Below are 72,089 nucleotides of genomic sequence, written 5' to 3' on the forward strand. Positions count from 1 at the left end.
TAACAATCAACTGCAATGAATAGTTGAATGATAAAACAAAACAATTAACAAATTAAAAGGTCAATTAATTAAGAGATAATTAACAACTTTTTTCACTTTGATTTATGGTTAATCTTGTTGTTTGGTCTTCTTTTTACACATTGAACTTTAAAATCTCTTATAAAAATAGGCATTACTTAAAGTTTATGACTTGATATATTTTTTATTATTTTTTTCTATTATATAGAAAAAATATCTGTTTTTGATGATATTTTTAATGTCCTGCTAATACTAAGGTGAATGTTTTTTTATTATACTAAGATGAAGGGTTTTTAACTTGTACAGTTATTTAAGTTAACTGAATTAAGAAAATAATAAAAAACGCATACTTTACTTTGATACTAAGATGAAGGGGGTTTTGTCCTTGTGAAAACGCGAAGTGGGTTTTGTCCACCTTGTAAAATTCAGCAAAGGGAATTTTGTCCTCCTTGTAAAAAAGATGAAGGTGGTTTTGTCCGCCTATGCAAAAATGAACGAAGAGGGTTTCATCCGCAGAGGGTTTTATCCTACAATTGACACAGTTCATAGTCCCGTAAAACTAATTTCACTGAGCGGTTTTACAATTTAGCAAACTAATTTTGCCTAGACCTCAAAGAATCTTTGTCGATCGTTTTATTTATTCTTATCAGAATACAGATACACAAGACTACTAATACTTATGTCTAAATGTTCTCCGGTTGCAATACTGTTCTTGCACTTTTCACTGGCGACATGATTGTTAGTACGCGACTCATGTTGGTGTAAAATCAAGTCCCTATCGAAGACTGGGTGCTGTTTATGAGTGGATTGGCTTCTTTGTGTCCATAGCTCCTTAACAGACAATCCCTAACGCCGAATGCGACAATTAAGTTTAGCGCTGTGTTTTCGAAATTGGTCCGCCACCTGGCGCTAAATGAATGATTTCATCTTCAAGCTCTAAGATTCCCTTTTCGGCCACTGGATTCTTGCTAACATTTTTATACAACCTATATCTAGTATCATATTAAGTCGATGAAGCAGATTGTCTTCTCGTAATGCTATAAAGCAAGGAACCGGAGCAACTCTTATTGTAGCAGTAGGTCCATGTATGGGTGTAACTCGGTACACAGACATATTAATTTGTCTTTATAACAGTGTCTGAGTTTTCATTGTAAATGAAGGATGCGACTGTTTTTATAAGAAGTTGAAGTTTCACTCAAAACAAGCACTAATAGTTTACTACGTTTCATGACATCTGCAGCAAATGGTAAGCCAACTAATGGGAGGCCAACAACTTCAGAAGCGTCTTCTGTAGATTGTTTTAGAAGGCCAGGAGGAAATCTGCGCAAGGACGCACAAGTATGATACGTACCGGTTGCACTTTTCACAACCTGGATCATATCTAGGGCATAAAAATTGCGTCTAAAAACCTGTTGTAGCTTGTGTTTAGATGGGTGATCTAGTTTAATGTGTAAAGCAGTGGCCAAGCCATCAAAAGTTAATCTTGGAACAATTATTTCCATAGGTGCAGACAGAGGTTCTGTACTTGTAACAACTAGGGGACCGTCCTTTGCAATTGAAGCAACGCATAACATCTCGTATGGTCATGAGTTTCTTCGAGGGTCGTATGCCTTGTGATAAATGAGCAAGAACAAGCCCCGTGTCCTCAGTGGGTCTGATGAAAGTACATATTTGGCGACCTGGATTGTCACAACTGGGAGCATTTCGGCTAGTAAAATCAGACGGAATATTGGCGTGGCGGAGCCAGAAGATATTTAATATTGACCTGGTAGCGACTAACAAGGGAGAGAAAGGACGTTATTCGTGGGCTGGCGGAAAACTCTCCATGCCATAATGGTTTCTATGGCTTACTGTCACTGAGAACACAAGCTTGTAAAGCTGACTGTATAATGTAAGGGCTAAAATATTTTACTGCTGCTGCTATACTAAGGGCTTCAACTTCACAAGGCAGCCATGTGACCTGATGTTTCCGAAGCTTGGCACTGAAAACTGAAAAAGCCTGCAAGGAATACTTGTCATTACGTCTTGCGAATAATGTAGCACCAATGCCATGCTTTTTCACTGATCCATCTGCAACTATCCTAGCTGAGCTGTGGATCGAGGGAGAAGGATACAACTATCAGACATGAGAGCACTACATGCATTGTGGAAGTGCTTAACAGAATCATCATCCCAGGAAATTTTTTCTGAAGAGTTCCAACCAGCAACAATACTATCTAAAGGTGCAATCATCTGGGAACAGTTTGGTAGGACCAATAAACGAGCGTAAACCATGAACGGTAGCAGGAGCTTGGCTTGTAGACAGAGTGGCTAGGCGGTGAAAATGTCAAAAAATGTTTACCCTGTGTCCAAGTCCAGCCCAGGATCATTGTAGACTTTGGAAAGATGACTGTTTTGGTGGGCTTAAGTTTAAAGTTATTCTCTTGAAGAACTGATTACACACGACTCCAATTTGTTCTTCTTCCGAATTTCTACCAGAATAAAGGTCATTTGCTAATTTGCTGAGAACACCCTTTTGTAATAAGTCTCCTAGAACGCGGCATATCAGTTCCTCTATGGCGGTTTTTGATCCAGGCATTTCCATTGCACGCCTAGTATAAACACGAACACCTCGAAATGGTGTTACTATCCCGCAATATTTCATTGACTCCTGCAACAAGTATATCTGGTAAAAAGCATTGGTTAAATCTGTGAAAAGTGTGTATGTCCATTGACCTATTGTACGTAATATTGTGTCAACATCAGAAATAAGGGACGGTTGTAGTTTGGCATAGCGACCACCATCAGCGAATGCGGTAACAATGCGATAACCACCTTGAGACTTTTTTTCACTAATAATGAATGATTGAGGTATTCTACTATAAAGTTAACATCTTCTGGACGTGAAAATACACCGTGTCAAGCGTTCTGGTGCCAACAGAGAAATTTGAATTTATCTTACGTACGACTTAGTATGTCCTACGTACGACTTAGTATCTCCAACGTACAACTTAGTATCTCCTACGTAGGACTTAGTCTCTCCAGCGTAGGACATAGTATCTCCTACGTATGAGATACTATGTCCTACGTAGGAGGTATTAACTCCTAGTCATACTGCAAAAAGATGAATACAAAAATTCATCTTTCCCTCACATTTAGTTTGTTGTATGCATTAAATACGGTGGCATAGAGGGGACATAGGAAATATTTTATTTATCACGTGCGCACGTGATAACTATCACGTTCGCACGTGTTAGCTACCACGTGCGCACGTGATAAATAAAATAAATATTTCCTATGTCCCCTCTATGCCACCGTATGATAGCGATCACGTTCACAGAGGAAATATTTATTTATCACGTGCGCACGTGTTAGCTACCACGTGCGAACGTGATAGTTATCACGTGCGCACGTGTTAATTAACACGTTCGCACGTGTTAGCTAACACGTGCGCACGTGATAAATAAAATATTTCCTATGTCCCCTCTATGCCACCGTAATTAAATGATTAAGGCATATACTTTTATATCTGTATATATTAATTTATATTCTCATATGTCAGTATTTTCAAGGTGTGGACTCTTAAATTGCATACCGATAACTGGAAGAATTTGATGTAACCATATTAAAAAGAATAGTGCTGTCTCACATCGATTTGAAATAAAATGTACAAATTTAGTTTTACTTTTTTTATCAAGATACATTGTTTTAAGTAATGAGGTCTTGAAGCAAGTGTTATTGTGTGTGTTTGAGTATAAGATATTTCCTTGGTACATGGTTTACGTTCCGTTCCATTATAATTATTGAAAGGAGAGGAATATTTTGCACTAGATGCAGTAGAATGTTCTGAAATGTCATCAATTTCATCACAAAATGCCTAGATGTTGTATTCTTTCTCAGATTTCCAGTAGTAAATCACATAACTAACGACACGTCTGCGGAGAAGTGCCCTCGACTCCTAAAGAAAACAGCGACAAACGTCCAACAGGAAAAGCCACATTAAAAACACAGCTACTCATACAGAAATCTACATGGAAATACGGGTATGCGTAAATGTATGCACGTACACAGTAGTAGTACACTGGCACAGTGGCTGAGAATATGTACACACTAAAACAAATGAATGCAGTAATAATAACATAGAAGTAACGAATAGGCTCAGGAAGAAGGAACATACCAGGGCACAACCTTCGGTCAGTGGCAAGAACACCGTTGAGGTGTTTAAACTAATTTAAAGGCTCTAAATATTATTCTTTGAACTCTGCCTTGATCCTGTATTACAAGACAATGTTAATAGATCAAAAGGATTTAAAATTACCAAGACAACACATTCTTTACTAGTTTCGACCTTTATGTCTTCGTCAGAAATAACAACGTACAATACAAACGACGTCACGTCCGTTTGGACGCGAACGTCAACGTGACAAAAAGCGCAAATATAGAATATATTTGTATTAATGTACATATAGATACGGATCATAATAATACGGCGGGTATTTATCGAAAACATATTTCTTCAATATGCAGTAGAGAAAAAATAAAACCCAACATATCTACATGACAAATTTTGAAGTATACATGTGAAGCATAAGCGAGAATTAACAATAGATCTACTTATAATTATATAAATAGTAAAATAACATTAATTTAAAAGCTAAAAACACATGTATAATTACAGAAACAATCAAAAAATTTAAAACTTTAAAAAAAAATACGATTTAAAAACAAGATGCAATCCTACGGCGGAAAAGGGGACCTTGAAGCAGTAATAAGGGGAGGTAATAAAACGGCAATAAAATATCAAAATGCTGGAAATTAGAGCAGATATATTCTTAACTTTTACATAAGTTATTAATATTATTTTAAAGTTAGAAAATATATTAAAAATAATACTATACAGTTATAATATTTAAGCTATAGGGATATTATGAAAGTGTTAGTATATAAATGTTAACAAATTAAAATTTATCTCTCTTTCCCAGAGCGCAAATAAGTCATCCAGTCGTGTCAAAATCACTAAATAGCATCCAGTATTAGTATTAAATATTGTCAAACCAAACAACATCTCGGTCAAGTTTGCCAAGATGATTACATTTGTACACAGGCTTGTCACGACTGTTATAGATTTATCAATGCATTGTGGTCAAATGGTACCATTAATTAGTCTGTAACTTTTAGTAACATCATTTACAAAGTAACATTTTCACAGATTTATAACATATGCAGAATCCAGATGGATTGGTTGGTGCCCGAGCCCGGTAGCGAGGGTACCAAAGTATCCCGAAGGAGTTTGAAGATGTTTTGACACGAAATTAAACATGCGCTAACACTTTTCTAAAAAAACTAATAGATGAATATATAGTTCCTCCAACGTCATTAATTTCCATGAAATGTGCCGGAATGTCTTTTTTACACGTTGACGTCATTTCCTTTTGAATTATCCGTTTTGGGGACGTAATACGTTAACGCATTGCCACGTAATGCGCATATAGAAAAACATGTTTCAACAGCACGTGAGTGCGAAAATCTCTCTATTAACACACTTATACTCTCCTGTTAAAATACACCCGAAATGTGAGAAGAACTGCAGTTTTATGCTAGAAAAGACCTACACATGAGTAATGCAATTCTGTTTATTACAATTTTTTCTTGAATGATTGTACAAGCATTATTATGAATTTGCATGACCTTTTATAAACTTAGCTGGTTCCATTGTCAAAATCTGGAGACAATATACCAAAATATAACTTTCAAGATTTCGTCATATGAACAATAATCAATTTAGAAGTTGCCGTCGCCACTAAACTACTTATAACATACAGCCAACCGTGTCATACATTGACCGAAAAACTGACAGTGCAATCTATAAGCAGATCGTTTAGACATATAGGGTGCAAACAAGTTAACTAATATCAGAATTGCCTGAGTTAAGCCTGTTAATGAGAGATAATGAAGCCTACAACACTCCTTACGCCCTTATTGCTAGAATAAAACCTCACTCTGTCAATAAATTTTGAATAGACTTCATGATCCAAGAAATAATAGTAATAACACAGGGTATAAGTACGGTGTGACTTTTAGCAGTCGCAAAGTGACAGTTTTATGCAGTTGCTATAAATGCCAATCAAATCCATTAGAATATTTTTACGTTAAAACAATCACAAGGCTACAGTATGTATAGCTGTGTTCCGAGCACAAAGTCTCCAAAAACAAAATCTCATAACATTATGTATGTATGTATGTATGTATGTATGTATGTATTTTAGGCGGCTGACATGTACATAAAATGTAAAGTAGAGTAAAACAAATGACATCAGGGACTAAAAATGACATTTAGGAACACACTAGGGTACAATAAGTAATAAATCACTTTAGAAAATATTGTAATTAAAAATTGACAATACTTGACACAACTTGCTCGTTCACTCCTTAAATAGATTTAAGAGATAAAACATTATTCTAAGTAGCCCTTAAATAGCTTTCTGTTATTCCTTCCCAAGTCATTTCATTCGAACGTAATAATAAAAACACTTTCATACACATTCATATATAAATAATGATCAATTTGATGTATTGACAAATATGGTGCTTCCGTTTGGTGCTGTTATTGCTTTGTCCGCTGCTGTGTCATGATCTAAACGCCATTTTCAATGGTATTCTAACTGAACAGCCAGTACCAATCGAGAAATGAAAGAGCTAAAATGGATAAATGTAACTGAAAAAATAAATATATAAGGCAATGATGTATGACATAAGATTTATATTTTGCGTGTATTTTATGATAACGGCAAGACAGTCGAAGAGATTTTACAAATCGATGTTTAAAAAGTACAAAAAGGTTGAGGATAATTGTTCTTTATTGAGAGCTATATTGGCGATTGCGTTCGTCGAGTGTGCCTTTTTCTATTAGTGCCTCTATATTGGCGATAACGTTCGTCGGATGTGTCTTTTTCTATTAGTGTTAGACTTCTGTCCTTGGATTTTTCAACAAAATCAGGATCACATTACTAAAGGAAAGGAGAAATAAAATCAAATCAGAAACTTTATGTGAAATGCTAAGTGCCTTGTGCCGGCTGTGAAATATCGCATCGTACTCGTACTTTCTGATCATAGAGCCAATTCAATTTTGCTGATGAAAAGATTCCATTTATGTCGGTGATGCAGGGCGTTATGAGTGTAGCATCCTACATTTCAAGTGTTGGGTTTTACTTGTCTTGCTTTATCATTTTTAAGCGTAACATTTAGTTTATACTATGAAATAGAAAAAAGTGGAAACTCCACAGGTCGCTCAACACGACAAAATTGAAAATGCTGCAGGCTCGGTTGGATTGAGCCTGTTCATGTACGGTAGTGGAAATGCATGCTACCGTCCATGCCCTCTAGCCCTGGGTTGAGCAGAACTCAGTATTTACACATGCTACAAGTGCAAAAACAATTTAGAGACATCCACAGACGTGTTCATACGGCGGTACCCATGGAACCTTCATGGTGTGGCACCACCTCGGATCGGACAGTAGAAAAAGAACACAATTAAGGTCCAAACGATGATTTCCTGTTTGGTTTAATGTCACACTGACATTACTTCTAGCTGATTTTATGCAAAGTTAAGTAGTAACAGTCAGTACTAAGTCGCTAACGTTTAGCCTACAACTATCTTTATGTTGTCCTCGCACATCCACATGAGATAATTTGTGTGTTTCTGTTTTACTTACTGTATTACCACGTTCCCTATCCTCACATTGTAACACTTATCATCAAGCTAGTAATGAGTATACAGTGCCAACATATTGCCGATACTAGGCATAATCTATCGATAGCCCTTGATATCATTCTCCAGGATACATGTTTGTCTTCCTTGGGCATTCTTTGGGCATAAGTGACCTTATCATTTATGACGTCACTCAAAGATGCGTCACCATATCCGTTTATTATTTCCGGTCCATTATTGTTACCAGCTTCAGTAAGTGAATTGATGCAACAAATTCTTGTAATTAATTGAAGAACCTTTGGAATTTCGCTACTTTTTTCTTTATAAAATATATGAAGAGAAATGATGGTCATCAGAATGGTGAAAGCACTCCCGAAAAGTTGTAAACCAACAAATATACTAAATGTTGCAACTTCGTCTGATGACTCTGGCATATAACTGTTGACAACGGTCAGAAATACTGCCAATGTTAAAAATACGGATATTGACAAGGTTACCCTTTCACCGCCTTCTGACGGAAGTACAAAACACGCAATATTCAAAATAGAAATGCTTACTACTGGTAACATAGCATTCATAACATGGAAAAGAGATTTCCTCTTTAGCTCGAAAGAAAACAGCAAATGGTCCCATGAATCATTTCCATACGGACGTCTTTCGAGATTGATTCTACTTTGAATTAATTCCCATTCTCCGCTTTCTGAAAAATACGTCATATCCGGTCTATCTTGTGAACTCTTCAAAACAAGAACAGACGAGGGATTGGTCCAAGAGAGAAAGTCAAAAACACAGTTTTGAGTATCAAATGGAAACTTTTCAATCCGAATTTTACAAGCTACCGTATACATTTTATATGGCCATATTGTCACTCTACCGTTACTTCTGATATCAGCTTTTCCACCCTCTTGACCTAAATCTGTCTGTTTGTCAAATGTGTCGTCTAGTGCAAGATCGGGGACCCATACATTTGTATTCTTCACGTTGATTCTATTTACGCCTGGGTAATCTTCAATATCCCATGTAAGAAAATCATCTTTCCATGAACTTTCCAGAAACGCTTTTATAGTGATCGTTTGCCTTTTTTCATTTATGTTATCTATAGACATAAGATACATATCTAATAAAACTTCTAACTGTCCCAATTTGTTCATGTAAGGCATTACATTATGATTATACTTTTTAAATAGTTTCTCATGCAGATCCGTTTCGGTCATGTTTATACTTTTTACAACTGACCAAAGATTGAAATCCAAAACTGAAATTATAAAGACACTTTTCACAATCCATGCCATAGTTAATTAGTGATCAATGTTTGATTGAACAATAGCTTTTCTTTTAATTCAATAACTTTCCAATATAATAAATTCCATTATCAAACTTATAATGCAGAAACACTATTTCGGCTATGGTTTAAATCTAGCCATACAGTTTTCGCTAAAAGCATCCTGAGTAATTATTGTCAAAGCAAATGAATCACCGGTTTCCGGCTTTGTCAAGCAAATTAGAATTGTACATAAAAACTCGCCAGTCTTATAGATTCGTTACAGCTTCACAGCATTTTTATAATCAATGAATACCATCAATTGATAGATCCTGATATTTAATTTACAGAAATCTATTTTCGCTGACTTTGTTTAACTGGCAATCTGAATTCACCCGTTAATCCGTTAATTAATAATTCAGAATGACTGATAATTAAAAAACCTTTGCTGTGGGATATTCTTCGTAATGACTTCAATGATGGATACAAGTTGAGTGAATCTTGTGTCATGTATCATAGAAATGGAGCTTTTCCGCTGAATGTTTGATTGTCCGTCATTTGGTTTTAACTGCGATAATACGTGACAGCATCTATAACATTAGTCATATACAATGTATAACGATCTATAAATGTTCTTAAAATAGGATATATTGTTTGTGTAATAAATTTCTTGTAGACTTGAAAAAGTGAAAACTCCACAGGTCGCTCAACACGACAAAAACGAAAATGTTGCAGGTTCGGTTCCGCGGCGATATATGACCATTTTGAGTCGATTCGCCCTCTAGCCACGGGTTGAGCAGAACTCAACATTTACACATGTTACAAGTACAAAAGTAATTTAGAGACATCCGTAGATGTGGTCATACGGCGGTGCACGAACCTTCAATGATACACTTATAGAGTCATTTAATCACAATTAAGACAATCAATGGTGATTTCCTATAAAACAAAGAGGCTTCGAAGCCATAAACCACTGTGTGTACGTCGCTGTTAATACGTTATAGTGTCAAACGTTATAGAGTCGCGTTGAAGATGAATATGACATAAAACAGCCAAATTTTGTGATGTAGAAAGTAATCCTCGATATCGTGTTAGAATCCAAATAATATATCTCAAACAGTGATTTGCTCTTGAATAAAATTATTTGTTCCATGTGCGTATTATTATATTCTACGGACTACGCCCGCGTGACATAATTCCTTCGCATTTGAGCTCAAATGATATTATTCAATGATAAATTCATTGTTTCGGATATATTCATTCTTAAAGAACTCATGGCGTTGAATTCTTAATAAAAACAAAGACTTAAATGTCGTGCAGTCTTTGTTTGGGGTTTTCTTTTTTGTTGTTGTTGTTGCTGTTGTTTTTAGGTTGAACGTCGCACCGACACAAATGTAGGTCATATGGCGATTTTCCAGCTTTGATAACAGAGGAAGACCTAAGACGCCCCTCCGTGCATTATTTCATCACGAGCGGGCACCTGGATAGAACCACCGACCTTCCGTAAGCCAGCTGAATGGCTTCCTCACCTGAAGAATTCAACGTCCCGACTGAGTCTCGAACGCACATCGGTAAGGGGCAAGTGATTTGAAGTCAGCGACCTTAACCACTCTGTCAAGGAGGCCTTCTGTCAGGCAGTCGGTTTGCTTAGTCGAGAGCACTTGCCCTGTAATCAAGGGGTCCCGATTTCGAGCCCCGGAATGACTGCAAGTTTTTCTTAACCTGTGGAATTGGCGCCCAACGTAGGGCCGTACATGCTTGTTTGGTCAGACTTACAACACCTTCAATACTATGTACATCCGGAGTTCGGGGACGAATTTCCAGTTTGTAGGGGTGTATATCTCGGTAAAGACATCGTCACGTTAGGGTAGAATATGTGTCACGCAGTCGGTAATCTCCGTCGGTAGAGCACTCGCCCTGTGAGCACGTTTTTCACTCTCTCACACATGTTATAGTTATCAAATATGATCAACACTTCAAGAACTTTACAATAATCTTACAAATGTGATACAAATGATATACAATAAAATAGTTACAGTGGGGAAATCATTGTAACATAATCCTATTCATTTACATTAATTTGAGGCGAGTTAAAAGTGTTTTGTGTCACTACAAGCCATACACGCCCTTTGATAACAGTCAATGTTATTAAACCCTTGAATTCGTACAAAACCTCCTTCATAGGCTTATCTCCAAGCACAGCAAAGGAAGCCCCTGATCCTATAAAAATACTATTCCGTACATTCAAGATTGCTTCGTTTTGTAAGAAAGCAAACTGAAAAAATGCCTTCAGTAATGTCGATACAGCACTTCTGAGAAATTGCAAAAGATAATAGGTAAGGGTAGATTTCGAAAGCCTTCGAAAACAGTACAAAAGATACCCTCAACTGACGATTCTAGAAATAAAGTGTTGGCAGTGGTTAGAAATACAAAAAGAGTGAGAAATATTGATCTGAACAAGGTTAACCTGTCATCACTTCTGATTAAAGTAGAAATGAAACGATATTTGAAATCGAAATACATAGTACTGATATGATAACGTTCATGGCGTGATCTTAAGAATTACGTCGCAGATCAAATAGGTACACATCATCAAACGAATCGGTAATGTACATTTGCCTGACTAATTTCGACACACTTCCAGAAAGATCCCATTCACCGCTATTTCTGAAAACGTCATATATCTGGTTTTTGTGAGATGTTTAAAAAACAAGGACAGATGTCGGATGGCTCTATGAAAGGAAGTCAAACTCACAAATTTGTTTATCTAATGGAAGTTTTGCCATCGAAATTTTACATGAAACTGCGTAGTTACAAAACTACCACTTTTCACTATAGCATTTCTCTCATCTTGACCTTACTTTCTGAGTTCATCAAACGACTCCCAGTGTTTTACAGAGATTTTAGAAACTTTTGGATATTTTATAGGATCACATGCAAGGCATCTTTTCATTTTGTTTCCGGAAATGACTTGATTGTAATGAGCCTAATCTCATCAACATAGTGTATACACATCAGAACTTTGTCAATTATAACAATGAACAGCGTTGATTTATTTCTTTAAATATAACATTTGGATGATAGTTCGAAAACATGTCCTTTTGAAAGTTACTTTCTACTAAGCTGAAACTTACTGGCGTACAGCTTTTGTAAATATTGTAAGGAAAATAGCAACTAGTTTCTGTTTAAATCAAGCAAATCGTAGGAAAATATATTTTATCACACTTGATACCAGACATGTCTTTTGTAAACAGTCTATGCACAGTTTTAAAGGACTTGATTTCGGATAAACACGTTGGCATTGGTTTAACCCCAAGCAAATTAAAAGAAACAACTGACCCCAGAGGAATATTATTAAGTAGATTTATCAGTAATGCTTCTGCAATGACGTCATTATCAGCGGTTAATGCCCGGATGTTGCATTCCTTCTCAGATTTCCAATGATAATTCGCATAACCGACGACACTTTTGTCGAGGAGAGCTACGACACTATATCTTTCGGCACCGTAAAACCAAGCGCGAAGAGCGCGTTCTCTAGAATAAGGATAAACCTGCTTATCATATGCAATTAGAGCTGGCCATATATCATCTGAGAGTGGGACGATGTTATTAGAATTTTGTAAAGTCACAGTTTTGTAAGAAGAAATTGTTCCTTGGTAGAATCTTGCAGAGTATCCTTCATAAGAGAATCCCTGCTGTTTATACCACTCTTTCATGTATGAAATGCCATCAAGCGCTAAAATATTGCCTTTAGTGCCCTTTAACATGGCTTCCCATAGTTTCTTCCCAATCCCATTCCTACGCATATTCTTTCGTACAACGAAAACATTTACATACGTCATATTTGGCGACAAGTTGAAAAGGCCAATAAATCCTGAAAATAAAAATCATTCGTTACTGATCATTTTTCAGATTAAGTTGCCTAAAGTCCCTAAAAGTAGAAATTATTATTTTTGAATCTAATAAAGGCTTAGAATACAAACTTATCAATACAAGACAAGTATTTTCATTATGGTATTGTGCAGTTGCTACTGTTTGCTTCAGTGTAAGATCACAATACAGAGTCAGCAGATGTGGTGACCGTGTTCACGTGCTTTGTTAGGCTTTTACCGCTATTGTGCTTTTTCTACTTTGAACTGTATAAAGTACTTAAAATATTTATATACTTTCACACCTTGAGGACAGTGACTTACCGCACTGTATGTATGAATATGGCAGAATCCGCACAGTATCAAATATTCCTTTATCTACATGATGCCTGAGCGATACTGTGTGTTTGATGTTTGGGTTTAACGCCATTTTCAACAGTATTTCAGTTATTTAACGGCGGCAGCTAGCCGAACCAGTGTTCCTGGATTCTGTAGCAGTACAAACTAGTTCTCCGCAAGTAACTGCCAATTTCCCCACATGTATAGGATGTGGAGGACGAATGACTTCAGACAAAATGTCTCACCCAGTGATCGAACTCACGACCACACGATCCATAGATCTGCGCTCTCCCTATTAAGCTGTATTAGAGGTAGGTAACTTATACACATTTGTAAAATTATGTACAACAGAAAAAAAATTAATGAAATAATGATAATACGCCTCTCATATTTATGTCTTATATTTTCTGGAAAAGTAACTAATGGGCAGAACAACTAAAATCATTTCGTCACCTTAGCGCAAAATGTGAATAAGTCCTTCTTTAAGTCAATGCAGTTATCCACTTCTTGCGTTGAGGTGACGATTGATGGAAACCTTTTAAGATCTTCGTATAGATTTTATTGACATCAATATTGATATTTTGCTTAAAGCAAAATCATTCGAGCATAATTTTCAATCTCATCTTTAGATGTATTATAAATGTCAACGTACCAGTGCGCACCCCTGTCTCATCTTCTGCTACAAGTAATCCTTCAGGGTCAACTTCCAAGCTTGCTCTACAGTCAATTTCAGAAAAACTCCAACCTTCTTCAGAGGTCATCTCTAAAAAGGACTTAATGTCATCATTTCTGTGAAAGCGAATATTTACTTTATTCTCCATTTTTATCTAACTTTATCACTCACGTATGAAGTATGAAACGTTGCGGAACAGTAGTTTTCGTTGTAAAATTGTGCAGAGTAAAAGTTTTAATCTCATTAAGTACTGTAATACATTTAAGAAAACCTAAACAAGTTAAACTGTAAAAAGACAAAAATTACTCTCTTTTTTTTTTTTTTTTTTGAAAATATATGGCTGGCTGCATATGTTAAAAAGGTTAATTCTTTTTTCAGATAACAAGATCTGCGAGTTCATGACAGAAACAAAGTTGAGTGCTGCCAAATTTGCAAATTATCATATAATAGAAAAAGTAAAAACACCAACACGACAAAAATGAAAATGCTGCAGGCTTAATTGATTTGATTGTGCCTGTTCATTAACAGTAGCCGAAATGCATGTAACCGCCCATGACCTCAAACCCCGGGTTGAGCAGACTTTAACATTTGCACATGTTACAAATAGTAAAAAAGTAATATAGAGACAACCGCAGATGTGTTTATATGACGGCGTACATGGAACCTACAATGATATACAGAGTACAATTCCTTTTGAATAGTACTGTTCATTGTATGTTTACATAAACTATATGTACCAAGTGCTCATATTTTCAAATGTAAACTTTAGATCTAGTATACCTTTGAGATATGGTATGTAGCTTGTATCCGCTCGTATCTTTGTATGTTCGAAACCCCGCACGAGGTGTCTATTTTAATAAGAGTAATCCATCAAGCTAGCTTTGTGAACGATTCATGGCTTTATCCAGGTACCAGTTCATGGCTAAAGTTATATCCGAAGGAGGCACCAGGGATCTTTTTCCCAAATTAAACACTGTTAAAAGCTGGACACAAACACCAGCTTGTAAAATATCGCGCGTTTAATTTAATCGATCATCTTATACTAAACTTTCTAAACGTTTCAGGGTTTACCTGCATATTTTTCACGGCATTAATACACTTGCTTACTTTCATTGTTCGAATGTTTCCACTTAGGCATTTTGGTTCTTGTGAGACATATCTATGCGAAATTTCTTCTATAGAAAACTTTAACCAAGGGATGCCCAATATACACATGTGTAATCAAGATCATATGACATGGTTGTGAAAACCTTTACAAGTTCAATTAAAAATATACGATATTTGAAATAATTAATATAACATTATCAACACCAGTTGTTATGTCCGTACTCACTATTCGAGGATTGAATTAACACCATTCTGTTACATCATTTTGATAAAATTGTGAACAAGACAACTGTTAATCGCAAAATAAAGTTTCCCAACCTGTTGTCTTGTTCACAATTTGATCCAAAGTAGTATAACTCATGACTTTAAACATGACCTAGTCTATTATGAAATATCCGTACATATTCACGTCATGTCGGCATATTTTTGGCGACACACTGGCGCCGAGAAAGAGTTCTACCCCATTTAATCTATATCTATTAATTTATATCTAAAGACGTTTCAGAATCACAATGATGTAACAGAATGGTGTTACACTTAATTCACACAATGTATCGATAGTGAATGAGTAATCCTAAAATATATTGTACGTGACAGGGAATGGCATATTACGCACATCTAGTAGATTTAGTAGTCCTAAAATGTCGTTTAGTCAAAATCAACTGTAAAGAAAATATCCCTGACAAACTTTATGAATGAAAAAATTAAGTGGGTCATGTCAGCGCTGTAACCATACTGTTCAAGGGTAATTGTGAACAAACTAGCTAGATTCATGTGCATTTATGAATTTTGGTATCATGACAAAAAACAATAGTACAGAATATTAGTCTATGTCTGCTTTATTTAAGAAAAGCTAACCGCATTTACTAAGTCATCTCATATTACAAAGAATTAGCAAAAACACAAGTTAATAATTTTATTTTTTTAATACAAAATGTCTGTGTATATATACCGTGCAATTCAATAGGTGCATAATCGAAATACATGCTACAATTTGTGACAGATAAATCAACTATTTAAAACTATGATTTATCTTCAAAAACAGCTTATACTTTTCAATTCTGTGCAAGCTGATTAAGTGAGCTTGTACTTGAGAATTGTATTGTTTTTTGTTTCTTTTAAACTCAGAAAAAGTGTCTCTGATTCTGTATTGAAACACAATGCATGTGGAATCTCTGCCATGTTCAGTACAGTCTTTATTTTCTTGTTTCCTGACGACAACAGATGTAAATTGTCATTTCTGGGGTTGCAAACTAGCACTGACCCATCGCTGTAAACGGCAATTCCTTCAGGGTATGACAGGTTTACATCTTTATATATATCAAGTACATTTCCTGATGTAGTAACCTTAGTCACTGAATCATCACCTGCATCAGAAACATAAATACAGTTCCCATCACGGTCTACAGCTACGTACCGCGGACACTGAAATAAGGCCTTCCCGCTGCTGTCAGTATCAATCCTCTGTATAACTTTCCCATCTAGACTCAGAATCTCCACTTTTGGAGGATCGACATAAGATACAACAAGCCTGTCATTGCTGTAATCTATTCCATCACATCTTCCATCTACAGCAAAGTCGCGAGTCTTTGACAGGCCACTTCTAAAGGACAAGAGACATATTTTCTTTTCATTGGTCAAAGTAACTGCTAGCTGATCGTATGAAACGTAAGTTATATCCCAAGGTCCTGATGTAAGTTTAAGCTCAGAAGTAATTTTATCAGATTTGATATCAATCAGCTTAACCGAGTAATTGTTATTATCAGTGCACACAAGTGTGTCAGGATCTATAGCTACCAATCCTGTGATCCAACAACGTCCATCAGTAGAACATTTTACGCTGACGTTTCCAATAAGAGTTGGTTTTAAGCGATTTCTTATTTGTTTTGGTCGAAGATCACCGAGAGAACCTTGTTTCGTTTTAAGATATTCTAGGATTTGGTTGTTTTTCTGAAACGTGTACATACTTGGCCCATTTTCCTCGTTCAGAAATTTCAGTTCCTCTGCTATCTTCTTCAGGCGAGAACTTATTTGTTTCGCTTGCACAAATAAATCACCGGACTGCTCCGTTTGTGCGGTAAGCTGTGAATGGATGTTTTCGAGTTCGAGTTTCATCGGTTGTAACTCGTTTTCAACAGTTTTTAACATTGTGTTCGATTTCCTTTTCTGTGTTTCACATTGATCCAATAGTTTTTGTTCCATATCTTCCAAATATTTATCTACTTGTTTTCGAAACTCTCGAATATCCCCTACAGCTTTAGCATAAAGTCTATAAACTGCTTTACCATCTTCTTCAATCTCTTTCTTCAGCGATTTAGCATTGTTCTCAAGTTGCTTAGCTGTTGTAACGAGCTGTTCGTATTCCTCGCCATCTATAAAATCCTTCGAAATATCGGAAATGTAATCGATCTTACAAGATTTATGATCCAGAATCATACAGTCACCGCATCCAACTGCATTATGCTGCTTACAGAAATACTTCACAATTTCCGAGGCATGTTTCGTACAGGTCAAAGTGCATCCATATTTAGCTGACGCTGGTGCCCCATCTTTCGGCATGTTATATTTATCCAGAAGAACATGATGTCTACTCGGGGCAGGTTTACAGTGATATTTGTAACAGGTTATGCATAAATACTCCTGACAATTTTGACAGAACCCCTCAGGTTCTACATGGTGTCCTTCACATGCACATGGTTGACATGAAAACTCAAAGTAATCTGCTGAACCTTTTGATAAACACCAGTTTCTGTCATTTGATGTCCTTTGACCTGAAACCTCCATTTTTGCAAGAAAGTATTAATTGATTAGAACCAACATTAAGATATCCACATCCTATACTTTTACCTCGCACAAATTTGTCAATATTTGATAACAATCTACTTCCTCCTTGTAATCATGTGATTATATTTTGAAGGTCGTTTATAAATAAACACATAAACAATAATGGGGACTTTTAAAAAAGCTTGTTGAAACTTTAGGTGGTTCCAAGAATTTTAGAGATCAAGAATAAGGAAAACATACTTTTCATGTCGCTTGCTAGAAAAAAAACAACATAATTTCTGTACCCGTTTCAGATTGGCGTTGCGACCTATTTTTACTAACACAGAGATCTTCTTAGAGCGCTAGCGCAACATAAGATCAAAAATATACATCGACTATAAATGGTTGTTTCATATTTGACAACTCAGACTCATTCAAGGACGGTAGTAAAAGATTGCATTTGTTTTTCGAAACAGTGCATCTGTCAATATATTCCGACTTAATTTGAAAACTTTAGTAAAGCGTAGCGGGGTGAATGGTACAATGAGGATACATGCATTTAAAGTTTAAATAATATTAAACGGAAAATAGTGATATTTTAACGTACCGGTATGTATTTATTTGAAAATAAATAAAGTGTGTAGATTAATTGAGCTGCACAATGTAATCAGGATATGAATAATGACTTTTTCCATATAAACCTGATACTGATTTTTGGTCGTCCTGAAGCAAATTTCAAAACTGGGATCATTAGGTGGATACTAATAATTTTCTTCTGAAATTATGAACTCACGAGTTTATCTAAATGAAAACTAAACATTGTGGGACCGACTGGCAGTAAAAACCTTTGTTGATTTTAACCTAACGTTAATTTTTGCTTGTAAAATGGCATTTCCTGAAATGAGCACATGATAGTTTTTCATGTGTAGTGTTACCAGTGTGCACATGTGAGTTCGGAAAATAAATTGTTTCCAGCCGAAACGAGAATTTTATTTTGTCCTGCATGTTGGGTTTTAAAAATAACTAAGCGCAAAAAGTCGAGGTGTCGTGTGCTATATAAATGGATGACTATTCAAATAACTTTGCCAATTAAAGAAAGTCGATGTGACGTCAACGCGTAACCGTCTTGTGGAATAACGTATAGGGAGTACGTAGACCGTCTGAGGAGTTATAGTTTGCGCCTATTAACCTATACAATGTATATCGTTTCTATTCTGAAACGTCTTTTATACAAATTAAATAGTAAATAAAATCAGGAAGGTCTAATATCAGTTGTTTCAGATAAAATGTAGTAGAACTCTTTTTCGGCGCCTGTATGGCTATGAATGAAAAGGGATTTTCTCAAGAAATCTAGCTGCAAGTATGTCCAGGACAAGGCATGTCCATGAGGTTACTGTATAAAGTTTGCGTAATCTACAGCAGAGAATATACAACGAGTACGTACGTAGTATCTCTCATGACATGCTCGTAGTATCTCTCATGACATGCTCGTAGTATCTCTCATGACATGCACGTAGTATCTCTCATGACATGCACGTAGTATCTCCCATGACATGCTCTGTTCTAGGTCCTCCGGCCTTTATTCAAATCTGATAAGAATTATTTCCTATAAGTGCTACACATAGGAAGATTTATGAAAGATCGTGTACTTAAGTCAGACTGCTGTTATTCGTATTTTCACTTATAAGGAACTCGGATATAAGGAATACTCGGTTATAAGGAACAGTTTTCAATTCCCCGATCTAATTCCTTCTTTATTTAATGTAAAAATCCTCGGTTATAGGGAACTCGGTTATAAGGAACACTCGGTTATAAGGAACACTTTTTCCAGGCCCAAAGTATGAAATGCAATGGAAAACCCATCGGTTATAGCGAACAGACATAAAGAATAAAAATGATTGAAAACCGGAAATAAACATGAGAATCGCTGATGACGTCAGAGCAACGTCGGCACTATCATGCGCTTTCATGCACATGAAAATTGCTTTCATGCACATGAATAAACACAAATTATTTCATTTCTATGATCTTTAGTTTGTTAATTCACGGATACGATAAAAAGAAAATATATAATATCATCAGATTACCAAATACTAAACGATAGTAGACTATATTTACTCAAGATTATGTTCGACAGCTACATGTATTGGGTATGTCATGTTAACAATAGTGAACGAAAATCCTAAACAAATGTGCTAATTACACGTGATTAACAATGGCAAACAGTCCAGTTTATCAAATTTCCAATTGTAAAAATTATAGCAGGTGCTAAAATGAACAATAGCAAAAGTATAGGTATAATTTACACTTTAATCCGTATGTATGGGTAATACACTGTATGTCATAAATACGCTACTTTTAATTTTTAATGGGTAGTCTAATTTAACATTTTTGTAATAAAAAATTGAACATTTATTTTATATTAGTATTGATGACTATTCAGATAACATGTAGTCAAGCAAGGTAAGGGGAGTAACTGCAACATATCTTATAGTCATCATTGACCGACAAAAAATAAACATAAATTACGGTCATTCTTACCGACGAACATTTGGCTTGGTTTAGGTAAAACGCCGCGTTTAAACACTCTTTCAGTCATATAAATGCTGGCAGTTTACCTTACCATCTCTCCAGGATAGGACCGGTACTAGAAAAGCAACTTCCTCACATAAAGATTCAAGGTCGGCCCGGAGTGTGAACACATAGCCCTTATGAAACGCCAGTCAAATAGTGTTCGCTATACAAATTGTGTTCGTTATACAAACCTCGGTTACAAGGAACTAGTTCGCTATACGGATATAAGGAACCTCGGTTATAAGGAACAATTTTTAGAGGTCCCTAGCTGTTCCTTATAAGCGAGGTTTACTGTAAATGATATCGATGGTTGAATGCAATACTGTTGTAAGTAATATTACATAAAGAAGGACTTACGACAGTATAGCGTTCAACATCGACATCCTGGTCAATATGTGAAGGATATTACATGAGTTTCTTTTCATACTGAATTTATTAAACGAGTTGAATAAAAATGATAAAATGTTCGGCAGAGCCTCGCATTTTATCATTTTATTCAACGAGTCACAATTGTAATATTCTTTTTATCACATGTTAACCTTTCCTGTCAAAACATCAAAAATTCTACTTTCTTTTACTATATAGATAAGTCAATTTGACCAACGTCTCCTATACTGTAAACGACATCGACGTATCGACGTCAAAGTGTAAACAAACCCAATAAGTGATTTTTTTTTACTTTTTTTTTCTGCAGTATTTTATTATTCATTTTGACAAAATTTTCTACATTTCATAAGTATTGAAAAAAAAAAGTTTTATCAAACGAATTTCTCCCGCACGCCATAATGTTATAATGGAAGTCTATGGGGAAACAATTGGTGGTCTCTAACCTGTAGATAACGTTCAGCACAATTGTTTTTTTATTTATTTTTTTATTTTATTTTTTTTCACTTGAAATAATATTAGTATTTCGGCGAGACTTATTAACGACAATTTTAAGTGGAGTCCTGTGAAAGATTGCATTCCCTTTAAACATAAGAATACTAATTAACCACAACACTGTGAACCATATTTGATCAAAGAATAAATTAATGAATCTGACCAAAGATGGTAAAATTGCAATTAAAGATAAGATCATTCAAACACATTTACCAAATATCTTTTAGAATTCAAGATAATGACTTGTCAAAATTTACAACTGCCGACGATATTATTATGAAGGAAAATCATGGTTTATTTTTTGTGGTACAACGGATCGAACAAGAATATAAGATCGACAAATAAAGTTATAAGGTTTAGTTAAACCTGTTCTCCTAGGATCTAGGTTTTCATATTGTTGGTATTCTGAAAGAAGTTGACAGAGCTAAGCAATTCATATTCACAAAACCATTTATGTGCGATTATCTATGACAAATAAATGTCCATTGAATATCATCGCCACGAAAACTATAGCAAATTGTGTCAGTATATTCACATAATACAAAAATCTGCAGAAACTGTCACAGAGTAAATACATTATGTAGATAGGGAGAAATACATACCTCATTATTATTTTGTTAAACCTTTTCACATAGAGAAATTTATATTTGATTTTATTTTATTTGAAATGGTGAAGCTTCTCTAAATATTTTTAGTACAATATAACTAAAGAATGCCTCTATTCGTTTATGGAGATAAAGTATCGATATATTGGTAATTAAAAAGAAGGGAGAAAAAAGATATTAAAGAGAAGTTAAGTGTTTTGTATGATACTGCCATGTATAATGTTTAATTATAATGGGCATCTACTAACCCGACCTTAGGGAGGTTCTTAGCTTATAATGCTTAAACCATGTAGTATACTCTCTGCATTTGTAACTTGTTAAGCAATGAGTATTAAATAAACTAAACCTATAACCTCTTCTCTCTTAATCCTGTAAAGACATAACATAAAAATATCGTTTTTTAGATGATCTTTTAAGTCGGTTCAAAAGCTCACATGAGCTTATGTTGTACTTGTTCGATGTCTTGTCGACTTTAAATAAATCTTATCTTATCTTATCTTTCACCAGGAATAATGTGTACTATCTATTTATGTCCCATTCTTATTCATCAGATGTTCGACATGGTACCCGGGACGTTCTACCGGGGAACCATGGTAGTCTATTACACTGATCTGTCTTAGCGAATGCAGAGGTTAATATGTAGTATTTAACGCGTGGAAAAGTCTAGGAACCATGGTAGACCTTTGGAACGAACTCACTGTGGTGACTGGTCGTTTCACTTAGGCTCAAAAATTAGAACTAGTTCAGTAAATGGAGTATTCGATGATCACGATTTTTGAAATAAATCAAGTACAGAACAGGAAAACAATCGGAGATGACAAAAAAGAGAGAGAAAATCGTACAGTACCATACTTACAGTGTTCAAACGAATATGATGATTAGTTAAATGTACTTACATCACCTCCAACCAAATTCTTACTTCCAAAGATTGAGAAAAGAACTTAAAATATCGTTTTGTAATGTGAATTCGCGACGATCAATATTGTAGAAATTTGACAGGTCGTTTTTTCTACCTATAATCCATTTCATATCTGTCATATGTAATGGATATTCTTAGCAGTTGTGTTTGCCACAATATTCCATTACATTGTACAATTCATAATTTGTGGGTGATGGGAGTTATCCTCTCTCAGAGTCTCTCTTTCAGTTCAGAGTAGCATATCTCGTTCGGCTTATCGGGATGGCTTATTTTCTGATTTTATATTTGCAAGCTGTAAGCCTTTCCGGCATTGCATTTAGATGATGATCCTGTATAATTTTCACCACTTACAGCAGAGATAAGCAGACAAATTAGACAATACAGTGTCCGTTAGGCCTGGGATTTTACAGAGCTTGTTTTGATTTCAGGCTTTTGATTGAAGAATTTATAAAAGCATTAAAAAGAAGGTTTGAGGCTTCTCAATCTGAGTGAATCACAAGCCTGGTACCTACACTGGCAACAATTTTCAGCAACTTTGATCATAAATATTTGCTCAGTTTCTGAATAATTCCTTACTGGTAGGGGTGCGTATTGATCAAGATGATCGATACCAGGGCCCACACTGGGCTGAAAAAAGTTGGAGCCACCTTTTTTCTCGGGAACGGTAGGGAGGGTGCTGGAGAGGTTTCCCTTTCTGCGGCACATTGAAAATTTTTGTTACTTCCCATAAGCAAATGGTGATATTCTAGCTATATAGGGGGACTTTTGAATGAAAGTGGGTATACCTCTAAAGCAAGTTTTGTATTTTAAAATGTTGTTGGATGTTTGAAGCAACCTGTCCGAAATATTTTTCCATTACAGCTTCTTTTTGTTGTGGGCCTACTATGTAAATGCATGGCCCGGGGGCTGTGTTTTTGGTGCTCTGTGCTTCCGAGAAATCTACCCTGATACAGGATTACATTTCAAATCCATTCCTAACTTCTAAAGACATTCAAAAAACTTGGCAAACACCTTTACTAATTACTTACTAAGATCACAGACAAGGGTCCAGTGTATTTTTTTTTCATTAATATAAAAAACAACCTTTTTTCACAAAAATATGCTTTCTATGTTAGTCAAATGAAAAAAAAAGATGACAAAAATCCGGTCGCAGTGTCGTGTATGATATTGTGACAGGATTTTTTGTCATCATTTTTTTTTTCATTTGACTAACATATTAAAAGTATATTTGTGTGAAAAAACGGATTTTTATATTAAACAAAAAATACACTGGACCCGTGCCTGTGACTAAGATACTGTCTGACGGTGGCGACATCGTTAAAAAATTCATCAAACCATTCATTATTTTGCCGATTTATTTATTAATTATTTGATCATGGAAATTAAAGGCATCAATCATTTAATCTGCCGTAATGACAACAAAACAAAAAGATTATTTTAACCCGATAATCGATTGCTAATTGATTGCAAATTGCATCTTCTCGCGTGTCAAGATGTTTATTACACATTGTTATATGTAAAGTAAACGCAGACTGGGTAGAACTATCCCGAAATAAGTTAATTTTATAAGGTAAAATTATCGGAACCAGTCAACAGTTTTTTAACATAATTTCTCGGAGGTTACGATTTAGAACGTTTGAAACAAAATGGCGGTCCAAATTACAAACATTTTTTCATTTTCGCCACTCGCGATTTTTCTTCGCCACTTTCATCGCAGATTCGCCAAATGGCTCAAGTGGCGAACGACAGCGTGGGCCCTGGATACGATATTTGAATCGATATTCGATATATCATACAATATTTTCTAACGGAATAAAGACCATATAGTAGTGCAATATGAACTTTATTACTAGTATTGATTCTGCGACAAAATCACATGACTTGGATGCATTTTTTTGGAAGGTGGTGGCTACGATTACGGTACCGTAATCCTAGCCTCCGGTTCTAGGATTACGGAAGTTCCGTATTCCTAGACAACCCTATGAGGATAGGCTAGGATTACGGAAGTATTTTAAGAGGCATAAAGTATATGTTAGGACACGCATAAATGATGTTGTAAACTTACTTATTTCACTTAATTTTTCATGCCTGCCTTATTATTTCGTGTTTTCTATCCGCCGTTTTGGGTTAGTATAATCTTAATGGCGGTGCGCGGGAATATATTTGAAATATGAGTATCAAAGTTAGATTACTAATTTTTACTTGAAAATATGACTTATTGTTTAATCATTTCTTAAGTACTACAATTCAAATACATTCATATTTGCCACTAAATTCATACCAGACTCGCATGCATTTTGTATATTTAATTTCTTGTTTTGCAGACACTGCTTTGAACAAGACCATGGTGGAAGAACAAGAACTGGAAAAAGTACAATGAACAACATCTTGATGATTAGAACTTCATTCTAGAAAATCCAGCATGAAAAATTCAGGATAAGACAATAGAATTACAGTGCTTGAAAGCTTGCCAAATGGAAAACTTATAAAACTTGACATAGAAGGACAGTTCTGCACATTTATTTTGTACATGAAATGGTTTGCAGCACAAGACTGAGGTTTGAAGAAGTTTGTCAGGAGTAGTTTTCATGAAATTGATGTATAAACAGACTGTTTTATGAAGCCAAGGACACATTTGTATGTGTACATGGACAAGATTGTTGATACTTTTAAGGATTCAATAAATTTACTCACTGCTTACTAGTTTCTGTCAGTCCACAGAAACATCTTCACAAATATTCATACATAAATCGCTGATCTTTTTTGACGACCAAATATAATGATATAATAGTGTGCTAGGCATAACAACAATGTGTTGCTGCTAGACTTTAAGGAACAAAACTGAAGATGTTTCTGACGTTGAAGGAGTTGGTACGATGGTTTGGGATGACTGCGTTTGAAATATGGGTTCACTTGGTGACAATATTTATATTTTCCATTCTGGTCGTGCTGAAACAGGAAGCTGTGATCGACATGAGCTGGTGGTCGGCATTCACACCTCTATATGTCGCCGACGGACTCAACACGTATTTCTGCATCATAGTTTTCATACGTCAGTATCAGGACTACGCTTTTAGACCAGCAGGCTTGAGACTTTTGTCATCGCTGCTGTGTTGTTCGTTACTGTTTGTGTTTAAGTTTTTATTGTGCCAGAAGTTTAGTGAACGATCATCGAGACTGTCTCACACAGAAGTGATCGCACCATTGTTCCCGTTGTTAGTGATACTGTCAATAAGATCATGCCAGGCTCAGCAACACTAATGACATTTCTTAGTCAGAGCAACTTGTTCTCTTTTCATATTAATTTGAAAATCTGTGACCCATAATGACTATCCGCAGTTCTAACATGCTTGTCTCTGTTAAAACACTCTTACACTAGAATGACGTCACGTTAACGTGCGGTGACATCAAAGTTTTTGTTGCAACCCAGAAAGAGTGCTTTTATGTTTTATCTACTGTTAGCTCATCTGATTTTTTGAAAAAAAATGATGAGTTATTGTCATCACTTGAGCGGTTGTCGGCGTCGGCGTCGGCGTCAGCGTTGCCTGGTTAAGTTTTATGTTTAGGTCACCTTTTCTCCTAAACTATCAAAGCTATTGCTTTGAAACTTGGAATACTTGTTCACCATCATAAGCTGACCCTGTATAGCAAGAAACATAACTCCATCTTGCTTTTTGCAAGATTTATGGCCCCTTTTGTACTTAGAAAATATCAGATTTCTTGGTTAAGTTTTATGTTTAGGTCAACTTTTCTCCTAAACTATCAAAGCTATTGCTTTGAAACTTGGAATACTTGTTCACCATCATAAGCAGACCCTGTACATCAAGAAACATAACTCCATCTTGCTTTTTGCAAGATTTATTGCCCCTTTTGGACTTAGAAAATCAGTTTTCTTGGTTAAGTTTTATGTTTAGGTCAGCTTTTATCCTAAACTTTCAAAGCTATTGCTTTAAAACTTGCAACTCTTGTTCACCATCATAAGTTGACCCTGTACAGCAAGAAACGTAACTCCATCCTGCTTTTTGCAAGATTTATGGCCCCTTTTGGACTTAGAAAATATCAGATTTCTTGGTTAAGTTTTATGTTTAGGTCAACTTTTTCTCTTAAACTATCAAAGCTATTGCTTTGAAACTTGCAACACTTGTTGACCATCATAAGCTGACCCTGTACAGCAAGCAACATAACTCAATCCTGCTTTTTGCAATAATTATTGCCCTTTTTGGACTTAGAAAATAATTTTCTTGGTTGAGTATTATGTTTAAGTCAATTTTTCTCATAAACTATCAAAGCTATTGCTTTAAAACTTGCAACAGTTTTTCACCATCATAAGTGGACACTGAACATCAAGAAACATAACTCTAACCTGCTTTTTGCAAGAATGATGGCCCTTTTTAGACTTAGAAAATCATGGGTAGGACAATATTTCTATTACACAAAAAAAATCAGATGAGCGTCAGCACCCGCAAGGCGGTGCTCTTGTTTTAGATTAGGTGTAAAAAAAATTGTTTGTTTCCAGTATCCTGACCTACCCTACATTTTTGACCCGACCCTAAATGTTTTTATGGCCTTGGAGAATAATTTTTTCAACTTTTGACAGAAAGTTGCCAAACTGCACTTTTTATGCTTTGAACATGGTCAGTGATGTAAGAAATCAACTTCCTGGTGCTCTAAAGGCATAACCTCCTTATTTGTATTATCCTGTCACTTGCAGTATTTTCAACCCGATATCAGGGTGCCGTATATCTTTCTTGATATACCGTCAGTTGATCATGTGACCAGTGATATACGGTCAGTTGATCATGTGACCTTATGATCGATATTGTTGTCATAAGAAATTTTGCAACGAAACCTTCATCATTGTGTTGGAAATGTCTGAACTAAGAAAATGAGTGGTCAAATAATGAGTTTTTATTCAAAAACGAAGAAGTTATTGCGATTTTGCCGGTAATCACGTCATTATATAAGTGACGTCATTACGAATATGACGTCATTAAAGCGGTTGTCGCACACTTATTTTTGTAAAATAAATTGCCAAATATCGGAAAATGAAGTAATGACAAGATAAATAGAATAAATTCAATAATAGGTTAGTGCCTAAGATGGAGAAAGTTTATCTGGCTCAGCTCCGGACGTTATCAGGTTCGCCTTCGGCTCACCCGATAACCTCCTCCACTTCGCCAGATAAACTTTCTCATCTACGGCACTAACCTATTATTCTCTATTTCATTTTTTGACACATAAATAATTTCCGAAAAGTCTCCCTTAGTAAAAAAATTTCCAAAAAAAAATTTCCGACCTACCTGCCCTAATTTTTTTGAGCATGTTACCGGAAACAAAAAAATAATTTTTAGGCCTTAAGGGCATATTAGAATCGAAATGATTTATAGGAAAAGAGTGTTTTAACACTGTTTATACACTCGTGCGGTAATATGTCGTGAAATTATTATGCCCGACATACGGTATAACCACTCATCGTGCATAAATATAAATTATTTCTTAGATAAAGAATTTGTATGCAGTTTATGCATTTTACAGAAAGTTTTGTGCCCTTTGACCACTTTAGGTTCAAAGAATTCCGAAATACCTGTCGAGAATATGTAATCACACCGTCACGGATATTTCTGAGTGTAATAATAGGTCCTCTGTCTTAAAGGAGACATTTGAGTAAAAATGTTGTTGTTTTTAGCTCACCTGTCACAAAGTGACAAGGTGAGCCTTTGTGATCGCGCAGCGTCCGTCGTGCGTCCGTCAGTCCGTGCGTGCGTAAACTTTTGCTTGTGACCACTCTAGAGGTCACATTTTTCATGGGATCTTTATGAAAATTGGTCATAATGTTCCCCTTGATGATATCTAAGTCAAGTTCGAAACTGGGTCACGTGCGGTCAAAAACTAGGTCAGTAGGTCTAAAAATAGAAAAACCTTGTGACCTCTCTAGAGGCCATATATTTCACAAGATCTTCATGAAAATTGGTCAGAATGTTCACCTTGATGATATCTAGGTCAAGTTTGAAACTGGGTCACGTGGCATCAAAAACTAGGTCAGTAGGTCAAATAATAGAAAAACCTTGTGACCTCTCTAAATGCCATATTTTTCATGGGATCTGTATGAAAGTTGGTCTGAATGTTCATCTTGATGATATCTAGGTCAAGTTCAAAACTGGGTCACGTGCGGTCAAAAACGAGGTCAGTAGGTCTAAAAATAGAAAAACCTTGTGACCTCTCTAGAGGCCATACTTGTGAATAGATCTTCATAAAAATTGGTCAGAATGTTCACCTTGATGATATCTAGGTCAAGTTCGAAACTGGGTCACGTGCGGTCAAAAACTAGGTCAGTAGGTTTAAAAATAGAAAAACCTTGTGACCTCTCTAGAAGCCATATATTTCATGAGATCTTCATGAAAATTTGTCAGAATGTTCACCTTGATGATATGTAGGTCAAGTTCGAAAGTGGGTCACGTGCCGTCAAAAACTAGGTCAGTAGATCAAATAATAGAAAAAAGTGACCTCTCTAGAGGCCATATTTTTCATGGGATCTGTATGAAAGTTGGTCTGAATGTTCATCTTGATGATATTTAGGTCAAGTTTGAAAGTGGGTCACGTGCCTTCAACAACTAGGTCAGTAGGTCAAATAATAGAAAAACCTTGTGACCTCTCTAGAGGCCATATTTTTCATGGGATCTGTATGAAAGTTGGTCTGAATGTTCATCTTGATGATATCTAGGTCAAGTTCGAAACAGGGTCATGTGCGGTCAAAAACTAGGTCAGTAGGTCTAAAAATAGAAAAACCTTGTGACCTCTCTAGAGGCCATACTTGTGAATGGATCTCCATAAAAATTGGTCAGAATGTTCATCTTGATGATGTCTAGGTCAAGTTCGAAAGTGGGTCATGTGCCATCAAAAAGTAGGTCAGTAGGTCAAATAATGAAAAAACGTTGTGACCTCTCTAGAGGCCATATTTTTCATGGGATCTGTATGAAAGTTGGTCTGAATGTTTATCTTGATGATATATAGGTCAAGTTTGAAACTGGGTCAACTGCGATCAAAAACTAGGTCAGTAGGTCTTAAAATAGAAAAACCTTGTGACCTCTCTAGAGGCCATACCCTTGAATGGATCTTCATGAATATTGGTCAGAATGTTCACCTTGATGATATCTAGGTCAAATTTGAAACTGGGTCACGTGCCTTAAAAAACTAGGTCAGTCGGTCAAATAATAAAAAAACCTTGTGACATCTTTAGAGGCCATACTTTTCATGGGATCTGTATGAAAGTTGGTCTGAATGTTCATCTTGATGATATCTAGGTCAGGTTTGAAACTGGGTCAACTGTGGTCAAAAGCTAGGTCAGTAGGTCTAAAATTAGAAAAATCTTTTGACCTCTCTAGAGGCCATATTTTTCAATGGATCTTCATGAAAATTGATCTGAATGTTCACCTTGATGATATCTAGGTCAGTTTCGAAACTGGGTCACGTGCGGTCAAAAACTAGGCCAGTAGGTATAAAAATAGAAAAACCTTGTGACCTCTCTAGAGGCCATTTTTTTCATGAGATCTTCTTGAAAATTAGTGAGAATGTTCACCTTGATGATATCTAGGTAAAGTTCAAAACAGGGTCACGTACCTTCGAAAACTAGGTCAATAGGTCAAATAATAGAAAAACCTTGTGACCTCTCTAGAGACCATATTTTTCAATGGATCTTCATGAAAATTGGTCAGAATTTTTATCTTAATAATATCTAGGTCAAGTTCAAAACTGGGTCACATTAGCTCAAAAACTAGGTCACTATGTCAAATAATAGAAAAAACGACGTCATACTCAAAACTTGATCATGTGGGAAGAGGTGAGCGATTCAGGACCATCATGGTCCTCTTGTTTATAAATGTACTGTAAATTTGTTTGCTGTCTCTCTACCCACCTGCTTAAAATGCTGCCCCCAAAAGTTTTTAATGGACAGTGTTGGTTAAAAAAAATTTTAAGTTGTGATATGACAAGTGCCACATATATTTCATTTAAGCATATAATAAGTAAGAAAGTTTAAATTTCATCCTTTTATACGATATAAACAGATTTGTCTTATTTTTACAGAAGAAATATTCTGTAAGAAACTATCATATATCTACTGGTAAAAGCATAATCCCCCCACCAAAAAAAAAAAGAATTGCCTACCTGCCTACCCAACTTCAAAAAGTAGGGTCGGGAGACAGCAAACAAAAACTTCTTTAAATGTGGCCTGACTGTGTTTGAAGGTGATCATTCAAAAATATTCCTCCGTTCTTTATCATTTGATGATTCGTGATGGTAATGTTTATATCAAAAATTAGATTTTTGTTGTAATTTGATACCATGATTTTGTAATATTATGTTTTAGGAAGTGTAATTAAAGATTCTTGTATATCCAGTAATTCTGAGAAAATTTCGGACATTTCAGAGCTCTATATTAGTTGGAATAGGAGAGTTATTTCTGTTCTCATGACAATTTATGATAAAGTTACAGTCTATCTAAAGAAAGCTTATGTTTTGAATTAGGCACTTAAATTATATTGCCAAAAGATTGTATGTTTTAAGATGTCAATAACTTTGTATGTAGGGATAACGCATGTATTTTTGTGTTATGATATCTGTAGAATACTGGGGGATTGGTTGGTGCTCGAGCCCCTTTCTGCAAATGTTGTAACACAAAATTATCTTGCTCCCATGCTTTTCGAGCATAAAATGTGTAATAAACTACAAATGAATATATTATATTGTCCATCAGTGTCATTGAATGTCCATGAAATACACAAGAATGTCTGCATTGTTTTGTCACTTTGACATCATTTCTTTCTGAATTATCAGTTATGGGGCTATAATACATTTACACTTTAATGTAGAATGCTGCTGTCGCACATATATGTAAAATGGTGTGTTAACAGCACATGAGTGCGAGAATCTCTGTTAACACGTACATGTTTACTCTCCTGTTAAAATACCCCCTGAAAATGACAGAAATGGCAGTTTTTTGCTAGAATATATATTTTAAGCAGAGTTTTCATGGTTTATATATTGACCTTTTCTTCGTTAACAACTGTGTATTAATGATATTGCCAGACCCTGGCACTGGATACATGTATTAAAGATAATTAAGCAATACTCTAGTCATTCCATGTTTGGCAGTATTTATGATCATGTATGTTCACTTTGTCTGTCTGCCTATCTTTATGCCAGAAGGAATATTTCTATAATAATTCAGTGATTTGAAATAAACTTGATTGTAAAGATTGCTTCAGTGTTCATTGGGTAAATATTTTGCACTTTGAAATGAACTGATACTGAATGAATTTATTCATTTTTTAACTCGACTTTTCAAAGAAAAGTAGAACTATTGCATTCGCCACAGCATCGGCATCGCCATTGGTTAAAGTTTTTGATGAAGTCTAATATCTCTTGTTACTATCGAAGCTATTGACTTGAAACTTAAAAAAAGTTTTTTACTATCAAGGTCTACGCCAGGACAGACAATCCCCTTAACTGATTTGAATTTTGATGGAGTTATGCCCTTTTTAGCTCACCTGAGCACGAAGTGCTCAAAGGTGAGCTTTTGTGATCGCCCTGTGTCCGTCGTCAGTCGTCCGTCGTCGTCGTCAACAATATAACTGTTAACACTCTAGAGGTCACAAATTTGAGCCAATCTTAATGAAACTTGGTCAGAATGTTACCCTCAATAAAATCTTGGACGAGTTTGATATTGGGTCATCTGGGGTTAAAAACTAGGTCCCAGGTCAAATCAAAGGAAAAGCTTGTTAACACTCTAGAGGATACATTTTTGGCCCAATCTTAATGAAACTTGGTCAGAATGTAACCCTCAGTAAAATCTTGGAAGAGTTTGATATTGGGTCATCTGGGTCAAAAACTAGGTCACCAGGTCAAATCAAAGGAAAAGCTTGTTAACACTCTAGAGGTCACAATTTTGGCCCAATCTTAATGAAACTTGGTCAGAATGTTACCCTCAATAAAATCTTGGACGAGTTTGATATTGGGTCATCTGGGGTAAAAAACTAGGTCACCAGGTCAAATCAAAGGAAAAGCTTGTTAACACTAGAGGATATATTTTTGGCCCGATCTTAATGAAACTTGGTCAGAATGTCAAATCAGAGGAAAAGCTTGTAAACACTCTAGAGGCCACATTTATGACTGTATCTTCATGAAACTTAGTCAGAATGTTAATCTTGATAATCTTTAGGTCACGTTCGAACCTGGGTCATGTCAGGTCAAAAACTAGGTCACCGAGTCAAATCAAAGGTAAAGCTTGTTAACACTGTAGAGGCCACATTTATGACTGTATCTTTATGTATTTATTGGTCCAAATGGTAATCTTGATATTCTCAAGGTCCAGTTTGAATCTGGGTCATGTAGGATAAAAAACTAGTTCACCAGGTCAAATCAAAGGAAAAGCTAGTTTACACTGTAGAGGCCACATTTATGACAATATCTTAATGAAACTAGGTCAGAATGTTAATCTTGATGATCTATAGGTCAAATTCAAATCTGGGTCAGGTGGGGTCAAAAACTAGGTCACTTGGGCAAATCGAAGGAAAAGCTTGTTAACACTGTAGAGGTCACATTTATGACTGTATCTTCATGAAACTTGGTCAGAGTAGTAATCTTGATGAATTCAAGGTCCAGTTTGAATCTGGGTTATGTTGGGTCAAATTAAAAGAAAAGCTAGTTTACACTTTAGAGGCTTCATTTATACCATATCTTAATGAAACTTAGCCCGCCTGCTTAGCTCAGTAGGTAAGAGCGTTGGTCTACGGATCGCAGGGGCACGAGTTCGATCCTCGGGCGGGGCGTAGGTTCTCTGTGACTATTTGATAAACGACATTGTGTCTGAAATCATTAGTCCTCCACCTCTGATAATTCATGTGGGGAAGTTGGCAGTTACTTGCGGAGAACAGGTTTGTACTGGTACAGAACCCAGGAACACTGGTTAGGTTAACTGCCCGCCGTTACATGACTGAAATACTGTTGAAAAACGGCGTTAAACCCAAAACAAACAAACAAACTTAATGAAACTTGGCCAGAATGTTAATATTGATGGTCTTTAGGCCAATAGGTCAGGTGAGTGATACAGGGCCTTCATGGCCCTCTTGTTTGACTTGGAATTGTTTGGTTAAAGTTTTTGATAAAGTAAATTATCCCTGTTACAATCAGAGCTATTGACTTGAAACTTAAAGTAGTTATTTACTATCAAAGTCTACACCAGGAGAAACAATCCCCATAACTCTGATTTTGAATTTTGACAGGGTTATTCCCATTTTTAACTTAGAATTTTGGTTTAAGTTTTTGATTGTCAAATATCTCTGTTACTATCAAAGCTATTGACTTGAAACTTAAAATAGTTATTACCTACCAACGTCTGCACCATGAGAAACAATCCCCATAACTCTTATTTGAATTTCGACAAGTTATGCCCCTTTTTAACATAAAATTTTTTGGTTAAAGTTTTATAAAGTTTTTACTGGCAAGGTTCTAATTCAGAGTCGAGTACTGAGAAAAGTCGAGCATACTGTCTTATGGACAGCTCTTGTTTATTTATTTTGTTGGGTTTAACGTCGCAGCAACACAATTATAGGTCATATGGTGACTTTTCAGCTTTGATGGTGGAGGAAGACCCCAGGTGCCCCCCCTGTGCATTATTTCATCACAAGCGGGCACCTGGGTAGAACCACCGACCTTCCGTAAGCCAGCTGGATGGCTTCCTCACATAAAGAATTCAATGCCTGGAGTGAGGCTTGAACCCACATCGATTAGGCCACAGGGGCAATGAATTTGTTCAGGTATGGACTTTTCATACTCCGTATAAGCTATTGTGATCAATCGCTGTCCATTTATCGTTCGTCCATTCACACTTTCCTTCAAACAAGACCTCAGAAAGCATTTGGCAGAATTTGATGAAACTTGGCCTGATTGTTCCTTGCATGGTTCTCCACCAAAGTTGTTTAAATAATTAAATTATTCCAACCAAAAGGAAAATTTATAACAGTCTTCTCCAAAATTGCAAAGCCCAGAGCTTAGGCATTTGGCTTGTAGCATTGTCTATTGGTCCTCTACCAAAATTATTCAAGTCGTGCCCTTGGTGTCGAACTTGGCCCTACCCTGGGTTTGCGTTTTTTACTTCAGTAAGACTTACATAAGAAAAACTTTAAAAATCTTCTCTAAAATCTTAAGACCCAGAGCTAAAATATTTAGCTTTTAGTATTGTGTTGTAATCCTCTACCAAGTTTGTTCAAATCATGCTGGCTCAGTGGTCTTACATAGACTTGTGAAGGTAAAAAACAGGCTACTTTAAACTTGACTATTCAAAGAATAGTTTCAGCTATTGGGCTCACCCGTGTGTTGGCGTCCATGTCAGCATCCCGATTTGGTAATGTTACTGTACGTAAGGTGGTATCTCGGGAACAAATTTTGCTAAAAACAGAAAAATTGATAAACAACTTCTTCTATCATCGATAGATCTTCATCAAACTTGGTGTGTTACATCATATAAGGTTATCTAAAAGGTTGGTACAATTTGGGGCACTACTGTTAAATGACTTGTTTGTGAATTGTTTGATGGTTCTTGCCTACCTAGCGGGGAAAGTATACATTTATCCAAGCACGCGCCAGGGATAGATATTCCTGTCTTTCCCTAGCCTGGTACCCGACTGTATATCGAGAATCATTCTCTCCTTTTTATCTTCAAATTTGGTCTGTAGCATCACTATAAGGTCTTCTCCTAAATTTGTTCAAATGGGGGCACTTCTCTTACATTATTTGGAGTGCCACAACATTTTCTGGTTCGGTGATTTTCAGCAGAATTATGGCCCTTGATTAAACAAATTTTATCATATTTTATGCACTTTTCTTATATTATAATTCAGATTTCCACTAAAACTTACAGGGGTTATCAGTTCCAAGTGTGGTTTTACATATCGGCAGCATGTTGCATTTCACTCAGTGAAGTTGTGGCCCTTGATTTGTTGTATTTATTACTTGACTAGGTAACTGCTTCAATAAAACAGTTGTGCATATTGTGTGCATGCTCCGGTTCAGTGATTTTCAGCAGGGTTAAGGTCCTTGGTTTGTTGAATTTTATGATGTTTTAGTCACTCTTATATAATGTATTGGACACTTCTCTTATATTACTAGGCAGATTTTGGGATTTATCAGTGCCAAGCCTAGTTGTACTTATTATTTGTGTGTTTTTAGTGGAGTTATGGCCCTTGATTTGTCTAATTTATCTTGTCTGGGCAACTGCTCTGATACAATCTGGAAGAAATACACCAAACATCACAAAAGTTGTCATTACCAAGCCTAGTTATACTTATTGTGGGCATGTTCCCAGTTAGATATTTTCAGGAGAGTTATGGCCCTTGATTTATAAAATTTCATGATGTTTTAGCTGTTCTCTTATGTAATAGCCTAAGGGTGGATTTCCACCAAACTTGACAGGAGGTAAAAATGCCAAGCCAAGTTAAACATATCATCAGCATGTTCTGGTTCAGTTATTTTCAGCAGAGTTATGGCCCTTTATTTGTCACATTTTACAGTGTTTACACTTCTCGCTTTATACAGTTAGGCTGAATTTCACCAAACATCACAAGTGATTAGTCTGAAGCAATGTTGTGCGTATGACCCTAGATTTGTCAAATTCTTTGATCTGTGCTACTTCTGCTATACCACTGGTTGGATTCCAACTCTTATCGCAGGAGTTATCACTGCTAAGCCTAGTTGATTTTATTGTTGGAATGTTATGGTTAAGTGATTTTCTTTGAGTTATGGCCCCTTGATTTGTGGAATTATGCAATTTCTGAGTGGTAAGTGGTGGTGGAAATTCAGTCAGCTCTACTGTATATACATGTAGATGTAAATGTCATGTTGTCGAATTTAGGTAGTCTACAAACAACAATAATTGTTATCTTTTGTTGTTTCATGATTTTACTATGCTTAAAAGAATTGTTCAGAAAACATTACATATATCAGGTAAAACATTATTCCATCATTTTTAACTGTGATTGTTAAGTATATTCCAAATACATGTGAAAAACTATAAATATGTATGATATTTATGTGCATATTTCGTAAGCTATTGCAGTAGATTGGGTGACTTTGCTTTATTTCTTTTTGCCGTCAGATTTTCGTAGTTGTTCACCACCGGCAAGTTTTGTGTTGATGGTTCTAAGTACAACAGATTTGATTTCATTTCTTGTAAGGGGCCGTAACTCTTCATCAAATTCTTCATTTTCACTGAAATCCAGAAAATGAAACCATCAGTCTCATAAGTGCATTTAATTCTATTGTCTGTTTTACTTAGTTGCCATAGCTTACTCTGTGATCACAGTGTCAATTCATTTTTTGTGTTTTGCAGGAAGAAAAAATAAATAGGCTCTTAGTTTTGTAAATATCTTTTATACATTTTTTACCTCCCCTGAGCACAAAGTGCTTTGACAGTGTCTGTATTCCAGCAATTGTACATACTGTTACAACAGTAGGGTCCACATTTCTTGAGCAGTATGCAGAAAAATGGGTCACATGACCCTGTCAGGTTTGATAATGAGCTAGATTGCCCAGTTAATAGTTGAGTTATGGCCCTTGAACTAGTCTAAATGGTCTTACTGGCTGTTACATGTTGTTTACACAGTAGAGGCTGTATCCATATGAAATTTGGAGAATTTATATGGCCACAAGATCTTTGCCAAAATTGAAAAAAAGGCAGAATTATTCCAGTAAAACAGAAGTTGTTGCCCTTGAATACGGTAAGACAGATTTGTCAATTTATATCACTTTAACAACCACCTTTCTTTACAAGTCCTCATGAAACTTACATTAGATTTACATATATAGTCTAGTTGTATGATAAGATTGCTCCTGCAATACAAGAGTCATGGCCCTTGAAGTAATCAAATTGCCATATCAAATACTGTTAAAAGAGTGCTCAAGAGTGACATCACTTCATGAAACGGTTGCACAGAATGTGTATACACTGCCCCAAGATAAAAAATGAATAACAGACATGATTACTCATATAAAACCAGAATTATTAGGCTCGGAATAAGTAAAACCTGCTATATAATAGGGTTAATATAATATAGTAGCTCGATCTGTGATGCTGTATTAGGCTCGAGTGGATTTTTGCCAGATTGGACCTTGCAATATCCAAGAGAGCTGAAAAAATCCCAGATCTAGCTACTGTTATAATTACCCTTTTATTCATACCTCCACCTTTTTGTTTGGTGTTTTGTTATTGAACGAAATCTTCAATGTTTATCGATGTTAAAACGGAACTTAGTGAAGTTTTTATGTGCGCTATTTATGGAACTGTGTCAGGTCATGCGTATTAATGAAAGTAGTCCGTTAACATACAAAACAGAAGGTACAATATGGAATTGTTTCTGCCTGTTCATATGCACTTGTAAAATGCAAGCCGAGTTTTTTACAGAATTTATATAGGTATAAAATTTTATTAAATAGATCTATCTATATTTTTTCTGTCTGAAATACAGCCTGTGGAGAAAATTGCTTTCTCTTAAAAACTGGAGAATGCCGAAACCGCATGTGGACAGACCAGAAAATGCCAATTGTCATTATACGGATCCATGTATCTTGAGTAGTTAATAGGAAACTGACAAAATGTAGATGCTCACAAGATCTCTGACATGATTTCTGACAGATTAACTTGCAAGAGATATGACCCTTTAACTACTAAAACTTCATATTTTTCATTAAATTGTTTACAAATTAGAGTTTTAATCGCTTAGGCAATCCTCCCAAGTTATTGTCATACACAGATTGTCTATGAAGAGGTGTTTTGAATTGTTTCATCAATCACCTTGTTTATATATACCAGTCATGAATGTTTAGGTCTGGAACAAAACTTTGACCAAACTCCGATGCGGTAAGGGAGATCACTGCGCCGGAGTTTGAACTTTGACTTTGAAAATGTCATTCGTTACACAAGGATCATACTTACACGGAAGTCGGCGGTACTATGGCAACCTGCACGTGCTTTGGACTGGTTCTGCCACTTAATTGTAAAGCCGGAGGTGTTGGCTGACACTTACTGTCTTGCTTTGGCGGTTCTTTCTGTAACGTCAAAATGTTTAAACTCTTAAGGTTTACGTAAAGTAGAAAGTGAACATCTGTAATTAAAAACAAAATTAGACCCTGCGTAGTGTAAGACACCCTTTTGACACAAACTCGGCCAGCCTTAAACATTTGGCTTATCAGGATGACTTATTTTACGATCTGATATTTGATAGTTGTCGACGGGAAGACGACAGTTAAAAGTTATCACGCTGTCCCGAAACGTCCTATTATTTGGACTAAAATTCGGCAATATATCCAGGTGTGGTAAAAATGTAAGCAGTGGTACTTCATAAAGATCATTATACTTGAAACATGAACGCAAAAATCTCTGCAACATTTTCATCAAAGGGCCAGAACTCTTCCAAAAAGTTAGATGTTCGAACGGTATTTAAAGCTGATGTGTGGGTCCACATTGTACATATAAAATTTCATTACATTTTCACCTATGCAGAAATACGTGGCTGACCACATGCAAAAGTTAAATGTGTAGGGGTCTCAACTCGCCTTAAAATTAGTTGATCGGAACCAAACTGCATATCTTTAATTGAAAAAAAAAATATTTTACTCGTGAAAACCAGAATTTTCATTCATGTGGTCAGTCGCGAAAATACTACAGCCGCTTGTTGGTCACTTGGATAAAGCGTGCATTACCACCAAAAAAAAAATCTCTACAAGGGCAGTGCACAGGCGTTCTTAAACAGAAAAATGAAAAAAAAAACACGAGCTTTAATTTTTGAGGTTTGATTCCATACACGTCAAGTGTTTTCATATGATCGACATAGCTTAGGCAATGACGCATATAGAGAATATTAGGTTACTGTCTGATAAAAAAAATTGTTAGGCGAGTTGAAGAAAATATATTAGGCGAGGCTCTGCCGAGCCTTATATTTTTTCGTAGACGAGCCTAATAATTTTTTTTTCAGACAGTAATCTAATATTCTATTTATCCTACTGTGTCCTATGACGTTTGCTAGTGTAATTCAGTTTGTGGAAAATTGAAAAAATGCAATAACTTTTTTGTTTCTGGATAAAAACTTTGATTTTACAACTTATTTTCTTAGTTAGAACATTTCCAATACAATGACAACAGTTTCAATGAAAAATTCGGAAAAAAATTGTTTTCAAAATTTCCAGCTGCAGTGCTGTAAAAGTGAAAAATAGCAATTACTTTTTTGTTTCAGGATAAAAACCTTTGATTTGACCACTCATTTTCTAAGCTGAGACATTTCCAATACAATGGTGATGATTTAAATGCAAAATTTTGATAAAATAAGTGATTTCAAAAGTTCCCGCAAAAGTGATATCTTGACACTGACTAGATAAAGCAAACTTTATTAGGCAGGCCGATATTGTGCTATATCTTGTATGAGGGTAGGATAAATTTCTGTACATAACTTTCAGAAAAGCTTTGCTCCGCCCTGATATGGTAGAATGACGTCTTTGTACAGAGTGAAGATCCCGGGTTTGATTCCTTACTACGCCTGTTGTGGTGTGGCCTTGGACCATGATTGTCTTAATAAATCCAACTGTCAATAGGTATAAGCGAAATTCTTGGGCGGAGGGTAGGGGATAAGTGTAAAGAATAATCTACACAGATTATGACAAAGCGACGATAAATGAAATTTACCAATATATGTAACTATAGAAAATAATGCTCAGACCTGCAATGTCATGTGGGTTGCACCCCCTCCTACCCCTAGCGTTGTAACAATATCTGCGGACTACTGGTTTGAAATAAACGTCAAAAGGTCAGGCTCAGAGGTCAGTGACGAATCATACTTACTTTCATTTGTATGTATTGTTGTAGTTTGATCAGCTCCATGGTTCGCTGTTCTATTATACCCATATACTGGAGAATATTATTGTTGGTCACTCCTTTCTCACTTCCAAGCGTTTCAAAGATTGTGCTTGAGTCACAGTTCGCGTCCTGTAAAAAGAACAAAAATAGGCCCTATAAATTTTGAACTTTCAACACGCGTGTACACGAGCACAAGTCACGTGACTTGTTGCCCTTTCAAGCCACATAAAGTGCCCGACTTGCGAAAACAACAAAACTATATGCCAGATATTGAAAATCAAATACATGTATACACATGCACGGGTAGAAGTCTTTTCTAACTACACTTTGACGCGTTCAGGTTGAAAGTCTGCGTGCGCGCACGTGCATGTATTTATAAGTGCCTGCCTGCCTGCCTGCCAGAACTTTTTTGTTAAGGTTGCCTTCTTTTATTGTTCAAACAGTAAATGTCCTGGAGATCTTCGGTTTTCTTACCATGTAATTATGGATATCATCTGTTAAACAGTTTGGACAGCCTTTCATCTGTTTTTAACATAAAACTCAAAGCTATTTGGATCCTTGACTTACTTAAACAATACTACTTGTAAGTTTAATTAAAAAATCATTTAAAAATAATTAAATCCAGTCCATTTGATGGGCTGTCACAGTCGTATAATATTCATTTAAATGCTAGATCTACCTAATAGTATTTTAGAGTAGTTCCTTTGTTAGTGTTTGCAGGTTGAAGCTTTTAAAAATGCAATACATAGAAACACTATTACACAGTGTAGTTGCGTGCACTGTTATAGATCATTAAAACTTAATTACGTCATGAAATGACGTCACTTTTACAATTAAGATGGATACTGAAAACAACAAAGAAACGAAGAAGAAATTGAAAAAGAAACGCAAAAGAACAGTCATAACGGCAGAAGAGATGGTAATTCTTGAAAGCAGCTTTAAAATGGAAAACAGACCTGACAGACTGTCGAAGATGCGACTCGCAAAACAGATGGGAAAGACTGAGGGCTTTATTTCAATTTGGTTCCAGAACCGCAGAGCCCGTGAACGTCGTGAGAAAAAGTTGTCAGTCTCAGGTAACTCCGGCGATGATTCTCATGAACCAGTATCGTTCCGGACAGCCAGTTCGTGTCAAACAACTGAAAAGGGGGACTCGGAAGACCAGCCACTAGATTTGACCAAAAAGACGAGCGCTTTTGCAGAGACAAAAGAAACTAGGACGGTAAGCAATCTGATGCAGTGTCGTAGCTTACACAAAAGCCTTGGGCTTATAGAGGCTGGGTGCATTATTGTTCGAAACGACAGTCGATTTTAAAAGCTGTCATTTAAATCAAACTGACATTTAAGTCAACAAGTTTAAAAGATGGCAATGTGTCGTTCTAAAAGATCTAATTAGTCAATTTTATAACTTCTTTTTGTAATTTACAAAAAGAAGTTAGCCTATAAAATTGATAATTCTTACACGGCCCTAATTATTTCCCAGTTCTACGCTGTTCTGTTTGGACAATCGTGTCTTTTTATTTGATACTAAACCACGATGGTACGATGACGAAAACGCGATGGCACGATGATGAAACAACGATGGTACGATGGTGAAAATGCAATGGCACGATGATGAAATCGCGATGGTACGATGGTGACATGTCGATGTAATATCGCGTTTTCATCATCGTACCATCGTGTTTTCACCATCGTGCCGTCGCGTTTTCATCATCGTGCCATCGCGTTTTCACCATCGTACCATCGCGTTTTCACCATCGTACCATCGCGTTATCACCATCGTGTCATCGCGTTTTCACCATCGTACCATCGCGTTTTCACCATCGTGCCATCGCGTTATCACGACGATGGTGAAAACGCGATGGCACGATGGTGAAAACGCGATGGTACGATGATGAAAACGCGATATTACATCGACATTTCACCATCGTACCATCGCGATTTCATCATCGTGCCATCGCGTTTTCACCATCGTACCATCGTTGTTTCATCATCGTGCCATCGCATTTTCGTCATCGTAGCATCGTGCATCGAGGTTTAGTATTAAATAAAAAGTCACGATTGTCCAAACGGAACACGTACAATTCTAATAAATATGCTTGTTTCTGTTAAAACACTTTAACAGGCTTACGATTAAATGACCACGTCACGGTAACGTGCGATGACGTTAATGTTTTTGTCGCGACCAAGAAAGAGCACTACTTTAGTTTTTCCACAGTCTTAGATAAAGGCCATATTAGAATTGAAACAATGTATAGAAAAATCGTGTTTACTTAAATTAATACACTCAAAATCAGTTATACGTCAGCAGGATAATTCACTCGGGCTACACCCTCGTGAAATTATTCCACGGAAGTATAACCTCTTTCCGTGTATTAATAACATTAAAACATGGATTTTCTTTTAAACAAAGATGAATGAAACTGTGTGTCGTTATCCAAGTCAAGCACTGTTTGTACGTCACAGTGATTATATCACAGCGTCAGATGTAATAGAGTTGTGCTGGAAAAGAAAACCACACTTAACGGGCAAATATACTAGTATTGTGAATTCTTCAAAGCTGTAGATACAAGTTAGAATCGAATAACCTCTATATATCATATCTGTCTGTATAAAATAAAAGTTCTCGCATGCTTCGCTTAGCTAAATTTTCTTTCGTTTAATGTTTTTGCTTCAATAAAATAGTGTTAAAAGTCCTCACCCACAGTTTGAGCGAATTTTTCAACAGTTTCGTTTCCACCAAGTTTGGCATAGAATGTATATATGACATTGAAAACTGATAAAGTGTGTGCAATTAAAAGTTAGATTTGTTAAAGATGCAAGAAGAATGTAAGTTTACTGCATCATTTCAAAAGCGTTGCAACGGTTTACTACCTTCTGCACAATATCTTTGGTTATTTATTAGAATATCTTGCAAAAAATCTTATGTCAATAAGTTTGTACCACTAATAGTCACTTTCAAAGTACTCACTTTTTATGGATTTTTTGAGAAAAAATATTTTTCGCCTAAAATGTGTTAGTCCCTTTAAAACATTTCTGTGACTGTCCAAAAGTCAGGGGCGATTCCAGGACATTAGTTGAGAGGGTCGCGGAGTTTCTACGGGTGGTTTGGTGCTATGCCTTTCGGAAAATTTGGCAAGTATAACTCAGGTGGTACTATCTGATGCGTGACATAGTTTGAGCATGAATATATGTCATCTTTCAAATTTTCGGAAAGGCAATTTGTTTAAGTTTTTCTAATTGGGTGTGCTATTGCGGTAATTAAAACCACTACGGATTTAAAGCGAGGGGTACATTTTGTCTAAAATGACATATGTCTCAATTTTAGGGCATCCAAAATGCAAGCTCTCCGAATTTTATTAGACAACCCCCTCTCCCAACTCTTGAATTCGTCGTTTGAAGTAATGCTAAATATATTTTCGAATTTTCAGGAGATGCCAGTTGTCCGGTCTCCAATGTTCAGCCGACTAATCCGTATGGCGGCCGCAGCAGAAGGCGGGATTCTTACGACAGACTGTCCATTTGTTGGTCAAGCGGTAACTGATGCATGCCGGGGGATTCTTCTGCAAGACGGACGCTTGTTGTACGATCCTGCTAGCGGCTTTGAGATTGTACTACATCAGAAAGACTGACGAGTGTGCTTAAATATGCCTATTGACTTTTACTTGAACGATCTCATTTTATAACTTTTAATTTGGAAAATTATACCTCTCGATTCTAGACATAAAATGTATAAAGTTACATCAGTAAAATATATGTTTAAATTTCAACTGCTTTTGAATGGATGTGTCTAACTTTTGAAAGACTGCATGTATGCAGTTCTTTGTAGCTAGCCTTTGTGTACACACTCTTGATTTTCTCATTTGAGACTTAAATTTGGCAGAAAAGTTGTGCAAGCATACAGTCATAGAATAGCAAATTGGCGGATTTAAATAATTCTCGGAGCTATTTTAAAATTTTGTGTAATAGGGCCGTTTTTATCAGTGCATTACGTGTGGAATTTGGAAATAGACATTTTCAATAATATCATTTCTGTGTGCTCTGTCGGTGCCAAATTAACACAGATTATCAAGCAACTTCACTTAAATGTGTTTTTTTTTTCTATAGCCCCTTAATTGAAGTTCAGCAAAACATCTAACACTAATTCTAACATGGCTCGATTAGATTTCCAGTTATACAAAGAAGGAAATCAAGCTCTGTATAATTATTCTGCGATAAACAACGGTTGGCGCGCGAACCGCTAAGAGAGCATTATGACGTCAAATTGCCGCATGATGTCCGATACATTACTCCTCGGGTAAATGAAGTCCAGCATAATATTTATTAAAATATGTCAATGAGCATGTCAGAATGAAAACAATCAAGGCCGCCCGAGAGATTAAATACTGAAGCATCTGAACTATGAACCGTGATAAATTAGACGATAAACCACTCGAAGGCCTTGACAATTTGTAAAACATATCTAAGAAAAAATCTAAGTTTAAATTTACGACTTAGAACGCTCAAGCCGACCAAAGATTTAGGTATCCAAAATATTCATTTGTAATAAAACAGTCTTGAAGATATATACAGTTAATCTGGCTTTGCTACAATCGATTCTAATTTAAGCATAACAGGGAAAAATAAATTGCATCTGAAATCTTAGTATAAAGTTTAGACGTGACGTAATACACCCGCAATGACAATATTCAATTTCCGTGATTAAATACCCTTCGTATACGATTTCGGCATCCTTCGGCTATAACAGAAAATTACTGTTCATAACAACCGGAGAATGCCGAAATCGCATTCGGAAAATACGTAAACGAACGAAAATTGACGATTGGCATTAAGGGTCCATTACCTTAAATCATTGATGACGATGTCCCACTGCTTCTTCTATGATGCCGTTTTAATACATATATGTCTTTAGATATGTAGTCTATAATTAAATAAATAATATTGATTTTCGTCGCAACTGAATCACATTCAAATGTCTTGAACATTGTACCCCAGTTCCTAAACGATAATGACAACAGTAATGGTTACACACCTTAAATAGTATGCCGACGTTCACTCTTACTTCGTCAAGAACTTTGCAGATTTCTTTGTCCTTCTTTTGTGCATCCTCGAATTCCCTCTCGAACTGTTCAGCTTTAATCTACAAATTATCAAAATTTGATTTACTGAATGATTAATTTTGTTGAAAATTGATTGACTGAAGCGATTAAGTTAAGTGATCAATCATGGTCTGATTTGTTGTTCATTCTTTTGAACAATGCAGTGAACTCCCTTAGGTTTTTTGGCTAAACATTAAACAATGATGTGTTTAAGTGAGATTATGGAAATTTTTCTTACCTCCATATCCCGGACCATTTTATGCCTGGTTTCCTCGCTTTTGACGTCATCGTCTTCGAATAACTTGATCTCCGTCTGCAGACACTTGATCTCTTCTTGAATGTTTTCAACTGTGTCGCTCAACTCATTTACCTGCATTTCGTAAAGAAGCACGTGGATTCTATTCAAAGTATGCTTACTAAAACATTTACAAATAGGCTACAAATCAATAAAACATTGTATGATTCAAGTTTATATACAATGTATTCAGTATAATTATTAAATGAGATAGATCTACATTGTCAAAAAAAACCCAAAAAACTTAGAAATAATGCATTAGATATCAGTATTTATGTCATGTAATAACCGTCAGTTATTCTCCGCTAGTATGTAACAATTTATTCCAGCATGAATCAGAGAATCCACTGTATATGGATGAGCTTAAATGCTCTTAAAGACACTGTTTTACGTAGATCATTGCAGTTTATATTTCAAATAATCTAATCAAAGACTTAAAAAGGTTTAGCAATCAGTTTTATTACTGTACCCATTCTGAAGCAGTATTTTATGTGTAACGAGCTCTGAAAACAACTGTTTAAAATTAGTATTTTTATTTTTCGTGTGATTTTTTTTTCAAGTGATTCATTTACACTGTCTTTTTTACCAATACACACAAAGGTTCAATGGCTTTAATTCTTTTTTCCGTTCGAAATAAAAACTCTTCAGTTTTATAGGACTTTGTATAAAAAAAAATGAACAGGTATAACAGAAAGTCTTAGAGCAGAATTATAGTCTGTCAAAATTACAGCCGAGTAGCAAGTTAAATAGAAGCAAAGGAATGAATGAATAAGTAAACGTACGTAGTTATATAGAGCAAAGTTTTTGTCCTCTTTTCTGATGAAGTCGCTGACAATCTTATTTATGTCGTGTTCTCCTGTTACCGCAGTTACACGATTGAAAGCTTCCTCTAGTTTCAGTATCGACTGTTTCTCCATTTCTGCATCTTTATCACCGGCATCTGGCAATAATACAGGATTTCGTAAAAACATGTTCTTTTTTGTATTATCACCTCCTATATTTTATATGGCCGACATTTGTCGCGCATTTACAGCTATATCAGTTATCAGTCTTGCATGAACCGCCAACCGGGGCCAACACAGAAACGTAATGGGCCGGGACAGTGTAGAGACCAATATTTGCATACCAGTGTAGCTAAAAATTAAGTAGAGAAAATTTATGTTGCGTCATGTGGGAAAGTAGTCGGTTAAATCACACTTTTTAAAAAAAGGTTTATATTTATACCAAATAAATGGACATTGTCACGATTATCTCTTTCTTCCCTGGAGCTGCGTTTCCGAAAATCACCGAGTGTTATAATATAACCATGTAAACGTAAGCAACTAACAAACTAACCCTCTTTTTCAGGTCGTGGGGTGAGATGTGCTTCAGTATCTATACGCAATTTGACCTCTTTTTCATACCTCGATATTCTGATATTTTTCCTATTGCTGCTTATTTTGCGGTTTTTGCTATCACATTACCTTTTCCTTTGGCCTTTTTGGCTTGTTCCTCCTCACGTAGGTCGGCTCGATCGTGGACTTTGATACCCATAAATTCTTTTAGTTTATCATCGTGCTTGATAATCCTCTGTAATTCTTTCATCTCGACATTTTGCTGAAGCTTATCCTTGTCACTGCGCTCTTTTAGTGCAATCATTTTATTCTGCGCTTCGTCCCTACAATACAACACCATATAATGAAATAAAAATTGTATGTATATTTGTGTCGAAACAACTACGATTTTGGAAACGCTTTGCATTTACCAATTACATGTTTTTCTACGGAATTGAAAGAAAAGTGGTGAACTTGTTTGAAAACGAAAATCTATTTGATCAAACACTGCCAAAAGTTCTTTTATATACTGTACGTTGACTGAAATATACGCTTCTCTAGCAAATATGTATAGGGAGTTTCGTATCCCAATCTCTTTGAATGTTACATGTTATAGTATTTTAACCTTTATTTGGAGACACAACCATATATACAAAATGGGCACCAGAGTCGATGGTTCAAATCCCGTCCGAAGAGGATTTAAGCAGTTGAACCATATTGCTATCGCTGTGTATCTTCAGCTCGCTGGGTCGGGATTCTCGCTTGACCTATCACGGTTCAGAGTTCAGATTCGCACGAACTGAACCATGATGTATAGTGACAAATCAAACGGGAAACCACATGAAGACCTTGACATTTTTCATTCTTGCATGCTCACTGCAATATTTTGATGAAAAACGTGGACTTCATTTATCCGAGCAGTTATGAATTTCACGTCATGTGGTAATTATTACAGTATAATTTGCGTCAATATTCTCGCTTATAGGTCCGACCGTTGTTTTTCTAAGCATCTTAACGATCAACCGTAATAAATTAGACGATGAACCACATGCATATTTGCGGTTATTCCTTTAGTGAATAACCGTTTGATATTGGAGTTCGATTAAATTCTGTGAGATCATTGGACCGGGTGGAATTTATGGGAATACCGCCTTGCTACTTCCTTTTGCAACTGCGAGAAAAGATAGAAGGTCGGTTTTAAGAACGATCAAGATTTTTTTGAAAAATATTTCAAACAACTTCACCCGATAGCTCTAAACTTCTGAATTTTAACGGTTAAATATTAGTTCAAATTTTGATAGATGTCTTTTATTGAGATGTATTGTATTTAACTGGATAATTTAGGATTTGAAGAATGTTAGACGGACCTGTGTAAATTTGTTGTTTACAATTTCAAGACATAGATAAAATTTACCAATTAGTTTACCCTGTAATTAATTATATTATTCAATTTTACATACTGAAATAATCATGGGGAGAACAAGGAAGCAGAAAAAAGCCGCTGAGACGCCAATCTTAAGCTTGCCAGATGCTGTGGCGGAGAACTTAACGATCAACCGTAACAAATTAGACGATGAACCACATGCATATTTTCATGCTTTAATGCGCTTTTTTTAGAAGAACTATGCTGGACTTCATTTATCCGAAAAGTAATGAACCGCACCTCATGTGGTAATTGCATGCCATAATTGACATCACAATGCTGTCTTACCGGTTCTCGCGTCACCTGCTGTTTAAAGCAAAATAGAAAAAAGTTTCGACTTCACTGTTTAACTGCCAGTCAATCGAGCCATGTTAGAGCATATTGCAGGTTTTAGAAGATGCAAAACTATACCCTTTGTAAAAGAAAATATGTAACTAAAGCTATCTATTGAATACTTTTACCTTTCTTCATACGCCTGTGCCGCTATTGTTATACTGTCATTGATTGACAATTTGGTCTCCTCCAACTCATCAGTCAGTTTCTTGTGTATGGCATCAAAAGTAGCCTTGTCTTTGCGTAGATGGTCGAGTTCTTCGCGGAGTTGTGCATTTGTTGCCAGTTGTTCGTTGAACTTGATCACTGCCTGCAAATGAAAACAAAAAGTTGCGTTTTCAAAACTCAAAATTATGCCCCCCCCCCCCCCACCCCCATCGGATGTATGACCAAATATGCTGTTATCAGAGGTTAAGGTGATACATGACCGAGTGGTTAAGGTCGCTGACTTCGAATCACTTGCCCCTCACTGATGTGAGTTCGAGCCTCACTCGAGGTGTTGACTTCTTCATGTGAGGAAGCCATCCAGCTGGCTTACGGAAGGTCGGTGGTTCCACCCAGGTGCCCGCTCGTGAAAGCTAGAAAGTGGCCATATGACCTATAGTTGTGTCGGTGCGACTTTAAACCCTACCACATCTATGTAATACCCTATGTCACTTTGTAGGTCTTGCCTCAAGATTTGTTGAGTGCGAGTAAGAACTGAATTGGGAGATTTATGTGGGCTGTAGAATTAAAAATGTTGTTTATTTAAGTTTTAAGGTGAATGGCATATGAGGGTTAATGTCATATATAGGTCACTCTGTAGATCTTGCAGCACGAATTGTTGAATGAGAGAATGAAATAAATTTGGTCATTTATGCGGGCTGTATGACCATAAAATGTTTTCTGGCACTTTGATACATAACAAAATATGAACTTTCAGAAAAATGCAATGCTACAGTAAACATGTGTATATAGAATTCGGAGCAAAGAGTCAGATGGCAAACAAATAACACATGAATTATGTCTCAGTGAAATTCGTGAATAGACAACGATAACCATTGTGGGACAGGCGTTATGGAAATGAGTTGGGAGACCAGTCTTAAATCTCCAGCACCTGATTGGTTGTTTCTGAGAACTTTTAAAAATTGACCTATGACAAAGCTAATTTTTCAGACTGATCTCCAAATTCAGTTTAGTAACTTCAGATCTGGGCTATTTCGGATCGTCTGTTTTAACGTTCATGACGGCTTTTTAGATCTCACCTGATCAAGTCTGTTTTCGGTGGTATGTAATCTCTTTTCGATGCTCATTTCTAGGGTCGTTTCTGTCACACTACCAAGATTTTTACGTTCTTCATTTATCAGCTCTTGTGTCCTTGCAATCTACAATATAATACCGTTTTAAAGAGTTTCATTTATCTTTCTTGTATGATAAAGTTACAAAAGTAAGGGGGACGTGAGTAATTTGACAAACCTTTGAATAAAGTATAACGCAACAGCGCTTTTTCTGATTTGAATAACTGGCCACTAAATTCAGATTTCCTACATTTTATGTTTTTTATTACCTCCCTTTTTTATATTTTTTGTGAAGCCTGTTTTGGATTGATTGAGTAAATTACATCCAATAAGATCTCTGTAATAAATGCAGTTTGACCTCTTAACCTTACATCTTCGTCAAGTTCCTTAATTCTGCGTTCCTCTTGTGTGCACAGTCTCTTGTACTCGTCCAGTTTGTCCATTAGGCCCAGTAGTGTATTTATATCGCGTTCATCGTCCGCCTGGTTCCTGTCGCTCATTGCTAGTCGTAAAATTTTATTCATGTTGTCGCTTTCTTCGTTTAGGGAGCGAATCTCAGTCCTAGATTACAACAAAAATGTACTTGTTAATAACATTCATATACTATGAAAGGCAAAAACTGGTAGGTTACAGACTCTTAAATTTTGATGCCTTGACAGCGTCTAATGCCACACAAAATATGTGCGGAATTATTTCACGAGGGCGTATCCCAAGTGAATTATACAAGCGGGATATAACCAATTCATATTGTTAATATATGTAAAAACAAGGTTCTGTTTAATATCATTCCGATTCTAAAATGTCTTTTAGGTAAACAAGTAGATGAAATACGGAAGCACTATTTCATGGCGCATGCATGACACGAAATATAGTAGATCGATGTGACGTCAACACGTAAATGTGTTTTACGAGTGTTAAAATACGGGAGGTAACATAGCCCGTGACGTCTTATGAGTCATTTTTCGTATTAACAAAAGTCTGAACATCAATCTTAAACCTCCGTGGCCGGGTAGTTAAAGTGACTTTGCCGCTATGGACCTGAAGTAGAAGGTCGGTGGATTTACGCCTCGGCGATGTTTCTCCGCTGCCAAAACATAGAAAACCGTTAGACAATGCTACTAATTAGAGCCACTATCCCTGGCATTTTCCTACCTACTATCGCTATCATAACTGAGTTGCTAGCATCACAATAATCAACAAGGCAGTCTGAAAGACGGCTTAATCCCCCGCCACTGCTATAGGTAGTGAAAGGGTAAACCTTTGACCTTTACCTGTGACCTTGACCTTGAACTGACATGGTTGACTCATGAATTCTGCACAATGTCTTGATGAGGTGATCATTTGACCCAAGTTTCATGAAAATCCTTCAAGGAGTTTAGGAGATAAAGAGCTCAAACCTTTGACCTTGAGTTGGCATGGCTGACTCATGAGTTTCATGAAAATCCTTCAAGGAGTTTAGGAGATACAGAGCTCAAACCTTGACCTTGAGTTGGCATGGCTGACTCATGAGTTCTTGATGAGGTGGTCATTTGATCCAAGTTTGATGAAAATCCATCAAGGTGTTTACGAGATACAGAGTGGACACAAAATGGAAGGCTCAAACCTTTGACCCTAAGTTGTGACCTTGACCTTTAGCCGGCATGGCTGACTCATAAGTGTTGCACATTGTTTTGATGAGGTGATCATTTGACCCAAGTTTTATAAATTTCCTTCAAGGGGTTTAGGAGATATAGAGCGGACGCGAAAACCTTTGACCTTGAGTTGTGACCTTGACCTTGAGCTGGCATGGCTGACTCATGAGTTCTGCACATCGCCTTGATGAGGTGATCATTTGACCCATGTTTCATATGAATCCTTCAAGGGAATTGGGACATACGAGCAGACACAAAATGGAAGGCTCAAACCTTTGACCCTCAGTTGTGACCTTGATCTTGAGCCGGCATGGCTGACTTATATGTTCTGCACATTGCCTTGATGTGGTGATCCTTTGAACCAAGTTTGATGAAAATCCTTCAGGAGGTTTAGGAGATATAGAGCGGACACAAAACGGAAGCCTCAAACCTTTCATCCCAAGTTGTGACCTTGACCTTGAGCTGGCTTGACTAACTCATAGATTCTGCACATCGTCTTGATGAGGTGATCATTTGACCCAAATTTTATAAAATTCCTTTAAGGGGTTTAGGAGATACAGAGCGGACACAAAATGGAAGGCTCAAACCCTTGACCTTGAGCTGACCTTGAGCCGACAAGGCTGACTCAAGGGTTCTGTACATCGTCTTGATGAGGTGATCATTTGATCCAAGTTTCATGAAAATCCTTCAAGGGGTTTAGGAGATATGGAGCGGACACGAAAGTGTTACGGACAGACGCACGGACGGACGGAAGGACAGACGGAGACCATTCCTATAACCCCCACCATTTGTGGCGGGGGATTAGTAAGTGCAGTGTTCACTTATGTAAATCGTGGCTTACTGTTGTTTTCTTATCGCATTTCCACTTTCTTCACAGTAAGCCCGCCTGTCCCCCTCCATCATGTGTAACTGTCGCTTTAGACGGTAAAATTCCGCTTCCATCTGTGATTCTTCTAACGAGTCTTCTCCACATACCGACCTCCGACCTGTCTGCGCAGGGTTTGACGGTATTCCTGGAGCGCCGGTGCCGGCTGAAAAGAGTCTCACTTGAATTACTCGAAGATGTTTTAGAAAACTAAATTGTTAAAAAAAAAACTGTATTTTTTTTTCCAACTTGCAAAGATATCTGATTTAGCATAAAACAATATATCCTTGAGTGGTCTTCTGAGCATGTCACAAAATCACTATCATCGGAGCGCACCGCAAAAATATGAAAATTATTGCATATCCGCACGCATATACTGTATAATATGTAAAATATACTTGCCAAACGCTAAGGCTGAATTACCATAGTAACAGAATATATACATTAACGATATTCCTCCTTTCAATCGCTTGAATCCTGTATATACCAGAGTATGTAATATATCACAGACGCTCCAGGTCTGTCTTTAGTCACAGTCAAATTTCATAAAGTTGACAGTATTTACACTACATTGTATCTTATATATAAATAAAAAATAAAAGATCCTTCTTTCCTCCCCTTAACCCTTTTGTGTACTGTTCAATCCGACAAAATCGTAACGGTTGTAGATCGATGAAATATGTATGCTGCTTGATCCGTCTTACCCGTAACAGGGTTTTACACAATTTGTGGACATAGCTCGAATATAATCTTTATATTTGTTTTAAGATATCTTTAAAAATGTCCATTGTGTGACCAAAAATACATTTCTCTCGTGATAAACATCAGGAAAAATCACAAGTTCATTTTTTTTTAATTTTGCAAATCAGGAATAATCAAAAATATTAATTTATTATCAATTCAAGAGTAAAAGAAATCCCTTTACTTTCCTCGAAATTTTTAAAATGCTGTACAATATCAATGGTACTGTCATATATTTAAAGAGAAACAATGGGGAAAACATTGCTAAGGAAAAAGTAAGTCAAAAGTAAATTGTTCTAAGTCGGATAGTATAAGTAACTTTGAATTTTGAATATCTTTGAGGTATGTACAAAAATGCACATTTCCGTATGATAAATTTTGGCCAATGAAAAAAAAGTAACAGAGAAATGTTGCTTTCATACTGTCTAACGTATCCAGAGAGTGATATAACAATACAACGAAGAACTGAGTCAAAACTGAAATTTAAAAACTGTTTGGTGCCCTTAATGACTGAAAATTAAAAATACAACAGAAAATATCCTGTCATTATCCATCCATTTTTCCATAAAAAAAAATAAAGGTTCAATGTGATATCGAAATATATCTTCACCGAAATTGGAGACAATTCAATATTTTCGCGAAGGTGGTGTCTTCTTAGGCAAAATTCATGTACAGGAATTACCATATCTTGATAAAAAAAAATCAAAGCTATTTAAAAACACATTTTCACATAAAAGGTTTAAAACACCTTTGAAATCATTATAAAAATTACATCATAATATGGCACAATAGTTTAGCACCTTTGGTGTACCGGGCATATCGCTAAAACAGTTTGAAGCTGATATACATGATCAACATGGTCTGGCACTACTGTTAAAATACTAGATATTCTAAACAAGATTGATACGACCATTCAATCATTGATTGAAAAGCGGTAAGTCATAGATGCACTATGTCGAATAGAAAAAATGTTACAGATTTGGGAAGAATATGTAGATTGTCACACCCCTCCCCCCCCCCCCGCTTTACCCCACACCCCCATAATGATCAATAACATTGATGGTATCTCTGGCAGCTACTCCCCCCCACCCCCCGCACAGACTCATCCATGCGTCCGCCACCATAAACATGAAAAAAGATATGTAATCTACATGTCTGCAAAATACTAGATATTCCTAAACGAAGATCTGATGACGACCCATTCACATTCATCTTTTTGTAATTCGGATCAACAGCCGGTAAGTCATAGACTGCACACTAATGTCGAAATTCACGGGAAAAAACTGTTACAGATTTAGCGGATAAAGAAATAGCTGTAGATTGTCATCATCCCTTTAATCAAAATTCCTTTTCCAACAATGAATGAAAACGCAAAAAATTATTATCCCCAATGAGTTGCCTACAGCAGAATAAATGACTTACCAAATTTATTGTATTTTTTCCACATCTTATTCATTCACGACGTCTCGATGTTATGACAACGTATAAACAGATTAACGTCATTTCCGTTTGTTCCAGTATTGTCCCGAAAACGTCACGTTGACGTTGCCTTGTTGAATTCTATTGGAAAAGAAAACATGCCATGAAAAAGTTACAACTCAGGAGAGAATCTTAAAAATAGCAACACAACGATACTTCTAAAAATTAGAAATAAAACAAAAGCTGTCAGTGGACAGCGCGCTCGACTATTCTCAGTGCTTGATAGTATAATATAAGCAATGAGTCAAACTTTAACATTACAATAAGCATATTTTAAGTCGGAAAGGGGCCATAATTAAGTCAAAATGCTTGATAGAGTTGCCTCCTCCTTTTTACAGACTGGGGTCATGATGGTAAACAAGTATGCAAAATTGAAAGCAATATCTCAATGGACTTTGAAAATATTTGGGGTGGTACGCAAACTTTAACATTTATTCTAAGTCGAAAAGGGGCCATAATTTAGTCAAAATGCTTGATAGAGTTGGCTCCTCCTTTTTACAGACTGGGGTCATGATGGTAAACAAGTATGCAAAATATGAAAGCAATATCTCAATGGACTTTGAAAATATTTGGGGTGGTACACAAACTTTAACATTTATTCTAAGTCGAAAAGGGGCCATAATTCAGTCAAAATGCTTGATAGAGTTGGCTCCTCCTTTTTACAGACTGGGGTCATGATGGTAAACAAGTATGCAAATTATGAAAGCAATATCTCAATGGACTTTGAAAATATTTGGGGTGGTACGCAAACTTTAACATTTGTGTGACGCCCACACGCGCACGCCGACGCCGGGGCGAGTAGGATAGCTCCCCTATTCTTCGAATAGTCGGGCTAAAAAGTAAATAATTCCAAACAAAGTTTTCAAATTCATTTCGAATTTAGAAATCTCTTTAGTCAAAAAGATATTTTTTCTTATCTTTTTATGACAACTTTTCTTAACGTGAAAATATCGTCAAAATGAGATGTTCCCATAGAAACCAAGTCCAGTTTTTTACAAAGTGTCAAGCGAAAAGCAAGAGCACGGTTCTATCTTTTTACTGGCTGAAAGTGATGGCAACATGTCTGTTATCCTGTTGGGCTTGGGTTAAATGGGGAACGGCAGTTGTAATTTCCGTACACAAATTATTATCCTACATGTTACAGGATCTGTTTACATTAATAACTGAAGCCTAATGTCTCCATGTTTCCAAGTCACGTTTGCGACCAGATTGAACGAAGAAGCATGCATCCATAGTCCATAGTTCCCTTGTGAGAGAAATAATACTGTTTGCTCGTTTGTGTCAGCTTTGAAAGAAGTTCAGTTTCGGATGTTGCGTCTGAAGTACATTTGAAAATTGTATGGGGCATGTACATTTCTAGACATATCCTGTGTTAGTGGAAAATATCTTTCTGACGTTAACAGTTTGTCTATCCATCCTTTCTGCTTTCTTTATGTTCCTTTGCACTGGATGAACAGATTTCTGTCGATTATTCATTTCAAAGATAGGACCCTTTTGATTTTCTTTCTATCACCGAGAATAGTGTTTTACATTTACAAGGACCTTAGTTATTTCACAAATATAAGGAAATACTGGTTGCGGGTTCCCTAGTTTTGAGAAGACCGAGGGGGTAATTTGATCCCTTCAAAGGAATAATTTTCAAATGCAGTCAGTCGCATTATTATGAATAAAATGGTAATTAGTGGTTAGTTATCCGGGAACACCGAGTATGCTGACTGAGAGCTGGATACAAATATCATACGACTGCATTTGCGTAAGTTCCGTTATGACCGACATGGCAACTTCAGAGTTAATACCCATGAATAGAAATGGGTTTTCACAGATCGTGAGCTTGCTGTTTGGAATATCCTATATTTTGCAAAAGTACTGTCATACGGCGGCTGAAATATTACTTCTGTAAAACCGCAAGAACTCGTTAAATCTAGGCAACGGCATTCGAAATCAATTACAGAACCGTTGTGAGAAATAAGAAATAGAAAAAAAAGCAAACTGTGTATTTCTTTATCTTTTTACTTATCCCCATAACAACAAATAACAAGCATGTAACAGATCAACAAATACATTTAACAAACAATACTAGTAGTAAATACATTTCAACACATATACGCTAGTTTGCAAGTGCTCTATTTAGAAGTCAATATTTAAGCAAGCAAGTCTGCTTCTTTGTCGTCTGCTTGTCTTCTGTTTCTCACCAGCGGTCCATGATTTCGACTTGACACGGAAGTGACGTAGGTCGGCAGCATGGTCCTCGTGTAACATTGGCTTGTAGCTGATTGGATCACACAGATCCTGAAATTCAGAAAAAAAATATTGATTCAAATTTCTAGAACACAAAAAACCGCAACTTGGACAGACAACACACTATAAAGATTTACATACAGAATTGATGGCAATAGATATCATTTATCAATCGTGTGTGAAAATGGAAAGGACTTTGTTCAAAAATTAATAATAATTATCGAACCCACCTTGTGTGTAGTAAAGAACGCTTTGTATCCCCCATCAAGCAAGTAAATCTCTGGGAAGTTGAGATGTGGATATCTGTGTTTGTTCAGCTCACGATCCTGGCTTCTCAAGAAACGATACCTGGAAATTAACAGAAAAATATTATTTTAATATACCGGATACTGCAAATACTAGTATCTCATTAAAAGAAAATATGGACCTATAACATAAATTGTACCAATAAGTTCCTTCGAAATCATAGTGATAAAAAAGATGTCAGGCTAAATTATGCACAAGTATTACTACTCATACAGATATTTTGTAATTTGCATTATAGCTTTTCTTAACAATAAGATTTATTTCGTCCTTTTCGTAAATCTAACAGTTATTCAGGAAAGCATGCCGAATACTTACATTTTTGGTCCCCTCTCGGACGAGAACTCGCAGTGGAAGATGAGCACATGTGGTTGCTCTGACGTCGACGTCTCCTGGAGAAGTGTGTTGACGGCGTCCTTGGTGTACAGGTTTACAGCTCCCCTGATGTGACCTCCCTCGAACTCGTACGGGTACCTACAGTCGACAATGGTTACTTTCCCAAGCTGTTCTGAATATCGCCCTTCCACGATGTCCGCCATTGTTTCTGAAGAGATGGATTTGAGGTCGCTGTGTTTGCCGGGAATTGTGGGTAACGTGTAGCAACGAGTTCCGTCAGCTACGAGTTCACGCGATTCTAAACGTTCTACAGCTTCGATGATATCTTTAGAATCCTTGAATTAAGAATGAGAATTTCATCATGAATCATTTCACTATTTCACTATTAGAATTAGTTGAAAAAGTATTTGGTAAGTGTAGATAAATTCTTATTTATCCTAGCTTTAAGGATGTACGAGGGTTTTTTTTTATTCAGGATATCCGCCATTTTGAAAAATGTTTCTTCGAATATTTTTTTATCAAAACTTTTGCCAAAAAGTAATGCTTAGTAATTAAAATATGGCTAATAATGTACCATTTTATTAAACAGACTACTTGTTGCGAAAAAAAAATCACCCTTTATTTTGGCTGGCATTTGCCTAAATTTGATGGGGGTATGAAAGCAGATCAGGTTAGGTTCTGATATTTTTCTATGCTACAACTGAAATAAAAGTTTTCAACATAGCACTTTATATTTTCCAGAAAATATAAATTAAAACAAAAAGAACTTAAAATATAAAAATTCGCCAGTTTTTAAACATTTATTTCTAAATAAATTTCTTAGATGCACTGTGACCCCAACTTTTTTCATTCCATTTTCAAGCATTTTTGCGTGTCATTCAAATTGCAAAATATTTTTTAAAATGTTAACGTCAGATTTTTTTTGTAGATTTAGATACGCTTATTCCATTGAAACTAAAGTGGATTGGGTAATAATGTAAGCATGTAAAAATTTATGCTTATATAATACTGATATCACCTTGTATTCATAGTAACCGGTAAGACCTGAAATCCCTATAACATTTAGTTAGATGTCCTGTTTTATAGAGTACCACCATTTTTTTTTTCGAGTTTACAAAATTGCGGAAATGCTTAAACAGTTCGGTGACCTGTGTTTTTTTCTTCTGTTATTTGTCTTAGAAACTAATGTTCTTCAAGCTCACAGAGTATGAAAAAAATTCTTAACATTAGAAAAAACGATCCCACATCCTTAAAACTGTTTTAGATAACAAAATATCCACATTTAATTGCTTTGAATTGCTGTGAATTGATATGATACCTTAATATTTATTACCATTTTTATATCACGTTATAAGTGTGTAATGAGTTATCAGGTGACATACCTTGTATAGGTCCATTGGGTTTCTACTTAAATAATTTTTGCAGTAAAATACGCTCACATTTTTTATGAAAACTGCCAACTCTTATAAATTAAAAAAATTATAAAATTTCATAAGTAATGGCAAAATTGTATACATTCCCGACTGATGCTTTTTAAGTCGCAAATAAATAAGTAAAACTGTAAAAATACTTACCATAAATACGGAACTTTTCCTAAGTTTCCTCGTGGCGGGAGATTCTACTTCTAGACCGTCGTCTGCTAGACGTTTTCCAGAAAACAAGCTTCTTCTGGCTTCTGATGTTTGGCGTTCCAGCGACTCCCTTGGTGGAATATTTATCTGCGAGGAGAAATAAACACATAGTAATGTTACAGAATTAATATGAACTTAAGGCACTGCCTCAATCGGGAATCGGTCTGGCTTCAACTCATCCCATAATATTTGAAAAGAACTGTCTAATGACAGCACGGAAGAACACATATTTTTAATTCGACAGTAAATATCTCATTCGGTATATCACATGTTATTACATACACGTTTCTATTCCCCGTTAAGTTACACTGGTACCGGAAACGTCAATATTTTTCCATACACAGACGCCTTAATTTCATATCGGGTGCGTGACGTAATTCGGTGTTTGTTCTTGTACTATTTTTTTTCTATTTAGTTCAGTATTGTCAATCCTATTCAGGCTATTGAACATTTTTATGATATTTACATAATATTTATACGTGTTGATGTGTATGTAATAAAAAGGTTATTATCTTTGCATCGGGAAATATGCACTCGTTCTTCAGCGGAAGAATATTGCGCTCCTTAAGTCGCGCAATATTTCCGCTGAGAACTTTTTAAAGGTAGATTCTGAAATAAAAACAACACTGTCCATATTTGTTCTGATGCGCGACACGTTGCGGTTCGAACAAGTTATGTGGACGCTTATTAGGCACAAGGAAAAAGCGTATTCTTCCAAAAAGTCCAAAGTCAGACGCTCTGTGCACGTGCCGGAAGGACACAGTTTTTAATTCGATAGTATATCTCATTTGGTATATCACATGTTACAGAAGAGTGATTTGCGAACTGCAAATCTATTTTATTTTTGATTGTCTTATTTTTTCTTTGAAAAAAAAAAAAAGAAATCCATTCGTTCGGAAACGATAAGTGAACTTCTAACTTCATTAAAATGAGCAAGAAACTTACCGACAAATCAGCTCCAGAGTCCGGTGACTTGCAGAACTTTCCATACGGAGTGATTACAGCCTCGATCTCGTCCCAGACTTCACCGGAAGTTGTCTGCGTAGGGGAATCAACAGCGTCTTCAAACAAACGAAGTCTGAAACATGGAAATAAAGTCATGAATTGATTTCATGACAGACGGGTTTACAAAATGTAAGAAATTATAGAAAAGACTCGTATAGCAAATACTATGAAAATCTGTGTACATTTTTAAAATGCGGTTAAATTTTATGGATACTTTGTATTTTAATTATGAATAACTAGCATCAAATTCGACATACCTCAAAGACATGGTTTTTGTAATTTCAGTTTCTCAAAGAGATATTCAAATTCGTATTTGTGTGATATACATATAATTGTCGAAGAAGGTATGACTATGGTAAGAAGTTGTTACCTTACATACCTTTTTAGTAGAGAAGATAGGCCATTCTCATAATTATGAACTAATGATTACAGTTGAGCTTATTTTGCCGTACGGCTATAATTTTAAAGAATACATGTGAAAAACACCTTCCGTTTTCCTGTTTTCACAACTTCTTAATTACAATTATAGAACACGCATTTTGTACTCAGACATTATACGGCTTGAGCGACTTTTAAATGTGAAAATGTTAATTTATTAATTGCAATTATATACCAAAATATTCCAACTTTTTGTTAAGGATACTTTTGAGTAGTGTGCAAAATAATGGGAACACAATGATAATTGACAAAAAACTGCAGCGCTTTGCGTATTTATTTTTTAAACTTTCGTGAAAATGTTTTTTTTTTAATTACCTTGATCATCACGTGTTTTCCGTAGACTGTCAGATAAAATTGCACAGAATATCTGCTATTTTTTCATAGTTTCAATGATTTTCACGTATTTTTCAGACTGATGGATAAATGTGCACGGAATATATGCTTTTTTTAAAAGTTACCATGATTTTCACGCGCTGTCTAAAGACAGACGGATAAATTTGCACAGCTTCTATAAAAATGTTTTTTACATGTTTCCATAGACTGATAAATAAATATGCACGGAATAACTATAGTTTCCATGATTATATTGTGTTTTCCAATGATATATATATGCACGGAATTATTCATAGGTAGCAGATGCTTCACCTAGACAGATAAATGTGTACAGAATATATTAAATTTTATTGTTACCATGATTGTAACGATATTGTATTTGTTACAATATCTATTAAAAAAACTGACTAAATTTACAGAAATTGGTACAAAAAAAAACACAATGCATTGGACAAATGGCATTTTGCATTACTATTTGGCATTTAGCATGGTGCACTAATTCCTTACATATCTGGAAGATCAGTGCGTCCTGCTGAGAGTCAAAATGCTAAACAGTTAATATTTTTCAATGCTAAATGCTACCACATACCACATGCCATATGCCATCTACCTAAAGCTTAATGCCTTATGGTAAATGTCAAATAGCTAAAGCTTATTGTCAAAGTATAAATGCTGTTACTTGCTTAGTTATTTTGGGTATAGTGCCGTTTTCGTGAGTAACGTAATGACGGTCAATTAATAAGGTTTCAAGGTTTCAAATTTATTGGCACATCGACCATATAAATTGCCTTTGGCCATTTACATCCATAAAAAAAACAGTAATCCTGGAATTTTGTACCAATACTGACTTGATCTCCGCAAAAAAAACTGCCAACATGAGATGAACATCAAAATGACATTTTCTTCTACCAAATCGCTACGAAGAACATAAGCCTCATCCAGGGATCGAACTCACGAGCCCATGATCCGAAGATCTGCGCTCTTCCTATTGAGCTAAGAGCTCGGGCTGGTCAAATTCTTTCTGACTAAGATCTGTATCTCTTAAACTAATGGATTTAGCTTAACGTATAATGTTCTACCAGGTTGATTTGAAGCAATAACATATTGTACCGGTCGTGAGAAGATTGGACCAAAACTGTTTACTCTAAAATGTTTAAAAAAAAATTAATATAACGAAGGTCAAGTGATATCTAAAAGATTATAAGGTTCTTTCACTGGTTATAGGTGCAGATGGGAATTTCCGGCCTCGAGGGTAACTGTTTAGGCGGTAACGAGGTTCCTACCATCTGCACCTATAACCAGTGACAGAATCTTTTTCTTGCATACCTATATCAAGATGTAATAATAAAAATAAAATCAGTCGAACGGCTTTCTTTTTAGAACTATTTCTTATTGCAGCGTATTTAAACAAAGCGCGGGAAATCAACGTCTGTAAACAGGAAAGAAGTCATGACGTTTCAAAGACAAAAATAACAATATTTAGTTCCGGTTTTGTTTTATCAGTTCCAGCGTAACGTTATGAATTTTTTATTAAATAACGTGTTTTGAATCGAGAAACATACTATCAGGAACAAAGAGGAACTGTCAAGGTATTGGATTTTTATTCCGTTTTCCGAAATAAAATATAAATAACTACATAAATCTTCATTATGTAGTTCGTAATACGTCATTTAAAGCACGAGAGTCATCTTACACCCCGGGGTGTAAGATGGATTTTTCCAGCACCGGTAAAAATGCCGGAAATCCCCGTCTGGTATGCAAGAACAATTCAATACCTTGACAGTTCCTACTGGTTCCGCGGCTATAAGAAATAGTTCTAAAAAGAAAGCCGTTAGATTGGTTTTATACGGTGCCCCTAAAGTGACATGTTACACACTTTTTTTCCACTTAGGTAATGAGAGACTTTTTTTATTTCGTTTAAACGAAATCATTTCGTTCGAAATCATTTCGTTTTAAAGCCTCGTTACCGCCTAAACAGTTACCCTCGAGGCCGGATATTCCCGTCTGCACCTACAACCAGTGAAAGAATCTTATAATCTAATCAGCTCCTTATTCGATTGAACAATTAGCAATAAGCGTTCGCATCTCTCAGTTAGCATTTAACATATAACATAACAACATAACATATAGTTTATTCTATATATTCATACAATTTATGCTTTGACAGTTGCCGTTTGTCAATTTCTCAAAATGCAAGAAGAAAAAAGTCTATGGACTGCCAAGAGAGCAATGAGTATCGTCAAGGAAGCAGTTAAATGCATACCAGTCTTTTAGCTGTGTGGCATTAGTCTTTAGTTCACTGAGATCTTTTACAAAGACCTTTGAACGCCATAATAACATCATTTTGTAAAATAGACTTTTCATTTGCTATGTATCATGCATTTATGGTGGTTATTGTAAACTGTAAGTCTTCGACACACATCTTACACTGTTCTTTTACGAGATTGTAGGGGCCTCCGTGGCCGAGTGAAAGACACTGACTTTAATTCACTTGCTCTACATCGATGTAGGTTGGAGCTTCACTCGGGGCGTTGATTTCTTCATCTGAGAAAACCACCTAGCTGGCTTACGGAAGGTTGGTGGTTCTACCCAAGTGCCCGCTCGTGATGAAATAATGCAAGGAGGGGCACCTGTGTCTTCATCCACCATCACAGTGGCCATATGACCGGTAATTGTGTCCGTGCGACGTTAAATCTAATAAAATAAATAATTAAATAAATGTACGAGGTTGTTGAAGGGTGCGCGGGCAAAAAAAAAGGCGATTTGATTAGATGACTGGAGCAACTTGCAAACAGAATTGTCTGTAAAATCTTTCATAATTGAGTGCATTTAAAAACAAAAACAAAAAAAAAAAATTACTTCGGTTATGTCTAGAGATTGTTCAGACGAAAATATTTCATTTATTCATACAGAATAATTCATTTTGATAGAATTTACCGTAAAAAAGTAACTGTGTAAAATAAAATCTGTTGAAGATCTCTTGGAAGCAAAGTTATGGCTAATTTAAGAAAATGGTCAATTTTGATAACTCTAGAACGTTAAGGAGAAGAACTCTATAAGACCTGTTATCGTTCTAATCCTTTCCAGTAACTGTTTTTTATTTGTTTGTTTGCCTTGGGTTTAACGCAGTATTTCAGTTATGTAACAGCGAGCAGTTAATCTATCCAGTGTTCCTGGATTCTGTACCAGTACAAACCTGTTATCCACAAGTAACTGTTCTCCGCAAGTAACTGTCAACTTCCCCACATGAATCAGAGTTGGAGGACGAATGAATTCAGATTTCACAATGTATTTTATCAAGTCGTCACGGAGAAGATATGCTCTGCCCAGGGATCTAACTCACGACCCCGCGATCCATAGATCTGCGCTCTTCCTATTGAGCTAAGCGAGCGGACTACGTAGTACGTAAATATTAATTATATATATTGTTGGGAATAAATATGTTCAATCTAGAACGTTTATTTTAGTGCTTATTTGCGGTCTAGTGTGTTGTCAGAGATTCACTACCGCCAAGAATATTGCTTAGAATTACACATTTGTTTGTTGCCTTTGTCGTAGTTTGAAAAGAATAAAAAATAAATTGGCGGATAATACTAAAGCAATTTCTGCTTTAATATTTTTTTGCCTTTATCTTTAGAATTGTGTAAAGGTTTAACCAGAATAATTGAACAAAAATAACCAGACGAGTTAAATATCGCATGGGGACGAGATTCCACAGCATAAAACAATATGGTCTTTTTCTACATCAAAATGTGATTTTCCCACAGAAACTTGCTTCAGATCCAGTCCTTTCTCTCTTTTTACTAAGCGGAAATGCAGTTACTTGCTGTGAACTGTACATTATCAGGGCAACAGCACAGTGTCCTAACCAGTGCTTACCCGGTTGCCGACAAGATAAAATCTACGTAATTGTTGACATGCAAGGGTTCTGTTTGACCAAGTTTTAACAAATCACATTCTATTTTTCACACGTATGACAAGTATGATTTCTAACCATCCAACAATATTCTTCACAATTTCTGTGAAATTGATCACAGTTGTGTGTTACACTTTTAACATTTGAAATTCAGTGGTTGAAGCTCATTTTCCTATTTTTGCGTTGTTCGTTTATCCGTCCGTGTTTTCTACGTTTTTATCCGTTTGGAGTCATATCAAAGTAACTTGAAGGGCAGAATTCAAGAGATGAAAATGTATTATAGCCTAAAATTCAAAATTATAACATTGGCGTCTCGAGATTGAGAATCTCAACATGGTAATTTGATTTGATCAAATAATGAATCTGAATTTGTCCCGTAAGTAATGTTAAAATGCAATCATTCGCATTATAAAGAAATACCTGGTAAGTTGCTTAGGAACGCTGGTTACACTGGTTAGTTGTCTATAGTCGGGATATAGCTGAAATGCTGGTGAAAAGTTTCATAATGATCGACATAGGGATACTGTAAACAATGTCAGTAGTAAACTGAATTTGCCTTTTGTGATTTTATTAGACATATATGCCGTGACAGTCACAGAACCGTTGTGAGAAAGAAGTAAATAAAAAAGCAAACTTTGATGTTAGGTATTTTTTGTTTATTTTACTTATTTGTATAACAACAAATAACAAGTAATCATATAACAGATCAAAAAAAATGCAGTTAACAAAAATTATTTAGCACATTTCTACATGAGCACTCTTTAGCACTTTCCAACACAAAAGCACACTGTTTAGAAGTCAATATTTAAGCAAGCAAGTCTGCTTCTTTGTCGTCTGCTTGTCTTCTGTTTCTCACCGGCGGTCCATGATTTCGACTTGACCCGGAAGTGACGTAGGTCGGCAGCATGGTCCTCGTGTAACATTGGCTTGTAGCTGATTGGATCACACAAATCCTGAAAACCAGAAAAAAATAAATATTTTTTTTACTAATCCTCTTGAACAAAGTAAGACACTACTTATGTCATTTATCTGCATAGAAAATCGATGATAAATGATAATTTGATTGAAAGCAAACGTCCTTTGTCTCCTGCATATGAATTATAGAACCTCCCTAATTTAAACTGATACAACTTAATGAAAACAATTCATAGATAAAATCTGCCTGCAAAGTTTAGTGGCAAGCGTACCAACCTTGTGTGCAGTAAAGAACGCCTTGTATCCCCTATCAAGCAAGTAAATCTCTGGGTAGTTGAGATTTGGATATCTGTGTTTGTTCAGCTCACGATCCTGGCTTCTCAAGAAACGATACCTGGAAAGTGATAGACAAATAATATTAGTTTAATACACCGGATATTGCAAATATATCATAAAAAGTAAATAGAGAACTATAGAAAAGACATTGTACCGTTAATAGCTCCTTCTGAGTGATTGTAAGGTTAATTTATGCACTACTGCTACTGATACAGACATTACTTTTCTTACAATGTTACAGTTTATCATTAAAAATAGTTCACTGTGTTTCATAAATTTCGTAGCTTTTGAATATTAGTAGTATTCAAATACTTACATTTTGGGCCCTCTCTCGGACGAGAATTCACAATGGAAGATCAGCACACGTGGTTTCTCTGACGTCGACGTCTCCTGGAGAAGCGTGTTGACGGCGTCTTTGGTGTACAGGTTTACAGCACCCCGGATGTGACCTCCCTCGAATTCGTACGGGTACCTACAGTCGACAATGGTTACTTCCCCAAGCTTTTTATACCGCCCCTCCACGATATCCGCCATTGTTTCTGGAGAGATGGACATGAGGTCGCTGTGTTTGCCAGGAATTGTGGGTAAGGTGTAGCAACGAGTTCCGTCAGCTACGAGTTCAAGCGATTCTAAACGTTCGACAGCTTCAATGATATCATTGGAATCCTGAAATAGAAATGAGAAATTTGTTATACATCATTTACACTCTTTCTATGGAGACGTTTTACAAAAAATAAACGCTCAAAATTGCAATTGACAAATTATTTGTGCTCTAAATTTGATTTATTATATTATAGAAGTAGCCTGAAAGTACATGTATAAGTAAATGATTTCCGTATTTCTTGATTATTTAATTACATTGCTAACTTGTAAACAAGACTAGATAATCTTTTTTTTAGCTGTATATTATTTTTGTAATGGCTTACAAATCAAATATGTTTTAACCAAATGATTTCAAGTCTTCCCGAAAATCGACACTTACCGGAAGTACAGAAATGTCTCTCAGTTTCTTCGTGGCGGGAGATTCTACCTCAAGATTATCGTCTGCTGGACGTTTACCAGAAAACAGACTTCTTCTAGCGTCTAGTGTTTGGTGCTCACTTGACTTCCGTGGTGGAATCTTTATCTACAAAGAGAAATAAGCACACATGAAATACAGAACATTATATCTTATCTTATTGAGATATTTTATTGATTTATTTTTCAAAGCGTTTAATAGGATATCACAGTTACGCAAAATTTCCAAATTTTGATTGTGGCAGCTGACCCTCTGTTTCCCCTCCATATATTTTATGCATAAGCATAAACTAGGTTAGAACCAGTCACTCTCTGCAAACTGTCCAGATTAGCCAATCACATGTAAATTAAATCCAATCTGTAGCCTGAACCAAGCCTAGAGCCGTCGAAAATTCAATAACTCGCCGATGTAGGTTTTTGTCGTTTTGGTTATTTTATCTTAACTCTATGCACTAGTCATATATTATATTTATATCTTGGATCTGGTAAAAATTATTTTTAATTTCAGCCGAAAGACTTATCTAAATATTTTAAGGAAAAGAAACTTACCGACAAGTCTGCCCCAGAATCAACTGATTGGTGGAACTTTCCGTAGGGCGTTATCACAGCCTCTATCTCGTCCCAGGCTTCACCGGAAGTTGTCTGCACCGGAGAATCTTCGGCGTTTTCAAATAGACGAAGTCTGAAATTGAAAAGATGCCATTTTATGCACAAGTAAAAGAGAAAAGTGAAAAACTATTCTACGGACACAAACCAATCCAAATATCTTTTTCCAATTTGCATGTTAAAATAAATCTAGAAAATTAGTTGGGATGATTTTTAATAGTATTTATCCATTGTCGTTTATTGTAATTAATATTGAAACTTTTATTATTTACTCATTTTCAAAGATAAGAAAGTATTACAATTCAAAATGAAAAGTATCTAATTCAACATACCTAAAAGACATGATTCTATGTGTTGTTCCAGTCTCGATAAGTAGATAGAGTATAAAATGCTTTTGATATGTGTTTGTATATATAAGAGTGTCGAAGAAGTTATGTCCGTCAAAAGATAAAATTCTGCTTATATACTTTATCCGTAGAGAAAACGTCCCTACTTGTAATTATAAGCTAATAATTAATTTCCGACATAGCTTTGAGCTTATTTTTCCGTAGCACTAAAATTTAAAGAAGACATGTGAAAAACACCTTCCGTTTTCCTGTTTTCACAACTTCTTAATTACAATTATATAGATGTATTAATGTACCCGGCCATTATCGGGCTTGTGTGACAAGGTGGACTAGTTTTTTCATTTGTGCGAGATAGTGTCAATGCTTTTTACTAATTGCAATTATATACAAAAATTTATAATTTCTCGTTAGTGTTAATATACTTTCGTATACAATATCCTGGAAAACACTTTTATACGAATTCAAATAGTTTCTCAGGAGAGCATTGTTAACAAAAGTTCATTTTTAATATGGCATGGATGCACTTGATGCAATGGCTAGTCGAATATCAGAATGCGTTGACATTTTCCTGTCTATTTTGTCGACGCATGCGTCCAGCCCTTAACTCAGATAGTGTTTAATGGATAACAAGGACGCCTCGGATGTCCATCTCATGCCAAAAACATAAAGGGGCCAAAGGGAAGCTATAAAACATTATAATTCCAAAGCTTAACAGCAGAAATACTGTTGTAGATATGCGTCCGTGATGTAGTCGAAAAAGTCGCTATTTTTTTCTCTCATATTTATTGCACTTGTGGGTAAACCGCGACCTTATTTCACTCGCGTATGTATTTTACATCAGGTTAAATGTAATTTTCTATTTGATACGGCATGGATACACTTGCTTTAATAGCTGAACGTTTTATTATTTTATATTTTACCCAAAACGCACAAAAAAAAATATATATATACGAACGGACATTGAAGACGCAACAGATTCATGTTTTTTTTACCTGGATGACAAAGCTTTAATTATAGTTAAGACAGTTTACCTTCGGTAACCCGTTATAAACGGTTCTCAATTTTGAATGGAACAACTTATTGTCTTATGTTCCAGTAACATATAATCTACCAGTAGCTAAGTTCCAAAGCCTTTTCAAGAAATATAGCAATAAATTCCTGATAGCTTAAGATTTTCTCCTTTTTTGTTGTCGTGCGATTAGGAGATCAGCCTTTAATGATAAAAAATAAGTTTGCAAAGTTATTGTTCTTAAGTAATCACATAAAGTAGACTTAAACAAATATTTTAACTACGAAATTCCAATTTTCAAGGCAAGTAAGGATTAAGTTTCTTGACCTACTTACTCCACTGATGTATTGAATATTGAACAAGTGTGCAAAGTTTGCAAGAAAAGTAGACCTAAACTAAAATCTTCGCCAACGCAGACGATCAAATGGAGACAAGTTATATCAAAGCTTGAAGAGATAAAAGTAAAATCCTGCAAATTAATGTACATTGATTATCTCTATAAAAAGTAAAACATTTGTATGAAGTTTCTAACTTTTTGCAATTTGTTTATTTCATTTTCATGTGGACAACCCGTAAAATTCAGCAACTAAAGCAGCTAAACCAAATCCCGACTTAAGTGAACTTTTGTTAACAGTATTTTACTTGGCATTCAGGAAAGTATTTCCCCTGATAGTGTTTATAAAAGAACAATATTACTAATGTAAAATTAGTAATATTATGGTCTAAAATTGCAATTAATAAAGGCATTGACTCTATATCGTCAAATCTACACATTCGTTCACCTTGTCACACAAGCCAGATAATGTCCGAGTACAAAACAAGTGTCCTTAATTGTAAGTAAGAAGTTGTGAAAACAGGAAAACGGGAGGTGTTTTCACATGTATTCTTTAAAATTATACCTAAGGCAAAATAAGCTCAAAGCTATATCGGAAACTTAAATTATTAGATCATAATTACGAGAATAGCCAATCTTCTCTTTGATGATGTTACTCTTATAATGTTTCTTTACGCAGATGATATGGTTCTTTTCTCAAATGATGTTGATGATTTACAACAAAGCCTTAATGACTTGTGTATATATTGTAACCGTTGGGGTTTACAAGTGAATACGGATAAAACAAAAGTGATGGTTTTCAGACGTCGTGGAAGAGTTCGTAATAATGAAGTGTGGTCATATGATGGTAAAAGACTCGAAATAGTTGACAGTTTTAATTATTTAGGTGTGGTATTTGATTCTTATGGTAATTTTAACTCAAATATGCAGATGCTTGTTGGGAAATCGTTGAAAGCTATGAACACTTTATTCTGTAATACTAGAGAATTTAATTTTACACCTAAGACGATGTGTAGCCTATTTGATTCTTTTGTAACATCTATTTTAAATTATTCCTCAGAAGTGTGGGGATATACTAAATGTAAAGACATCGAAAGAATACATTTAAAATTTTGCAAAAAGTTGTTGAATGTAAAAATCTCTACAAGTAATGTTGGAATTTATGGGGAACTAGGTCGCTTTCCATTGTATATAAATAGATTTGTTCGTATAGTTAAATATTGGTTTAAACTTATCAATACTGACAACATTGTTTTACAAAATGTGTATTTTATGTTAAAAAATGATCTGCTTAGTGGCAAGATAAACTGGTTATCTAATGTTAAAGATATGCTTACTACAAACGGTTTTGGTTATGTATGGGATTATCCATATAATGTTACGGTAAATGTATTTATTTCTGACTTTAAACAGCGTCTTGTTGATAGTTTTATACAGAACTGGAAACATGGGGTGAATCAAAATAGTGTTCTATTTGTGTATAAATATGTTAAAGAAAATTTTGGTTATGAGGAATACTTAAGTGTTGTGCAAAATCGACTATATAGACAATTATTAACAAAGTTTAGGCTTTGTGCTCATAGACTTCGTATTGAGACAGGTAGATATGGTCGGTATAGAATTGACAGATCTGAAAGAACTTGTGAAGTATGTGGAAGTAATGACATAGAAGACGAATATCATTTTATAATTGTGTGTCCGAAATATAAAACAATCAGAACGCGTTATATTGCTAAATATTACTTTCAGCACCATAGTATGCAAAAATTTATACATCTGATCTCATCAACTAACGCAAAAGTGCTAAATAAACTGGTATGTTATATACATTGTGCCTTGAAAATTAGAGACAATTTCTTAAATGATAGAACATGAAATATTTATTAATGCTTTGAAGCTTTGTAATTTATGAACTGTTACTCTCGTTTTGAATGTTTATTTTTTGAATGTGTAGATACTTATTTGTTGTATAGTTTGACCTTATATATTTGATATATTGTATGTTTAGATGAGGAGCTTTCAGCTCAAGTCTTGAATAAAATCTTCTTCTTCTTCTTCTTCTTCTTCTCTACTAGCAAAGTACATAAGGAAAAATATTTCATTTCATAGCCATAACTTCTTCGACAATACAGCCATAACTTCTTCGACAATACATATATACAGTACACATAATTATATACAAATTTGAATATCTATTTATATTTTATCTCCATTGTACTTCGAGAAATCATGTTTTTGAGGTGAGTCGAATTAGATGCATATTATCATGCATGATT

At 35.7% G+C, this 72,089-nt stretch overlaps 6 protein-coding genes across 6 annotated transcripts; 2 read left to right on the forward strand and 4 right to left on the reverse strand.

Moving 5' to 3' along the window:
- Positions 1-16,028: 16,028 nt before the first annotated feature.
- On the reverse strand, positions 16,029-17,513 carry LOC123534585 (uncharacterized). Its single transcript, XM_045316894.2, has one exon. It carries the CDS (start codon positions 17,511-17,513, stop codon positions 16,029-16,031), a length of 1,485 nt encoding a protein of 494 aa, XP_045172829.2.
- Positions 17,514-25,541: 8,028 nt separating this feature from the next.
- On the forward strand, positions 25,542-25,955 carry LOC123533287 (transmembrane protein 203-like). The gene has a single exon (XM_045314931.2). The coding sequence runs from the start codon at positions 25,542-25,544 to the stop codon at positions 25,953-25,955; it is 414 nt and encodes a 137-aa protein (XP_045170866.1).
- Positions 25,956-36,794: 10,839 nt separating this feature from the next.
- Positions 36,795-55,140, reverse strand: LOC123534607 (coiled-coil domain-containing protein 63-like). Its single transcript, XM_045316921.2, has 12 exons — positions 54,993-55,140; positions 52,806-52,995; positions 50,705-50,894; positions 50,301-50,420; positions 49,185-49,366; positions 47,451-47,644; positions 46,770-46,927; positions 45,931-46,062; positions 45,626-45,733; positions 40,579-40,722; positions 38,680-38,792; positions 36,795-36,956 (listed from the first exon to the last, which is right to left on the reverse strand). The coding sequence occupies exons 1-12, from the start codon at positions 55,024-55,026 to the stop codon at positions 36,824-36,826; spliced, it is 1,698 nt and encodes a 565-aa protein (XP_045172856.2). The 5' UTR covers positions 55,027-55,140; the 3' UTR covers positions 36,795-36,823.
- Positions 41,413-44,674, forward strand: LOC123534608 (paired box protein Pax-6-like). Its single transcript, XM_045316922.2, has 2 exons — positions 41,413-41,815; positions 44,025-44,674. Exons 1-2 carry the CDS (start codon positions 41,432-41,434, stop codon positions 44,223-44,225), a joined length of 585 nt encoding a protein of 194 aa, XP_045172857.1. The 5' UTR covers positions 41,413-41,431; the 3' UTR covers positions 44,226-44,674.
- Positions 55,141-57,051: 1,911 nt separating the features above from the next.
- Positions 57,052-60,631, reverse strand: LOC123533288 (M-phase inducer phosphatase-like). The gene is made up of 5 exons (XM_045314932.2): positions 60,503-60,631; positions 59,501-59,644; positions 57,909-58,261; positions 57,518-57,635; positions 57,052-57,338 (listed from the first exon to the last, which is right to left on the reverse strand). Exons 2-5 carry the CDS (start codon positions 59,501-59,503, stop codon positions 57,177-57,179), a joined length of 636 nt encoding a protein of 211 aa, XP_045170867.2. The 5' UTR covers positions 59,504-59,644; positions 60,503-60,631; the 3' UTR covers positions 57,052-57,176.
- Positions 60,632-65,783: 5,152 nt separating this feature from the next.
- Positions 65,784-68,466, reverse strand: LOC123533289 (M-phase inducer phosphatase-like). Its single transcript, XM_045314933.2, has 6 exons — positions 68,456-68,466; positions 68,067-68,199; positions 67,483-67,626; positions 66,817-67,166; positions 66,441-66,558; positions 65,784-66,202 (listed from the first exon to the last, which is right to left on the reverse strand). The coding sequence occupies exons 1-6, from the start codon at positions 68,464-68,466 to the stop codon at positions 66,041-66,043; spliced, it is 918 nt and encodes a 305-aa protein (XP_045170868.2). The 3' UTR covers positions 65,784-66,040.
- Positions 68,467-72,089: the final 3,623 nt, after the last annotated feature.

Source organism: Mercenaria mercenaria, chromosome 12 (assembly GCF_021730395.1).
Source record: "Mercenaria mercenaria strain notata chromosome 12, MADL_Memer_1, whole genome shotgun sequence".
NCBI lineage: Eukaryota > Metazoa > Mollusca > Bivalvia > Venerida > Veneridae > Mercenaria > Mercenaria mercenaria.

Bases quoted from the DNA above. Each gene is read 5' to 3' on its own strand.
- LOC123534608 (XM_045316922.2), top strand. From the start codon at position 41,432: ATGGATACTGAAAACAACAAAGAAACGAAGAAGAAATTGAAAAAGAAA. The intron at 41,816-44,024 runs GTAAGCAATCTG...TCGAATTTTCAG, and splicing joins AGACAAAAGAAACTAGGACG to GAGATGCCAGTTGTCCGGTC.
- LOC123534585 (XM_045316894.2), bottom strand. From the start codon at position 17,513: ATGCCGAAAGATGGGGCACCAGCGTCAGCTAAATATGGATGCACTTTG.
- LOC123533288 (XM_045314932.2), bottom strand. The intron at 57,636-57,908 runs GTAAGTATTCGG...GTTAATTTCCAG, and splicing joins TCCGAGAGGGGACCAAAAAT to GTATCGTTTCTTGAGAAGCC. The intron at 57,339-57,517 runs GTGGGTTCGATA...TCTGAATTTCAG, and splicing joins CGTTCTTTACTACACACAAG to GATCTGTGTGATCCAATCAG.
- LOC123533289 (XM_045314933.2), bottom strand. The intron at 67,627-68,066 runs GTAAGTTTCTTT...TTCTCTTTGTAG, and splicing joins ATTCTGGGGCAGACTTGTCG to ATAAAGATTCCACCACGGAA. The intron at 67,167-67,482 runs GTAAGTGTCGAT...TTTCTATTTCAG, and splicing joins GAGACATTTCTGTACTTCCG to GATTCCAATGATATCATTGA.
- LOC123534607 (XM_045316921.2), bottom strand. From the start codon at position 55,026: ATGAATAAGATGTGGAAAAAATACAATAAATTTG. The intron at 50,421-50,704 runs GTAAGGTTAAGA...ATTATATTGTAG, and splicing joins TTAAGGAACTTGACGAAGAT to ATTGCAAGGACACAAGAGCT. The intron at 46,928-47,450 runs GTAATGTGATAG...TATTATTGCCAG, and splicing joins CAAAAAGGCCAAAGGAAAAG to ATGCCGGTGATAAAGATGCA.
- LOC123533287 (XM_045314931.2), top strand. From the start codon at position 25,542: ATGTTTCTGACGTTGAAGGAGTTGGTACGATGGTTTGGGATGACTGCG.